A 60,091-nucleotide genomic window follows, 5' to 3' on the forward strand; every position below is an offset into this window, starting at 1 on the left:
GAATACTTTTCAAAGTTCAGCAATCAGGCGCCCACCTGGAAAACAAGGGAATACTGTTCAAGTTTTAGCAATCAGGAGCCCGCCTGGAGAATAGAGGCATATATTTCAAATTTCAGAAGTCAAGCATCACTCGGAAGAATGGCAAAACTTCTCCTATCATAATGCAAGGAAACAACAAGGATTCCACCGGAAGATACAAGTTCAAGACAACACAAGAACAAGTTAGAGGACATAGATAGGACTCTCTTGTAATTTGTAGATCATAGTTTAGGCTAGCTTCTTTTATTTTGCACGGTGTAATAAGGAGGTCAGCGAGCAGTAGCAGCAACAACAGCAATGAAATCACAGCTCCTGGTAGTCCCAGCTACCAAACCTTCCCGAACTACACTGACCTGATTCCTGTTTAGCCCAGGATATGTAGGCAACCTTTGAAGCAAGGTACGGTCAAATCTTTTTAAATTGCTTCACACGAAATATGCAGACGGGCAAAATTCATTCATTTCTGCTCACTTGTCTTTGCACGAAAACTCTTCGTGTTTCCGGGCAAAGAGGGGCAGCTGTGAGCACGTGATTCTTGCCCTAAGCAGTAATTCCCAAAATTTCAAACAAAAACAATTTTTTCTAGTATTTTTTGTGAATTTTGTGGCATTCTTTGGTAATTGTTGCATTTTTTTATTTGTGCATTTCAATCCATATGAAAATACCAAAAATATGCATTGGCATTTAGGGATTTAATTTCACAGTTTTAGTATTAATTAGTTTTAGAATAAAATATAAAGAAAATTGCAAGAAAATAGTGCATTGCATTACTAATTATTGCATTTGTTTTTAAATAGAGTTACAAGTAATTTTAGGAGTTAAATAGTGTAATTAGGTCTTTGCTTTGTTTTAGCATTTTATAAAATCAGAAAAAAATAAATAAATGCAAAAAAAAATACAAAAAAAATAATAAATACAAAAAGAAAATACAAAATGAAAATAAATTGAATAAAGAGAAGGAGAAGGTGGTCTTATGCCCGAATTGGGCTAATTATTCTGGCCCAAAAGGAAAAATTCCCCAACCCACGGCCCAATACCCCATCCGGTCCAGTTTCCCCCTCCCTTTGCAAAACGACGCCGTTTGGCGTCAATCAATCCTATCCGTCCATTTCCCATGATCCGACGGTCCAGGATCACCCAAGCCTTCTCAAATATAAGTGTAATAACACACGTTATAGATCAGAGACCAAACTGGTCTTCCTCGTACATCACCCCTACCACCACCGCCCCACCGTGTCGCCGCCGTCCTCCGCCATCCGCCGCCGGCCGGAAATCATCGCCGCCGGCGATGCTCCGATTAACCCCAAAATTATACCCCAGATTCCCCTTCTCCCCCTTTACCTGAACCCGCTGTCCTTTACTTTCAAATCTTACTGGAATTTGTCGAATATCCGTTCAAAATTTTCCGGCCAAGTCGCCGGTTATGCCAAACGGTCCCAAACTCACACCACAGAACCGCCTTAACTTCCCCTACCCAACCCCCATAGCCACTTGTCTCGAACATGGCCGGAATTGCTCAAATATCCGATCGAAAATCCGGTCAAAACCCTAAATTCTCCAAACCCCACCAAATTAATACCACGTGACCTCTTCACTTCCCTCATGAGGAATTTGTCATCATTAGCATTCAAATCTCACCAGAGATAGTCGAATTTTGAATCTGAAGAGCTATGCGACTTTGGGAGTTGTACAGATGAGTCCTCTTCTTTTTGTGTTTGATTTTTTGCGCGGTTAAGATTAGATTAGTTTACAATTAGTGTGTTAGGTTTTAGATTAGGTCTGCAGTTACTGTTTCTGAAATCGAATAACTGTTAATTGTATAGCTTAGTTCTCTTCACCTGTCAAACGTTTTGTTTCGTCTTGATCCTCCATCTGGTTTAATTCTGTTTATTTTGATTAGGGAATGCATGTTTATGACTTGGTTTAATTTTGTTGGAGTCACTCGACACGTTCAGTCGAATTAGTGTAGTTTGACATAGGGATTAGCATTTCTGCCTCTGTTTAGTGTAGTTAACAGTCATTGCTGATTTGATAATCCAATAATTTTCTTATTAGCCTATTTTCTTTTGATCAGTTTCAATCAATCTTGTGTGTATTGTTTGTTCCAGTTTAATATACTTCTTTTTGGTTAATCAGTGATTGTTGTTAACAATACTTCAGTGTAATGCCCGGTTCAATTAGTTGTTAATTAGATGAATTTGGCCATAGCAAATGGATTCAATTAGGGTAGAAAGAGGACTAAAGTCTCTGGGTTTGGGTAGTAATTTCAGGGGATTTCAAGGGTAGTTTAGGCATGGGAAAAGGGTACTTTTTCGGATTTGGTAATTTTTGAAGGGGGGTAAGGATAGAATAGGGATTGTAATGGGCATAGAACCTTCTAGGATGGGCTATAGTGTAGTTTCTAATAAACTTAAGGTAGTTACTTGTGACACAAGTCAGAAAATAAGAGGAAAAAGTCATAAAATCAGGGACCTAAGGGGTAAATTAAAATCTGAAAGGTTGCCCTATTAGCTTGCCTATATCGGCACTCTTTCTTGCCTTAGAAGTGGAGGGCAAAAATTTGAGACCTAAAGAGAGAAAAGAGAGCTCACTAAAAATCAGAGAAACTCAAACAAAAAAAAAAAGGATTGCTAGGTTACTGTTCCATTGGGAATTTTTGCTTGAGCTTGGAGGTTTTGATCTTTTGAAATTGTGCTGCTTCATTTGGAGTCGAAATGGTTTGAAGTTGGGTTCAAATCAAGTCTGGTTTGGGGTCTGTCGACTCATTGAGTTTCAAACTAAAATCTGGATTGTTGCATCTCATCTGCTGGTTTCAAAAATAATCTGCTGGGTCTGAGTAGTCGAGTTGGTTTTGGATTGCATTGGTGCTTGAAATTGTTGCTGTGTTTTGGTTCATTACTGGAATTTCAAGCCTATTCATGAACTTGCTGTGTTGACTGAGCTGTTACTGGGTTTTAACTTATTCTTGGGTTGCTGTTGAGAACTATCACTGCTGCTGATCTTTTCCTTTTCTTATTTGCAATTACCAGGTACACATTTGAATCTGCCTTGCTGTAACCTTTTAGCTTGAAATGGAATACAAATATTCACTTGTTTGAGCCTGAAAAATGCTGCCCGGTTGTGGTGCATTGTAGTTATATAGGCGTTAGATTTAATCGCGCAGCATAATGTCGAATCGATTTGTATGTATGTAAACCCTGGGCTGTATAACTGGATTGTACATCTGGACTGTGCAATGAATTTTAATTCTGATTATGGCAATTCACATGTTAGAATCTAATGTCTATTTTCAGTGGTTAATGACATTGTTTGGACTGTTAATTTGAAGCTATCAGCTGTAGTTAGACTTGTTTCGCATTTTTTTTGTTTAAAGTTTAAAAGTCAGAAGTAGTTTAAAAGTTCGTAATGCAATGGTTAATATAAGCAGGCTAATTTTCAATGTCAAAACCTGTGTTTCCCTGAGTACACTGTTTTAAGGCAAGCGTTGCCAATTCTAGGTCAGTAGTAAGTTAATTAGTTGAATATGAATATATTGTTGGTTGTTTGATAATTAGATATGGACAAGGTATGAATTTAGGCTCGTAACTTGTAATCAATATTCTGTTAACTTGAATAAGAATACATTGCTTACTTTGTTGTCTCATAAGAGTTCGAAATAATTTCGGTGGGCAAAGGTTTGAGCAAAGCAGTGGTTCGCCAGCTCCAGGGATTCGATCTTCTGATCATCCCAACGCAGCCTGATATGCTTGTCCGATTTGGGCTAATATCAGGCCCAACGCCTGTTTTCTATTGGGAATTTTGTCTGTTTACGTCTATTGACTAATTAGGACCTTTTCTCGTGTTGTTAGAGATAAATAAATGGAAAGTCGTAGTTTACTTCAGGACTAGTCTTTAAATAATAAACGAGACGAGCCTCGCCAAATACAATGCAAAATTGCGGGGCCCTCGATAAATGTTTATACAAAAATACCTAGACTTCGGGATGGGTTGTTTAGTGAATTTCACGGCCTTCCCCAAAGATAATAACGCGATAGTCTCTTTAGGCACGCGATTCTAATAAAATTACTTTCCTAAATGCGGGTGCACATTTATGTGACCCAAATCCGAATCTCAACGAAGTTGAAATGTGTTGACAACCACGGGTGCACTGGTGCGACGTGGTTCGAGACGCATTTTCACGACGTTGCAATTCTTATTAAAAACAACAATAAAAGTGGTTTACTAATAAAAGGCACATAAGTTAGAACATGTTTTGATATCAGATAAAATCAATCACAACAGTTGAGCGACCGTGCTAGAACCACGGAATCCGGGAATGCCTAACACCTTCTCCCGGGTTAACAGAATTCCTTACCTGGATTTCTGGTTCGCGGACTGTTATACAGAGTCAATATTTTCCTCGATTCGGGATTCGACCGGTGACTTGGGACACCATAAATCTCCCAAGTGGCAACTCTGAATCTTAATAATGATCCCGTTTTGATTGTCACTTCAAGTTGGAAATAACTCTCTTTATTATACCCTTCCAGGGTGTAGTAAGTAAAAAAGGAGGTGTGACAGCTCTGGCGACTCTGCTGGGGAACGAACCCAGAATCTCTGGTTTCGCAGACCAGGGTTCAGGGTTCAGAATTCGAGCTTAGATATATTGTTGTATTTGGCTTTATCTGATTTTCTTACATGTTTCATGCTTAACGTGCTAAATGTTTACCTCTTTGATATTATCTGAACTGTATATATAAACTGTGCCGAAACCCTTCTCTCCTCACCCCCGGGGATGTGCTCACTGGTGGAGACTCCCTATTTTGTTAGTGTCAATACCTTGAAATAAGACAGAGGCCGGACAAGTTACTAAGCCGGACGATCCCGCGGGTCCCCGGTACGTAGCCCCCTCCTCGACTCGAGTTGTCCGCTCGGGTACACAGTCTAGAACACATACCCAGGTTTTGAACCTAGAAGAACTTGACTCCATGCCGGATCCCTAGTAGGAACGCTTACCTGCATCACGTGCATTTTGACTTAGGGGACTCAACACAGGGGTTGGGTCCGTCTAGGACAGGTGTACCCGGAATAATGGACCATCCTGATGCATCCTACTTGTGCATTTATCTGTTTGGACTCACATGCTGACCGGCTTTAAATATTTGGAAAAACAAAAAGAGAGGAAAGAGCAAATAGCAGTGTGGAGAGTTAATTACCTATACTAGAAAAAATGGCCAAGTAGTGCCGAAATGCTGCCGGATTTTTGAAAATGAAAGAAAAGAAGAAAAGTAATTTTTGTTTGCCAATGGAAAAGAAAAACAAAAGGGTTTTATTTTCAAATTAGTTCATTTTATTTACCACTAAAAAGAAAATATAAAAAGAGTCTTGCTTTCAGAAAAGTGAATTTGCCAACAAAAACCAAAAAAAAGTTATTTTTCAAATTAGGGATGTTTTCAAAATAATTAGGTTTATTTTCCCGAACTACGCAGGTTTGATTCTCACCGGATGTGAGATACGTAGGCAACCCTCATCGGGTCCAACCACCCTTTTGAAAAAATAGCCAAAAAATGTCAATTTTTATTCTTGTCATAAATAAATCAGGGGGTGCCGTTTTGTCAAAAATAGCCGAATGTCCCCAAACGGGCGTCGGAAGGCTGTTTGTGCAAAAATGGCCATCTTGAGTCATTTCCCAACGGTCAACGGGTACAGCCTTAAAATCTTCTCCCCGAAGTGCTGAAAGGCCGTAACTGCAAAACCGGCCGTTTGTTTTAAATTGGAAATTTGAACAAAAATAGTGTTATTTGCTTTTCTTTGTTAGGTCAAATAAGTTATTAAATCACNAAATACAATGCAAAATTGCGGGGCCCTCGATAAATGTTTATACTAAAATACCTAGATTTCGGGATGGGTTGTTTAGTGAATTTCACGGCCTTCCCCAAAGATAATAATGCGATAGTCTCTTTAGGAACGCGATTCTAATAAAATTACTTTCCTAAATGCGGGTGCACATTTATGTGACCCAAATCCGAATCTCAACGAAGTTGAAATGTGTTGACAACCACGGGTGCACTGGTGCGACGTGGTTCGAGACGCATTTTCCCGACGTTGCAATTTTTTTTAAAAACAACAATAAAGGCGGTTTAATAATAAAAGGCACATAAGTTAGAACATGTTTTGAAATCAGATAAAATCAATCACAACAGTTGAGCGACCGTGCTAGAACCACGGAACCCGGGAATGCCTAACACCTTCTCCCAGGTTAACAGAATTCCTTACCTGGATTTCTGGTTCGCAGACTGATAACAGAGTCATAATCTCCTCAGGTCGGGATTTAACCGGTGACTTGGGACACCATTAATCTCCTAAGTGGCGACCCTGAAACTTTAATAATAAATCCTGTTCCGATTGTCACTTCAAGTTGGAAATAACTCCCTTTATTATACCTTCTTCTGCGGGTGTGGTAGAAAAAAGGAGGTGTGACAGTTTCTCGGTCTTCTTTGTTTGATTGCATCAGAGAGCGCCAGTATGATGATCCTCATTTGCTTGTCCTGAAAGACAAGGTTCAGCACGGTGATGAAAGAGATGTGACTATTGGTGATGACGGGGTATTGAAGATGCAGGGCCGGATATGTGTGCCCAATGTAGATGGGCTTTGGGAGTTAACTCTAGATGAGGCCCGCAGCTTACAGTATTCCATCCATCTGGGTGCCGCAAAGATGTATCGGGATTTGATACTGCACTATTGGTGGAGGAGGATGAAAAAAGATATAGTTGGGTTTGTAGCTCGGTGTCTCAACTGTCAGCAGGTGAAATATGAGCATCAGAGGTCGGGTGGCTTGCTTCAGCAGATAGAGATCCCATAGTAGAAGTGGGAGCGGATAATCATGGATTTCGTAGTTGGGCTCCCACAAACTTCGAGGAAGTTCGATGCTATTTGGTTGATTGTGGATCGGCTGACCAAGTCCGTGCACTTCATTACTATGAGCACCACCTATTCCTCAGAGTGATTTGCTGAGACTTGCATCGGAGAGATTTTTCGATTTCATGGGGTGCCAGTTTCTATCATTTAAAATAGAGGCACGCAGTATACATCACAAGTTTGGAGGGCCGAACAGCGAGAGTTGGGCACTCAGGTTGAGTTGAGCATAGCATTTCACCCTCAGACATACAGTCCAAGCGCACTATTCAGATATTGGAGGACATGCTACGTGCTTGTGTCATTGATTTTGGGGGTTCACGGGACCAATTTCTGCCACTCGTGGAGTTTGCTTACAACAACAGTTATCAGTCAAGTATTCAGATGGCTATGTATGAGGCTTTATATGGGAGGCGGTGTAGATCTCCTGTGGGTTGGTTTGGGCCGGGTGAGGCTAGGATTTTGGGCTCAGACTTAGTTCAGGATGCATTGGATAAGGTGAAATTAATTCAGGAGCGGCTTTGCATGGCACAGTCAAGACAAAAGAGTTATGCTGACAGAAAGGTATGTGATGTGTCTTACATGGTTTGGGAGAGGGTTTTGCTAAAGGTTTCACCCATGAAGGGTGTTGTAAGATTTGGGAAGAAGGGCAAGTTGAGTACTCTTTTTATTATGTCGTTCGAGGTGCTTCGGAGGATTGGGGAGGTGGCCTATGATCTTTCTTTGCCACCTAGATTGTCGGGTGTGCATCCAGTATTTCATGTTTCTATGATCCGAAACTACATCGGCGATCACTCTCATGTTTTGGATTTCAGCACGGTTCAATTAGATGGTGATTTGACTTATGATGTGGAGCCAGAGGCTATTTACGAGCGGCAGATCCGAAAGTTGAGATTGAAACACATAGCTTCAGCAAAAGTGCAGTGGAGAGGTCAACTCGTAGAGGAGGCTACTTGGGAGACCGAGCAGGAGATGCGGAGTAGATAACCACACCTATTTGAGGCTCCAGGTATGTTTCTAGACCCGTTCGAGGTCAGTGAATGGGCTTTTAGGTTTTGTGACTTTTGTCGGATTTCGAGACATGGGCACGGGGGCCGGGTTTGAGTCGATTCGGATTTTGAGTCTAATTTAGTAGTTTTTCTTGTGGAAACGGTTCCTTTAGCATATATTGGTCGTATTGTGTTGCTTATGGCTAGATTGGGGCCGCGAGAGGCCGAAGTCAGAGTAGAGGTCGTGGCAGGGGCAGGGGTGCAGCCCGCACAGCAGCTTGGGCGGCACATGCAGATCCACCTATTGCCCTAGTTCAGGATCGGGTTTCGGTTGTAGGTGCACCAGCCATGCCTATTTTTATCCCAATCCTTTAGAAGGCTCTAGCTCAGAATTTGACCGTGTGCACCAGTCTTGCGCAGGAGGTCTCTGTTCCGGTCACAACAACTACTTCTCAGGGCGGGGGAGGTGCTCAAACTCCCACCGCCCGCACACCTAAGCAGGTGGTACAGGGACATAAAACACCGAGGGCACCACCGGCCCGGCTGGTTGCAGCTACTCAGGACTATGTTTTCATGTCATGCCTGATCATGAACTGCGTAGATTGGAGAGGTTTGGTAGACTTCATCCTCTGACTTCAGCGAGGCAGAGGGCGCAGATTCCTAGGGTATCTTGGATAAGTGTCAGAGGATCCTCCGTACAGCAGGTATTTTGGAGACCAGTGGGGTCTCATTCAGTACTTTTCAGTTCTCTAGAGCTGCCTTTACTTGGTTGGAGGCTTATGAGAGGCGTAGGCCTGTTGGTGCAGCGCCCCTTACATGGTAGGAGTTCTCCGTTCTTTTTCTGAAGAAGTATGTGCCGTCGTCTCGCAGGGAGGAGCTGCATAGAAAGTTTGAGCAGCTGCATCACGATGACATGATTGTGATGGAGTACGAGATGAGATTCTCTCAGCTAGCCCGTCATGTTGTTTGGTTGGTTCCGAGAAATAGGGAGAGGATCAGGAGATTTTGGATTGCCTCGCATATCAGTTACGGATTCTTTTGACAATGGAGAGGGTGTCTGGTGCTTATTTTGAGGAGGCAGTTGACATTGCTTGGGAGATAGAGTCGGTTCACCGCCAGGAGCGAGTTGAGAGGGAGACCAAAAGGCCTCAGGGATCTTGTAGTTTTGGTGGTGTTCCTTTTGGAGGTCAGTTTCACCACGGCAGGGGTCGTCCCTACAGGCATGCTCAGATGGCTCGTCCAGTTCACCGTGGTGCATCATCTAGCCATGGTTCTCACAGTTCTCGGCAAGGTCACTCATCTCTCAGTGCCCTTCCAGGTCAGAGTTCGTCTTATGCACCATCAACTCAGGGTTTATCAATGTTTGGTCCTTCTAGCGGTCATCCAGGTGCTCGGGGCTCCCTTTAGTCCCCACCACCATTTACAGGGCGAGGTTTATTTGAGTGTGGAGATCTAGGTCATATCAAGAGGTATTGTCCCCACCTTTTCGGAGGTTCAACTCAGCGGAGGAGTCAGCCTTCGGCTTTAGCACCAGTCACTTCATCACCCGCCCAACCAGCTCGGGGTGGAGGTCAGTCAACTAGGGGTTGCCCTAAAAGGGGAAGCCAATCAGGTGGTGGTCAGATCCGTTTCTATGCACTCCCTGCTAGACCCGATGCTATTGCTTTAGATTCTACAATCACTTGTATTATCTCAGTTTGCCATAGGAATATCCTCTATATTATTTGATCATGGTTCCACTTTTTCATATGTGTCGTCGTATTTTGCTCATTATTTGGATACGCCTCGCAAGTCTCTTGTTTTATATGTTCATGTATCTACGCCGGTAGGCAATACCATTATTGTGGACCGTGTATATCGATCGTGTGTAGTGACTGGGGAGACTAGATACTACGCTGGATCTGTTGCTGCTAAGTATGGTTGACTTTGATGTGATATCGGGCATGGGTTGGTTGTGTCTGTGTCATGCTATTCTGGACTGTCACGCTAAGACGGTGACGTTGGCTATGCCTGGATTGCCACGGATTGAGTGGTGAGGTTCGTTAGATTATGTCCCCAGTCGAATGATTTCATTCTTGAAGGCTCAACGGATGGTAGGGAAGGGTTTTGTTTCTTATCCGAGATTTGCTCAAGTAGAAGGATCTCACTTTGAGGCAGCGGAGATGGTTGGAGCTGCTGAAGGACTATGATATTACCATTTTGTACTATCTGGGAAAGGCCAATATAGTGGCCGATGCCTTGAGTAGAAAGGCAATGAGTATGGGTAGTCTTGCATTCCTCCCTGTTGGGGAGAGACCTTTTGCAGTTGATGTTTAGGCTTTGGCCAATTGGTTTGTGAGATTGGATATTTTGGAGCCTAGTCAGGTTCTAGCTTGTGTGGTTTCTCGGTCTTCTTTGTTTGATTGCATCGGAGAGCGCCAGTATGATGATCCTCATTTGCTTGTCCTAAAAGACAAGGTTCAGCACGGTGATGACAGAGATGTGACTATTGGTGATGACGGGATATTGAAGATGCAGGGTCGGATATGTGTGCCCAATGTAGATGGGCTTCGGGAGTTGACTCTAGATGAGGCCCGCAGCTTACAGTATTCCATCCATCTGGGTGCCGCAAAGATGTATCGGGATTCGATACTGCACTATTGGTGGAGGAGGATGAAGAAAGATATAGTTGGGTTTGTAGCTCGGTGTCTCAACTGTCAGCAGGTGAAATATGAGCATCAGAGGTCGGGTGGCTTGCTTCAGCAGATAGAGATCCCATAATAGAAGTGGGTGCGGATCATCATGGATTTCGTAGTTGGGCTCCCACAGACTTCGAGGAAGTTCGATGCTATTTGGTTGATTGTGGATTGGCTGACCAAGTCCGCGCACTTCTTTACTGTGAGCACTACCTATTCCTCAAAGTGATTGGCTGAGACTTACATCGGAGAGATTTTTCAACTTCATGGGGGTGTCAGTTTCTATCATTTAAAATAGAGGCACGCAGTATACATCACAAGTTTTGAGGGCCGTATAGCGAGAGTTCGTCACTCAGGTTGAGTTGAGTATAGCATTTCACCCTCAGACAGACAGACAGTCCGAGCGCACTATTCAGATATTGGAGGACATGCTACGTGCTTGTGTCATTGATTTTGGGGGTTCACGGGACCAATTTTTGCCACTCGTGGAGTTTGCTTACAACAACAGTTATCAATCAAGTATCCAGATGCATTCGATAAGGTGAGGCTAGGATTTTGGGCTCAGACTTAGTTCAGGATGCATTCGATAAGGTGAAGTTAATTCAGGTGCGGCTTCGCACGGCAAAGTCAAGACAAAAGAGTTATGCTGATAGAAACGTATGTGATGTGTCTTACATGGTTTGGGAGAAGGTTTTGCTAAAGGTTTACCCATGAAGGGTGTTGTGGGATTTGGGAAGAAGGGCAAGTTGAGTCCTCTGTTTATTGGGTCGTTCGAGGTGCTTTGGGGGATTGGGGAGGTGGCCTATGATCTTGCTTTGCCACCTAGATTGTCGGGAATGCATCCAGTATTTCATGTTTCTACGATCCGAAACTACATCGGCGATCGGTCTCACGTTTTGGATTTCAGCACGGTTCAATTAGATGGTGATTTGACTTATGATATGGAGCCAGAGGCTATTTACGAGTGGCGGGTCCGAAAGTTGAGATCGAAACACATAGCTTCAATAAAAGTGCAGTGGAGAGGTCAACTCGTGGAGGAGGCTACTTGGGAGACAAGCGGTAGATGCGGAGCAGATACCCACACCTATTTGAGGCTCCAGGTATGTTTCTAGACCCGTTCGAGGTCAGTGAACGGGCTTTTAGGTTTTGTGACTTTTGTCGGATTTCGAGACATGGGCACGGGGGCCGGGTTTGAGTCGATTCGGATTTTGAGTCTAATTTAGTAGTTTTTCTTGTGGAAACGGTTCCTTTTGCGAATATTGGTCTTATTGTGTTGCTTATGGCTAGATTAGGGCCGCGAGAGGCCGAGGTCAGGGTAGAGGTCGTGGCAGGGGCAGGGGTGCAGCCAGCACAGCAGCTTGGGCGGCACATGCAGATCCACCTGTTGCCCTAGATCAGGATCGGGTTTCGGTTGTAGGTGCACCAGCGGGACTAGCTCAGGCACCAGCCATGCCTATTTTTATCCTATGCCTTTAGAAGGCTCTAGCTCAGAATTTGACCGTGTGCACCAGTCATGCGTAGGAGGTCTCTGTTCTGGTCACAACAACTACTTCTCAGGCCGGGGGAGGTGCTCAAACTCCCATCGCCCGCACACCTAAGCAGGTGGTACACGGACATAAGACACCGGGGGCACCACCTGCCCAGCTGGTTACAGCTGCTCAGGACTGTGTGTTTCATGTCATGCCTGATGATGAACTGCGTAGATTGGAGAGGTTTGGTAGACGTCAGCCTCTGACTTTCAGCGAGGCAGAGGGCGCAGATTCCTAGGGTATCTTGGATAAGTGTCAGAGGATCCTCCGTACAGCAGGTATTTTGGTGACCAGTGGGGTCTCATTTAGTACTTTTCAGTTCTCTAGAGCTGCCTTCACTTGGTTGGAGGCTTATGAGAGGCGTAGGCCTGTTGGTGCAGCGCCCCTTACATGGTAGGAGTTCTCCGTTCTTTTTCTGGAGAAGTATGCGCCGTCGTCTCGCAGTGAGGAGCTGCATAGACAGTTTGAGCAGCTGCGTTAGGATGACATGATTGTGATGGAGTACGAGATGAGATTCTCTGAGCTAGCCCGTCATGCTGTTTGGTTGTTTCCCATAAATAAGGAGAGGATCAGGAGGTTCGTGGATTGCCTCGCATATCTGTTACGGATTCTTTTGACAAGGGAGAGGGTGTCTGGTGCTTATTTTGGGGAGGCGGCTGACACTGGTTGGGAGATATAGTCGGTTCACCACTAGGAGCGAGTTGAGAGGGAGACCAAAAGGCCTCAGGGATCTTGTAGTTTTGGTGGTGTTCCTTTTGGAGGTCAGTTTCACCACGACAGCGGTCGTCCCTACAGGCATGCTCAGAAGGCTCATCCAGTTCACCGTGGTGCATCATCTGGCCATGGTTCTCACAGTTCTCGGTAGGGTCACTCATCTCTCAGTGCCCTTCCAGGTCAGAGTTTGTCTTATGCACCATCAGCTCAGGGTTCATCTATGTTTGGTCTTTCTAGTGGTCATCCCGGTGCTTAGGGCTCCCTTTAGTCCCCACCGCCATTTACAGGGCGAGGTTGCTTTGAGTGTGGAGATCTAGGTCATATCAAGAGGTATTGTCCCCGCCTTTTGGGAGGTTCAACTCAGCGGAGGAGCCAGCCTTCGGCTTTAGCACCAGTCACTTTGTCACTCGCCCAGCCAGCTCGGGGTAGAGGTCAGTCAACTAGGGGTTGCCCTAAAGGGGGAAGCCAATCAGGTGGCGGTCAGGCCCGTTTCTATGCACTCCCTGCTAGACCCGATGCTATTGCTTTAGATTCTATGATCACTTGTATTATCTCAGTTTGCCATAGGGATATCCTCTGTATTATTTGATCATGGTTCCACTTTTTCATATGTGTCGTCGTATTTTGCTCATTATTTGGATACGCCTCGCGAGTCTCTTGTTTCATATGTTCATGTATCTACGCCGGTAGGCAATACCATTATTGTGGACCGTGTATATCGGTCGTACATAGTGACTGGGGGACTAGATACTAGGCTGGATCTGTTGCTGCTAAGTATGGTTAACTTTGATGTGTTATTGGGCATGGATTGGTTGTGTCTGTGTCATGCTATTCTGGACTGTCACGCTAAGATGATGATGTTGGATATGCCGAGATTGCCACAGATTGAGTGGTGAGGTTCGTTAGATTATGTCCCCAGTCGAATGATTTCATTCTTGAAGGCTCAGCAGATGGTTGGGAAGGGTTGTCTTTCTTATCCGGCATTTGCTCAAGTAGAACACATTGAGGCAGCGGAGATGGTTGGAGCTACTGAAGGACTATGATATTACCATTTTGTACTATCTGGGAAAGGCCAATTTAGTGGCCGATGCCTTGAGTAGAAAGGCAATGAGTATGGGTAGTCTTCCATTCCTCCCTGTTGGGGAGAGACCTTTTGCAGTTGATGTTCAGGCTTTGGCTAATTGGTTTGTGAGATTGGATATTTTGGAACCTAGTCAGGTTCTAGCTTGTGTGGTTTCTCGGTCTTCTTTGTTTGATTGCATCAGAGAGCGCCAGTATGATGATCCTCATTTGCTTGTCCTGAAAGACAAGGTTCAGCACGGTGATGACAGAGATGTGACTATTGGTGATGACGGGGTATTGAAGATGAAGGGCCGGATATGTGTGCCCAATGTAGATGGGCTTCGGGAGTTGACTCTAGATGAGGCCTGCAGCTTACAGTATTCCATCCATCTGGGTGCCGCAAAGATGTATCGGGATTTGATACTGCACTATTGGTGGAGGAGGATGAAGAAAGATATAGTTGGGTTTGTAGCTCGGTGTCTCAACTGTCAGCAGGTGAAATATGAGCATCAGTGGTCGGGTGGCTTGCTTCAGCGATAGAGATCCCATAGTAGAAGTGGGAGCGGATCATCATGGATTTCGTAGTTGGGCTCCCACAGACTTCGAGGAAGTTCGATGCTATTTGGTTGATTGTGGATCGGCTGACCAAGTCCGTGCACTTCATTACTGTGAGCACTACCTATTCCTCAGAGTGATTGGCTGAGACTTACATCGGAGAGATTTTTCGACTTCATGGGGTGCCAATTTCTATCATTTAAAATAGAGGCACGCAGTATCCAACAAGTTTGGAGGGCCGTACATCGAGAGTTGGGCACTCAGGTTGAGTTGAGCATAGCATTTCACCCTCAGACATACAGACAGTCCAGGCGCACTATTCAGATATTAGAGGACATGCTACGTGCTTGTGTCATTGATTTTGGGGGTTCACGGAACCAATTTCTGCCACTCGTGAAGTTTTCTTACAACAACAGTTATCAATCAAGTATTCAGATGGCTATGTATGAGGCTTTATATGGGAGGCGGTGTAGATCTCCTGTGGGTTGGTTTGAGCCGGGTGAGGCTAGGATTTTGGGCTCAGACTTAGTTTTTTTTTTTTTTTTTGAGCAATCCCTTAGGCATAGCCTAGGACTAGTTTTTATTTATATACTGTAAAAAAACAAACAAAGTGTCATGGTGTCCTACTAAGTGCATGGAATAAACTTTGACATCTACATAAGTCCTATTATCAAAGTTGAGTAAGGTACTCAAAATTGATATTACAGAAGATCTAATAAACATTGCAATATTAAAAACTAGCCCATGAAGTCTTTGAATTACTGTATTCCACTCCACATTGTCTTGAAACCGTGTGCATTTGCATCCTAGCTCCATCTGGTTGCATAATTGTCCCTTTGTCCAGCTGCTGTTGCTATTCTTTTTTGTTCCTCGATCATTTGGTATATTATATCTCCTTTGTGTTGTATGTGTTCTCCTAGTCGTATGTATTAAGGAGACTGGTTCATGATTTGTTGTATCTCCAGTCGAAAAATGTTGACTGACTAAATTATAGTTAAGCTCCCTTTGCATGTGATTGCTTCTTGTATAAATTGTGCATGGCAGACTGCCCTTCCTTGCTTCCTCGTTTAGACATACCTGTGATATCACCTCAGTGGAATGAGTGCAAAGCACTAATACCACCAGCTGAAGTTCCATCACAATGCATGCCCTAAACTCAGAAAATTCATCTGTATTCAATCGACCATGTCTGTTCCTTCTGCCCATTTTAGCTATTGCGCAGCGATTGCCTAATGTTCTCTTCTCTTCTTTGCTCTGATTTTTGATATGATTTTCTTGTTTATTTATTGAGCCTTTTACTTTAATTAACTCCTGCTGCATCGTACTAGCTTTCCCTATAAGGGTGTTAGCCCTATTTGCTCTTATGTACTCCACATGTTCCTGCCAAATGAGCCCTGCTGCAATTGAAAGTCCTTCAGCTGTGCTGTGTATGGCTCCCTTTTCTTGTATCTCTTACTTGCTTGATATATCAACCTGTTCATCTTTGGTTAGCTCATGATGTGTATTGCAATGATGCATTACATTTTTGTGTCTATCATGAGCCAATGAGTCTCAATTCATTCTGCAAATCCAGTGCTTGTCCATGCTTTTTCCCAGAATTTTCCAATGCTTCCTTCCTATGCTTGTGCTTACCATCTTTCCTCCTTCAAGGGAATGAGCATAAAATGCTAATACCACCCATAGAAGTAGAATGGAATGGCAATGCACTAGCACATTAGCTTTTCCTGCAAAAAAGAAAACATAGTGGCAAAAGTGATCAACACCATCTCCTCCATATGGATTTGAAGATGTTGATCCTGCTTGATAACCAAAACTCCCATCAATCTCCTCTCCCCTTTTTGAATTATCTTTGCCTCATATTTCCTCATTGTCATTATCTGCCCCATCCTAGCTCTAACACTCCTATCCCAGCTATTTGATTCTGCCACAAAACATTTGCCTTTTCCTATTTGTGAGATATGCAGGTTCATGCTCTTGCTTCGATACTCTCTTTCTCTCCAGCCATAGAGCACTACCCTTTGTGTTGCCTTGATATTCTTACCTCTTTCTCCTAATTCTCCTAGTTCTTCTTGCTCCCCATGCTCATTCTTAGACCTGAGCATCATAGCATTCTTCTTTCTCCTTTTTTCCTGAAAGGTAATCCCCAGTTGTGCCTGCTCCCCTGCATTTTTAATCTCCTCCCCCTCTCTTAATACCCCTAGCTCCTCTTGCCCATTTCTTTTAAAAATTCTGGGCACCATACAACATTTGGCTAACTTTCTTTTCCTATAACTCCTGTTGTTGTTGCAAAGATTCTGCATTGTGATCCTCTTTGCATCTATGTATATCCTAGGTTTCCATTCATTGGGTTGAGTGCAAAGCACTAATACCACCAGCTGAACTTCCAACAAAGGATATAACATAAATTCATCAGTTGTACCTGCAAAACAAAGAACAGTGTTAGATAAAAGTATGGTCACCATGTACTCCTCCAACTGGATTTGTATATGATGATCCAAGTGTGCTCCTTTACTTTCCTCCAGTTCATTTGCCCTTTTCTGCATCCCTTTTGCTATTGCTTCGAAACCTTTACTCTCAAGTATGGACATTGCAATTTATCCCCATTAATTAACCTCCTACCTGGGTGTCCATCTGATGAAAAGAATAGCATTTTATGTCCCCATGCTCGAGAGCAAATTTTGCTAAGTGATCAGCTAACTTATTCCCCTCTCGATATATATGTGTTATTTTGCCATTGCATAGTATCAGTAGCTGCCTTATCTCCTTTACTTCTTCCTCAATAATCCAAGGTGGTTTCCAAACCCCTTCAATCACCATTTTTAGTAACATTGAATCTGTTTGAAACCAGATATTTGATATACCCCCAGCCATGCTATGCTTCAAAGCGTCTAGAATAGCCTTAACTTCTGTTTGTGTATTTGTCACCTCCTGAATCTCCTTACCATATGCATATAGGAGATCACCATACTCATTCCTCAAAACATAACCAATTGAACTCCTTCCTGGATTGCCCCTCGATGCCCCATCAGTATTTATTTTTGTCCACCCTTGCATTGGAAATTCCCATAACACCTTGTTAACTTTCAGCTTAGGAGTATAAGCCTCCATCATTTTCAGAATGTCTGGCCATCTATATGGTACATGAATAATCCCAGGTTTCCTCACCTTGATAAGAGATTGTATTGTTGTACAAACTCGATACACCACCCTATTAGTGGACACTGGTTCCCCATGTTTATTGCTATTCCTCCTTTTCCACAATTCCCACACAATGATACTAGGCAGAGCTAAGAAGATAGGCTTATGTCTAGGAATTACCTTCAAAGTCCAGCACTTCACTATAGCTTGGTGCAAGTTCAATCCCTCCAAAGACAGCCCAGCATGTGAGAAAAAATACAACCACACTCTTGAGGTTGTGTACAATCGATAAAACACATGGCTTAATGTCTCCTCACTAGGTAAGGCACAGCACCAGCACTTTGAGGGCATAAAGTAGCCCATTCTCCTTAATGCATCATCAAGAGGTAGTTTTCCTTTCCATAGCTTCCACATAAAGAAGGAGATTTTAAAAGGCAAGCCTTTAATCCACATATTTGAATATGAGATAACTGGATCCTTTCTCCTTCGAAAGTACTCCCAGGCAGTCTTAACTGTGAAGATCCCTCTAGTGTCAAGGCACCAAACAGGTTTGTCCAGTTCTTCATAGTTAACAGGACATGGTATATTATCCAGAATGTGAGATGCTAACTCATCAGGTAAAATTTGTCTAAGCTGCTCCTCATCCCACTGTCCACCAGTAATAACATCATTCACATTGTGAATATTTTCATCTGCAAAAAATTCTAGAGGTGTCACAAAATAAAGAGCTCCCAAACCTGTCCAATTGTCAAACCAAAATAGGGATGATCCCATTTTCAATTTCCATAAGATCTGATGCTCCACAAGATCCCTGCACTCCAACATTTTCCTCCAAATAGGGGATCCATATCTCCAAGGGACTACAATGGAATTCAATTTTTTACAGTATTTTTGGCTCATAAAAGAGCTCCACAAAGAAGGCTTGGTCCTGAAGTTCCACCATAATTTGCAAAAGAGAGCCTTGGATGTGTCATGTAGTGATCGAAATCCAACTCCTCCTTCCTCTTTAGGTAGGCAAAGAGTATCCCATGATGCCCAGTGTCTAGCTCTACCATCAATCGAATTACTCCAAAAAAATCTAGCAAACAGTTTATACAACTTATTGATCACACAAGCAGGTGGATTTACTGCAGAAAGCAAATGTATGGGCATGCTTTGAAGTACACTATTGATCAAGACTGCCCTTCCTCCAATCGATAATAATTTCCCTTTCCAGCCTTGAAGTTTATCCAGTACCTTTGAGATCAAACCTTCATAATACTCCATTTTCCTCCTTTTGTAGAAAATGGGACAACCAAGGTATATGAATGGGAACTCCTGCTTCCCTATTCCAGTGATTCTTTCTATTTTCCTCACCACTTCTTCACTTGTAGAGTGGTGAACATATACAGCTGATTTAGCTTTGTTAATTAACTGTCCAGAGGCTATTTCATAAGCATTCAAGACGTCCATAATTAACTTCAAAGAAGTGGCATCTGAAGATGAGAAAATAATGGCATCATCAGCATATGCAAGATGGTTGATCTTGGGACTCCACTTCGGCAATCCAAATCCACAGAAATGTAGATTATGGTGTAATGCATTTAGACCCCTTGACATTGCCTCTGCAGCCAGTATAAAGAGGGTAGGTAGGGGTGGATCACCCTGCTTCACTCCTCTAGTAGATTTAAAGAAGCCATGTGGTTGCCCATTCACAAGAACTGAGTACCAGTTGTTAGACACAATACCAAAGATCAAACCTATAAATCTTTCAGAGAACTCCATCTTCCTCAACACCTTAGTAATAAAAAGCCAAGACAGCCTATCATAAGCCTTCATCATATCCAGTTTTATTACTACATTAGGGCCTGCTTTTGTTCTAAGTCTTATGTCTGTAATGATTTCCTGAGTGAGCAGCACATTTTCAACCATACTCCTTCCCTTAACGAACCCAGCCTGCTCATCAGAGATAATATTAGGGAGAATATCAACCAACCTCTCATGTATAACCCTCAAGATGATTTTATTTGAGAAGTTACTCAGGCTAATTGGCCTTAAATCAGAGAAAGTCTGCACATCCTTCTTTTTTGGCAATAGGACTAAATTTGTGTGAGTCACAAATTTAGGGAGTTCTTGTCCACTGAAAAAAGCTTTCACCATCTCTAGTACATCTTCTCCAATTATATCCCAACAAGCATGGAAAAAGTTACCATTGAAGCCATCAGGTCCACCTGCACTGTCCCTATTAAAGCCAAAAACTACTTTCTTGACTTCCTCCATTGTAGGCTGCCTAGTTAGTTCACTGTTCTGTATCTCGTTCATCATCACTGGCACATGATCAAGAATCCTAAAATCAGTAGGAACACTGGATTCATGAAATTGCTGCTGGAAAATGTGTACTACTTCCTCTGCCATGGTAGTTTGATCCTCTAGCCAATTACCATTTCTATCTTGAATTCTCTTCAGCTGTAACTTTCTTTTTTTGCCATTCACATGGGCATGAAACAGCTTAGTATTTCTATCCCCATCTTTAAACCAAGCCATACCTGCTTTTTGCTTCCAAAACTCTTCTTCCAATGCCCATACTCGAATTAACTCTGTCTGCACTCTTTGAAGCCTCTCACGATTTTGAACTGTTGGATTTAGTTCAAATTGAGTCTCATGCACCTTCACTACTTCTTCCAAGCTAGCTAATCTTTGAAGTATATCCCCAAAAGTAGCCCTGCTCCATACAGAAAGAGCCTTTTTTAACTTTTTCATCTTGTGATTAAACAAAATAAATGGACTCGCATGAAAACCAGCATTCCAGTTTTCTTTAACAACATCCAAGAATGATTCATGTTTAATCCATAGATTCAAGAATCTGAACGCTCTCTTTATTGGTCCAGCACTCGTATTGTAGGTGAGCTGCATGGGACTATGATCTGAGCCAATCTTAGATAGGTGAGTGATCTCCAAACCTGGCCAAAGCTGTTGCAATTGCATATTGCCTAGACATCTGTCAAGCCTTTTAAAAATATAGTCTTCCTCAGCTCGACCATTCCACCATGTAAAAATGCTTCCTTTAAAACCAAGATCAAACAGATTGCACGTATTAATACAGTGCCTAAAATCATCTATTTCGTTGATGTGAACTGGAAGGCCACCAAATTTCTCTTCTTCATCCCATATCATATTAAAATCTCCTCCCACAAGCCATGGTAGGTCCATATCTGCAGCCAATGAGTATAAAGTGTCCCACAGTTCAATTCTCACAATTGCATCACATTTTGCATACACCATAGTAATAACAAACACCTTGTGATCATCTGTATCTTTCATCCTCAGAGTGATCTGTTGTTCCATGTTGAAGAGGATATCAAAATCATATTTTTGATCAATGAAAATCCATATTTTGTTCGATACATTGACCATAACTTGCTCGAAACCTAGCCTTCTCCTATACTGTTCCACAGTCCTAGTCTGTTGCATGGGCTCCATTAAAGCAATGAAATCAAAGTTGTATTGTCTATCCATTGTAATAACTCTTTCAAAGGCCTGCATTGTGTTAACAGACCTAATATTCCAAATCAGTGCATTCATCATCAATTAACTGATTTAGAGAGAGTTCTCCTTGTTTGCACTCCTGGAACTTGCACCCAGTTGTGTCCCTTGTTCTAGGGGAGATGTCACCTTGCCTAGCTACATTGATGAAGTTTTGAATGGTGGTTTCAGCATCCATGTCTCTCCCCTTAGTTCCATGTATCTGCTCTTCCTCTTCAGTATTTCATGTATTGATCAATTGGTTCTTGATAGTTTTCTGAATCAAACTTTTATTAGCATTCTTCTTCTGCACCTCTTCAGTTGGAGCCCTTGTTTTTGGAATTATAGCCTCCTGCATTGAAGCTACTTTTCCTTCACCTGGTGCATCAGTGCCCGGTTCCTGCTGTTTCTCTGAATCTACAACTAACACCTTCTGATTTTTTCTAGTTGTTGTTGTTGTAATTCAGAACTGTGATCACCTGGATCCCCTGTATCCCCTGTATCCTTAGTATTAGCTATAGGCTCAATCATCGCTGCAGGACTAGGATTTTCAGGATTAGAAGGATGTGGTGAATTGCTATGCTGCTCAATTTGTAAAAGTTGATTATCTGTTGTGTTCACATTGTTACCCCCATCCACACTTTGTATTTCTACTCTGCTATTCTTGCCATTCACACTTTGTTCCTCAACATCTGGATCCTTTTCTTGTACTTCTTCTACATCCTCATGTCCTTCAAGAAATTCTCCTTCATCTGATTCTTCTTCATATTGATCATTCCATAATTTACCTCCAGCAAAGTTCACACGATCTGCAAGGTTTTCTTGCTCAGGAATCACACTTGTATCTAGAGACTGAGATGGAATATCTTGGCAGGACTGATTTGTAGTTACATTTGGTACTGAAAAAGTTCTGTTTACCCATTGAGCAGTAGATTCCATAGGTGCAATTGCCTAAGATAAATTCCTTTCTCCATTAGTATTAGCTACATTAACTCTCTTTGATGATTCCACCCCAGTAGATTTAGGAGTAAAGCCTGCAGCAGCTGGATTTAACTTCTTCTGAATAGGAGTGTTCTGCACATCAACAGCTTCTACAACAGCTAATTGATTCTCTTCATTACTCACTTCTTCTACTTGTAAAGCAACAAATTTATTTGCTGTTTGAATCTGCTGACCAGCATCTACTGGTACCATTTGCTTTCCATTGTTCTGCTGATTACCAATAGTTGAGGCAATTACCTGCACCGGTGTATTCTTGTTTTGAGAAACATTACCTGAACCTTGCACCTGCTGTCCATGATTATGACCAAGTGGAATTATTTCTTTCCCTGTAGCTGCTAGATTTCCATTCTTCTTCACACGATTATCCCTCGCTTCCTTCCATTGTTCCCCAACTGGATTCACATTGCCTACTACTCTCCCACATGATAAAATCATCAAAGGTTGGTTATGATTCACTTTAGGCTGCTCCTTGTTAGTTTCTTCAGTCTGGTTTCCTTGATCATAAGGTGACAACTCAGGATGTACATTCCTTACAATACCTAGGCAACATATCGTATTTAATGTTAACCCATTCTATTCTTGTAACACCTGAAGCTTCATCCACTATATCCATTCTCACCTTCTTTGGATGGTCAGCTAACAAATCTACTAAAACTTAGTTCAGACTTAGTTCAGGATGCATTGGATAAGGTGAAATTAATTCAGGAGCGGCTTCGCACGGCGCAGTAAAGAGAAAAGAGTTATGCTGACAGAAAGGTATGTGATGTGTCTTACATGGTTTGGGAGAAGGTTTTGCTAAAGGTTTCACCCATGAAGGGTGTTGTGAGATTTGGGAAGAAGGGCAAGTTGAGTCCTCTGTTTATTGGGCCGTTCGAGGTGCTTGAGAGGATTGGGGAGATGGCCTATGAGCTTGCTTTGCCACCTAGATTGTCGGGTGTGCATCCAGTATTTCATGTTCCTATGATCCGAAACTACATCGGCGATCAGTCTCATGTTTTGGATTTCAGCACGGTTCAATTAGATGGTGATTTGACTTATGATGTGGAGCCAGAGGCTATTTACGAGTGGCAGGTTCGAAAGTTGAGATCGAAACACATAGCTTCAGTAAAAGTGCAGTGGAGAGGTCAACTCGTGGAGGAGGCTACTTGGGAGACCGAGCGGGAGATGCAGAGTAGATACCCACACCTATTTGAGGCTCCAGGTATGTTTCTAGACCCGTTCGAGGTCAGTGAATGGGATTTTAGGTTTTGTGACTTTTGTCGGATTTCGAGACATGGGCATGGGGGTCGGGTTTGAGTCGATTCGGATTTTGAGTCTAATTTAGTAGTTTTTCTTGTGGAAACGGTTCCTTTAGCGTATATTGGCCGTATTGTGTTGCTTATGGCTAGATTGGGTCCACGAGAGGCCGAGGTCAGGGTAGAGGTCGTGGCGGGGGCAGGGGTGCAACCCGCACAGCAGCTTGGGCGGCACATGCAGATCCACCTATTGCCCTAGTTCAGGATCGGGTTTCGGTTGTAGGTGCACCAGCAGGACTAGCTCAGGCACCAGCCATGCCTATTTTTATCCCAGGCCTTTAGAAGGCTCTAGCTTAGAATTTGACCGTGTGCACCAGTCTTGCGCAGGAGGTCTCTGTTCCGGTCACAACAACTACTTCTCAGGCCGGGGGAGGTGCTCAAACTCCCACCGCCCGCACACCTAAGCAGGTGGTACAGGGACATAAGACACCGGGGGCACCACCTGCCTTGCTGGTTGCAGCTGCTCAGGACTATGTGTTTCATGTCATGCCTGATGATGAACTGCGTAGATTGGAGAGGTTTGGTAGACTTCAGCCTCTGACTTTCAGCGAGGCAGAAGGCGCGGATTCCTAGAGAATCTTGGATAAGTGTTAGAGGATCCTCCGTACAGCAGGTATTTTGGAAACCAGTGGGGTCTCATTCAGTACTTTTCAGTTCTCTAGAGATGCCTTCACTTGGTTGGAGTTTTATGAGAGGCGTAGGCCTGTTGGTACAGTGCCCCTTACATGGTAGGAGTTCTCTGTTCTTTTTCTGGAGAAGTATGTGTCGTCGTTTCGCAGGGAGGAGCTGCATAGACAGTTTGAGCAGCTGCGTCAGGATGACATGATTGTGATGGAGTACGAGATGAGATTCTCTGAGCTAGCCCATCATGCTGTTTGGTTGGTTCCCAAAAATAGGGAGAGGATCAGGAGATTCGTGGATTGCCTCGCATATCAGTTATAGATTCTTTTGACAAGGGAGGGGGTGTCTGGTGCTTATTTTGAGGAAGCGGTTGACATTGCTTGGGAGATAGAGTCAGTTCACCGCCAGGAGCGAGTTGAGAGGGAGACCAAAAGGCCTCAGGGATCTTGTAGTTTTGGCGGTGTTCCTTTTAGAGGTCAGTTTCACCACGGCAGGGGTCGTCCCTACAGGCATGCTTAGACGGCTCGTCCAGTTCACCGTGGTGCATCATCTGGCCATGGTTCTCACAGTTCTCGGCAGGGTCACTCATCTCTCAGTGCCCTTCCAGGTCAGAGTTCGTCTTATGCACCATCAGCTCAGGGTTCATCTATGTTTGGTCCTTCTAGAGGTCATCTCGGTGCTCGGGGATCCCTTTAGTCCCCACCGCCATTTACAGGGCGAGGTTGCTTTGAGTGTGGAGATCTAGGTCATATCAAGAGGTATTGTCCCCGCCTTTTGGGAGGTTCAACTTAGCGGAGGAGCCAGCCTTCGGCTTTAACACCAGTCACTTCGTCACCCGCCCAACCAGCTCGGGGTGGAGGGTCAGTCAACTAGGGGTTGCCCTAAAGGGGGAAGCCAATGAGGTGGCGGTCAGGCCCGTTTCTATGCACTCCCTGCTAGGCCCGATGCTATTGCTTTAGATTCTATGATCACTTGTATTATCTCAGTTTTCCATAGGGATATCCTCTGTATTATTTGATCATGGTTCCACTTTTTCATATGTTTCGTCGTATTTTGCTCATTATTTGGATACGCCTCGCGAGTCTCTTGTTTCATATGTTCATGTATCTACGCCGGTAGGCAATACCATTATTGTGGATCGTGTATATCGGTCGTGTGTAGTGACTGGGGGACTAGATACTAGGCTGGATCTGTTGCTGCTAAGTATGGTTGACTTTGATGTGATATTGGGCATGGATTGGTTGTGTCTGTGTCATGCTATTCTGGACTGTCACGCTAAGATGGTGACGTTGGCTATGCCGGGGTTGCCACGGATTGAGTGGTGAGGTTCGTTAGATTATGTCCCCAGTCGAATGATTTCATTCTTGAAGGCTCAGCGGATGGTTGGGAAGGGTTGTCTTTCTTATCCGGCATTTGCTCAAGCAGAAGGATCTCACTTTGAGGCAGCGGAGATGGTTGGAGCTGCTGAAGGATTATGATATTACCATTTTGTACTATCTGGGAAAGGCCAATGTAGTGGCCGATGCCTTGAGTAGAAAGGCAATGAGTATGGGTAGTCTTGCACTCCTCCCTGTTGGGGAGAGACCTTTTGCAGTTGATGTTCAGGCTTTGGCCAATTGGTTTGTGAGATTGGATATTTTGGAGCCTGGTCAGGTTCTAGCTTGTGTGGTTTCTCGGTCTTCTTTGTTTGATTGCATCAGAGAGCGCTAGTATGATGATCCTCATTTGCTTGTCCTGATAGACAAGGTTCAGCACGGTGATGACAGAGATGTGACTATTGGTGATGACGGGATATTGAAGATGCAGGGCCGGATATGTGTGCCCAATGTAGATGGGCTTCGGGAGTTGACTCTAGATGAGGCCCACAGCTTACAGTATTCCATCCATCTGGGTGCCGCAAAGATGTATCGGGATTTGAGACTGCACTATTGGTGGAGGAGGATGAAGAAAGATATAGTTAGGTTTGTAGCTCGGTGTCTCAACTGTCAGCAGGTGAATTATGAGCATCAGAGGTCGGGTGGCTTGCTTCAGCAAATAGAGATCCCATATAGAAGTGGGAGCGGATCATCATGGATTTCGTAGTTGGGCTCCCACAGACTTCGAGGAAGTTCGATGCTATTTGGTTGATTGTGGATCGGCTGACCAAGTCCGCGCACTTACATTACTGTGAGCACTACCTGTGAGCACGTGATTTTTGCCCTATATGAAATATTCCTATAAAATCCAAGAAAAATAGATTTTTTCTTCATTAGTTGCCATTTTTAGTAATTTTCATAGATTTTTATTAATTGTTTGCATTTTTCCTGCATGTTTAATTTTTATTCAAATCATAAAGAATACTAAAATATCATGCATTGCATTTAGGATTTATTAGAGTTAATTTGTAACTACTTGTTTTATAAAATTTGAAAATCAACAAAAATAGCTCATTTTTATATTTTTTGTCTTTAATTTTAGTTTATTGATTTTTCACTTTTAATGTAGATTTGAGTAATGTTTACAATTTTTATAACTAGCTTAATTTACATTTTTAGATAATTTAGGATTTGTTTTTAATTTTAGGATTTCTAATTAAAAAAAATGAAGAAAAAAAAGAGAGAAAGATTAAAAGAAAAGGAAATTAAAGGAAGAAGTGGAGAAGGGGCTCATTTATGAAAATTGGGCCAGTTTTTGCATACAAATTCGGCCCAACCACTCCCCCCTATATAAATTAATTCTCTGAGCCCAAATGCCCTCTTAAGTCTTATCCGCCCCAGCCCAAACGGGGTTTGACCCACCCAAATAACATGCCCGACCCGTTTCTCTCTTTAATAAAAAAAAAAAAAAAAAAAAAAACCTCTTATAATTTTGGTCTCTAAAATCCCTAACCCTAACGAAGCCAGAGACTGCGGCGCATCCCCTCTACTGTTCATCTTCTCCCTCGTCCAAACCCAGCCCCAACTCGCTTCAACTCGCCTGAGTGTTGAACGAGTTCACTCATTGGTCCCCCCTTCCACGTCACCCTATCCTCAACGGATTTGTCAGAGGAGTACGAGTTTTCTCTCCGGATTTGCACGATTCTCGTACAAAGGACGATTGCTGGACTAATGGGGGCCGTGGATAGATGTAAATCAATCCATGACCTCCATTTGTCCCAAAATCGTTTAAAAAATCTGAGGATTTCGGATTTTTGAGAGAAGATTCGAGAAGTTATCGAGGGCTATATATATAGGAGGTAAGCTTTCTTTGTGAAGGAGAAAAAAAATCAGAGAGAAAAAAATCAGAGAGATATACCGGAGAAAACTTTCAAAAAACTCAGTCAATTTCTAGGTTTTTAGTCATCACTTTCCTCCAAGTTTTCTGTTCTTTTTTTTTATCTATTTTTTCTTCAGTTTGCTTTGTTGTTTTCTCTTCTGAAAGATACACAAAAAAATATGGCTTAAGTTTCAGCCTTCGTTCGAGTTTTGTTTTGGTTTTGAGAAAAATATCAGAGAGAAATTAGGAGAAAAATCGAAGAAAAATCAGAAAAAGAAATCTAGAGAAAAATTCTTGGAAATCCGAAAAGAGTAAATTTTTTCTAGGGTTCTTGAAATTGTCATCTTCTTCAAGCCATTTTTGTTTCTTAGTCTGCTTTCTCTTCAGAAAAAAAAAACATACGAAAATACAGTGGTTTGAGTTCATTTTTTTTTTCGAGTTTTGCTTCATTTTTCAAGAGAAAAACCAAAAAAAAAAGAATCACTGAACAGACGTTTTCTAGCACTTGTTTTCTTCTTGGGTTCTGTTTTATCAAAGGAATTTGACTTAAACGTTCGAGTTGGAGTTTTTGTTTTGTAGTTCAAAATTCCAGTAGTGGCTCCGTTCAAGTTGGTTGATTCCTGTTTTCTTGTTGCTGTTCGTTACAAGCTCTGAGCCGCGGTTTTGCTCGAGTAGATTCTATGTTGTAATCCCTGAAGTTCTTTGTTAATTGAAAGCTTTAATCCCAGGTTCATCTCTTCACTTCTTCTTAATTTGTTCTGGTAGATCAAAATGTGATGATGGCTGAGATTTCGCTAGATTGGAAGTGTTTATGAGCTGGTTCATGAGAAACCAGCCTGCGATGCAGTTCTTTTTTTTTGGTTTTCTTTCTTGGCTCCGGATACATCTCCCTTATTCCATTGGTTCTGTGTGCTGCGATCTATTCGGGTTATACCCTGTCTTTCCTTGGTGTTTACTGGTGAATGGTGTATAAATCCATTTTGCTTCACCATACAGAATTCATGTCTGCTCTTGAATTGATTAAAATTCCAAACGTTGAATGCTAAGTTTGAGTATGGTCTGGATAAGCCAACAGCTTTATAAAATATGTATGTCACACAATTTTTTTGATGAAATACATTAGCTTCCACAAGCAGCTTGTATTTAGTTGAGGTTCACATTGTCCTTTTAAGAGCTACTGTTGATGTTAGTAAGTAGTTAAGAAAAAAATTTTAAGTCGTGAATCATGATTCTTTTGATTGCATTTGAAGCAAAAACATCATTGGTGAATAATGAAACAAAACTGAAAAGAAGAGAACAACTAGAGCGTTTAGCTTCACTGATTCTCTTTGAGCTCGAAATGTGCCTGTGAGAGAATGCATAGCGATGACTACATCAGAAGAAAATTGTTCTAGAGTTTAACTTTCTTTCCTTTTTTGATGTATTGACTATCTATGTATGATGAACGTGATATCAGGAAATGTGTGTCTTCTATCACTATTACTCCTTGTTAAGTCATATGTAATTGATTTGTTATGATATCAGTAGATTTCCTTAAATATTTTCTTTGTGCTGTTTTGTTGCCTACAAGGCCCTGCCATTCAAGAGAACAGAGTGAATCTTTTAGGCTTGCATATCACTGTTGAGACGCATCTGTCTTAGTGTTTGACAAAAGAATATGTCACACATGGGATTAATAAGATGACTGAAGTTGGTTAGAACTAAGTCAAATTGATTGTTAACTTAAAGTCATTTACCTGCTACATGCTAATATTTTCATATAACAGCAATATCAAGTTAGTAGTGATTTTAATGGTTATTCATTCAGGGTATAGCATTTTACTGGTTATGGCATTGCATGTTTTTTCTGTGATCTCTTACTTTGAGGTCTAAGTTTAGCTTGATAGCTTGTTGAGTTATTAGTTATCATGGACGATATAAAGGTTTCCAAATTACCCCACATTGCCTTAAAAATTGGTCTGGACACTCATGCTTCAAGTCAAGTTCTTTTTTGTTGATTGATCCTTCTGTTAGGTTTTGCTTAATAGAGCAGGGATGGCTACTGTCAACGGAATGTGTAGTCTTAATTTGCAATTAAAAAGAGACGTTGAATCATTATTTTGGCCTGAATGAGCTAATCGGCCAGTTGTGTCCTTAACTAATTTATTTTCGCCAAGTATAATACCAAATAGAAGGAAGTTTCTAAGCGTAGATATAAATTGGGATGTGCCATATACAAATAAAATCTTTTAATTTATGGCCCTCATATAAATAAATTAATTTAGAAATGCCTTGAACAATTGTAGTTTTCTTTAGGCTCGATTTAGGCTAGTACTGTGATTATGTATACGTTCGCGTAACATGATTGCAAATATAATTCTTAAAAGATTCGGGGTATGCGTTCGCGCAACTTCAACTAAATTTTTCTTAATAAATAAGCAAAGCATTATTAATCGTGGACACGTACGCGTGACATGGTTTTTGACACGCCAAAGGAAAAGAGTATACGTACGCGTAACTCGATTCTTTAATTACGAATAACCAAGTTTCCTAAAAGCGGTAAAAAGATAATTGCACATAGGTCCTAAATATGAGTAGTTAAACAACTAAGCCAAGTAATAATCACTAAGCGATCGCGCTAGAACCACGGAATTCGGGAATGCCTAACACCTTCTCCCGAGTTAACAGAATTGCTTATCTAGAGTTTCTGGTTCGCAAATTCTTTAAAAATAAAACTTCCTCGATTTGGGATTTTAAAATAAACCGGTGACTTGGGACATCATAACTTATTCCAAGTGGCGACTCTGATAAATAATCCCATCTCGAATAATGTCACTTTAATTGGAAAAACTCCCTTATATACCCCCTCCCTCGGGGTGGTAAAAAAAGAGGTGTGACACTACCTATTCTTTAGAGTGATTGGCTGAGACTTACATCGGAGAGATTTCTCGACTTCATGGGGTGCCAGTTTCTATCATTTAAAATAGAGGCACGCAGTATACATCACAAGTTTGGAGGGCCGTACAGCGAAAGTTGGGCACTCAGGTTGAGTTGAGCATAGCATTTCACCCTCAGACAGACAGACAGTCCGAGCGCACTATTCAGATATTGGAGGACATGCTACGTGCTTGTGTCATTGGTTTTTGGGGTTCATGGGACCAATTTCTGCCACTCGTGGAGTTTGCTTACATCAACAGTTATCAGTCAAGTATTCAGATGGCTATGTATGAGGCTTTATATGGGAGGCGGTGTAGATCTCCTGTGGGTTGGTTTGAGCCGGGTGAGGCTAGGATTTTGGGCTCAGACTTAGTTCAGGATGTATTGAATAAGGTAACATTGATTCAGGAGCGGCTTCGCACGGCGCAGTCAAGACAAGAGAGTTATGCTGACAGAAAGGTATGTGATGTGTCTTACATGGTTTGGGAGAAGGTTTTGCTAAAGGTTTCACCCATGAAGGGTGTTGTGAGATTTGGGAAGAAGGGCAAGTTGAGTCCTATGTTTATTGGGTCGTTCGAGGTGCTTCGAAGGATTGGGAGGTGGCCTATGAACTTGCTTTGCCACCTAGATTGTTGGGTGTGCATCCAGTATTTCATGTTTTTATGATCCGAAACTACATCGGCGATCAGTCTCATGTTTTGGATTTCAGCACGGTTCAATTAGATGGTGATTTGACTTATGATGTGGAGCCAGAGGCTATTTACGAACGGCATGTCCGAAAGTTGAGATCGAAACACATAGCTTCAGTAAAAGTGTAATGGAGAGGTCAACTCGTGGAGGAGGCTACTTGGGAGACCGAGCGGGAGATGCGGAGTAGATACCCACACCTATTTGAGGCTCCAGGTATGTTTCTAGACTTGTTCGAGTACGAACGTTTGTTTAAGAGGGGGAGGATGTAACGACCCAGCAGATCGTTTCGAGAGTTATAGCCTTGTTCCTCCATTTCCTACTTCTTTTGTGTTCTTCAGCTGTATTTTGACTTACCGTGTTAGTTGGTTCGGGTCCAGAGTGATTTTGGAATGATTTGAGACACTTAGTCTCTTTTTAGAAGGTTTAAGTTGGGAAAGTTAACAGGATGTTGACTTATGCGTAAACGACCTCGGATTTGAATTTTGATGGTTCCGTTAACTCTGTTAGGTGATTTTGGACTTTGGAGCGCATCCGGAATGTTATTTGGAGGTCCGTAGTGGAATTAGGCTTGAATTGGCAAAAGTTGGAATTTTTGCGATTTTTGTCGGTAGTGGGAATTTTGATATCGAGGTCGGATTGGAATTCCAGAAGTTGGAGTAGGTTCGTGGTGTCATTTTTGACTTGTGTGCAAAATTTGAGGTCATTAGGATGTAATTTGATAGGTTTTGGCGTTGTTTGTAGAAATGAGATGTTTCGAAGTTCGTTAGGCTTGAATTCGTGTGTAATTCGTGTTTCTGATGTTGTTTGAGGTGATTTGATGATTTGACTAAGTTCGTATGATGTTGTGGTATATGTTGGTATGTTTGGTTGAGGTCCCGAGGGCCTTGGGTTGATTTTGGGTGATTAACGGAACATGTTTGGAAATTCGAGGATTGCTGAAGTTGAACTCAGCTGTAATAATCGCACCTGCGGATGTCTCATCTTAGGTGTGAGCCACAGAAGCGAGTGGCAGATCGTAGATGCGAGATTGGTGGAGCTGGGCAGAAGGCGCAGGTGCGATGAAGGTCTCACACCTGCGATGTTTGCAGAAGCGGCTATTGGGCGCAGGTACATGTTTGGACCACATGTGCGATGGTATTTCTGAACCTGCGATGATCGTAGATGCGCTCAGCGGATCGCAGAAGCGGAGATTGGATTTTAATGATTTTCCGCAGAATCGGAACTTTGTCCGTAGATGTGGTTTTGTTGGGCAGAAAGTATAGATAGAGGACTTCGGGAATTCTTCTCATTTTCACAATTTGAACACGGGTTTTGGAGATTTTGAAGAGATCTTTGAAGGGGAATTCGAGGTTTATCATTGAGGTAAGATTCTTGAGCCTAACTATCCTTAGCAATGGTGTTTTCCCGTTGATTTTCCACTAAATTAGTGAGGTTTTGAAGTGAAAACTGGGGGTTAGGGCATGGGAATTTGGGGAGTGAATTGTAGGGTTTTTGAAGGGCAAATGATGTCGGATTTCGATGAATTTGGTATGGTTAGACTCGTGAGTGAATGAGCTTTCAAGTTTTGTGACTTTTGTCGGATTTCGAGACATAGGTCTGGTGCTGGTTTGAGCCAATTTCGGATTTCGAGTCTAAATTAGTAGCTTTTCTTGTGGAAATGGTTCCTTTAGCCTATATTGATCGTATTGTGTTGCTTGTGGCTAGATTCGGGACGTTTGGAGGCCGAGTTGAGAGGCAAAAGCATGACGGAGTAGGATTTTGCTCGGTTTGAGGTAAGTAACGCTTCAAACTTGGTTCTGAGGGTTCGAAACCCCGAACGTCGTGTTATGTGGATAGTATTGAGGTGACGCATATGCCAAGTGATGAGCATGCGGGCGTGCACCGTGAGTATCGGGACCTGGTTCATTCCATGGCATGATTTAATACTATTTCTTGTCGATATCCCTGTTTCCATTATCTGATAAAGTAAATGAGCTGTAAAACATACTAGATATCATGCTAGGGATTTACGCTGATACTGTTGGGACCCTAGTGGTCGTTTCTTTCTGTCATCTCACTGATTCATTGATATTCTGTACTTAGTCATATTCATGCATTTCATATCATATCTCAGTCTCAGTTGTTATTAATTGGCACATCATATCATTGTTCCAGGCTAGATTTTTATGGCATTATGAGCACGTGGGTGAAACTGGAGAGTGATGCCTGAGTGAGGCTGAGAGCTTGATTATGAGTGACAGTTATGGGATCGGGTTTCACGCCGCAGCGGTTATATTGATTTATTATAGCGCTTGGGCTGAAGGAGCCCCTTCGGAGCCAGTACACACCCCAGTGAGCGCAGTTGATACTATTATTTAGAGATGGATCTTCTCCAAGAGGCTGGATTGGCCTATTTCCTCGGTACTGGAGAGTGATGGTCAGTGATGTATAATTCCGGGATGGATCTTCCCTAGGCTTTGTGAGCCATATACAGTACCGAGTGGTTGTGAGGTTATTATTATTACCTGGATATGGATCTTCTCCACAGGGCTACAATGGCCTTCCTCAATACTGAGTGACTGTTGTAAGAGATGTATATAATCCGGGATGGATCTTCCCTAGTCTGTATGGGTCATATACAGTACTCAGTGGATGAGCATTGAGAGTGTGAGCACATGAGATATTCAGCATGGTGCATCACATACACCATGTGCATTGGCATGTGGATGTAGCAGAGTTCTATACTTTATCGTGTTCGTATCTGCTCTATCTTACTGTTCTAGTCGTCTATCAAATTGAAAGCATGCCTATGTTTCTGCACATATATTTTTATTATTCTGTTGCGGTTGAGTTCGTCACTACCTTTCAGTCCATAGTTTGGACTCGTTACTTACTGAGTTTGTGTATTCATGTTACCCCCTGCACCTTGTGTGCAGATCTAGGCACTTTTGGTCCCAGTGGCAGACGCTGATCGAGGCTTCCGGTTTTCAGGAGACTATTGGGGTATCTGCACGGCGTTCGCAGGTATTAACTCTGCTTCTTTATCTCCAGTTGTCTTTCAGTTTGTTTCTTGAAACATTGTAATAGACTATGTTCTCCTCTAGACGCTCATGAACTCAGTGACACCCTGATTTTGGGCAAATGTATCGAAATTTGGATTTTATTTTGTTTTCAAAAATGTTCCTTATTGAATTGTCGCTTTCTTCTTTATTATTTAAAAATACTTTTGCAGTGTTGGATTTTGAGTAGAGGCTAGCCTAGTTCCACGATAAGCGCCATCACGATGGGTAGAGTTTTGGGTCGTGACAGCGCAAGCCTTCACGTGTTCGCATAATTAATTTGGGCTGAGCTGGGCTGAGGCTGTTTCTCTTCATGTTCGCGATATTGTTCCCGCAATTGCGTAGCTTTGAGAGCCTTGTGTATTGCGCTCGCGAAGCTGTTGTTGTGATCGCGTAGTGTATCTTTGTGAGGCTGCTGAGTTTCTTCTTTGCGATTGCGATGTAGGTCTCACGGTTGCGTAGAGTATTTGGCGAAAGATTTCTTTTGTTCGTCGTGAAAACGATGTCTTTTCCGTGTTCCATAAGAGGAATGCCTAGGCAGAATTATAAGTCTATTTCTGAGGTTTCAGCCATTTTAGCATATTTGGAGCTATGGAGCTTGGATTGGAGCGATTTTTTAGGTGATTTTCACCATGTGGATTGGGGTATGTGTTCTCTGCTCATTTTGATTTTATATCATGAATTTATCTTCGTTTTCGACATTTGATTGAGGGTTCCAAAAGAGAAATAGGGGGTTTTTGAGTAAAAATTCATAGAGCGAATTTTTAGGTTTTGAACATCGATTTGGAGTCAGATTTGAGTGAAACTAGTATGGTCGGACTCATAATTGAATGGGTTGGCGGATTTTTGTAATTTTTGTCGGGTTCCGAGTTGCGGTCCTCGGGTTGGACTTTTTGTTTGATTTTGGGCTTTTTGATTAAATATTCGACCTTTATATATTGGGTTTGTTTCCTTTGGCATTATTTGATGTATTTGAGTTGCTTTTGGCTAGTTTCGAGCTGTTTGGAGGTCAGTACACGCATGATGGCATTTTGGAGCATCGTCTGGCTTGATCGGTATTGGATTTGGCTTGTTCGAGGTAAGTAACACTTCTAAACTTGGTGCTGAGGATGTGAAAGCCCCCATTACGTGTTATGTGTTTGGTGTTGAGGTGACACGCATGCTAGGTGACGAGAGTGTAGGTGTCCACCATGTGAACTGTGACTCGGTTATTCCTGTGGTACAGTGTAGTTACCTAATCTTATCTGTAACCATGAAATCTCAACGTACTAGAGCTATGAACTGTGATCCATGTTAGAAACCATATCCAGGGTACATGCTTATTTTGCTGGGATCCATCAAGGTCATACTGCTATTGAATTATTTGTTTAAACTGAAATTTCATACTTAGTCATGTTCATTCATTTCATATCATATCTTAGTCTTTGTTGCTAATTATTGACGCATCATATCATCATTTTGGGTTAGTTTCATGGCATTGTGGGCCTGAGAGACTGGAAAGATTGATGACTGATTGAGGCTGAGGGCCTGAGCTCTGAGTGATATATATATATATATATATGTGTGTGTGTGTGTGTGTGTGTGTGTGTGTGTGTGTGTGGATCGGGTTGCATGCCGCAACGAGCCTTATGGTTGTATATATGTGGATCAGGTTGCACACCACAACGAGCTTATATATATATATATATATATATATATATATATATATATATATATATATATATATATATATATATATATATATATATATATATATATATANACTCTCCATACTGAATAAAAATAGAACGATAGACACGGGCTACGACTATAGAATCTTATATATATATATATATATATATATATATATATATATATGGGATCGGGCTGTATGCCGCAGCAGGTATCATTGATTTATACCATGATTGACTTGATATAGCGCTTGGGCTGAAAGAGCCCCTCCGGAGTCTGCACACCCCCGGTGAGCGCGATTGATTTATATTGAGGGATGGATCTTCCCTGGGATGGATTGGCAATATATAGTACTGAATGACTGAGCATGTCGAGTGATTGAGCATGATAAGTGTAAAGTGTAAGACACTGAGACTAAGTACTCCGAGAGTGTGAGTACATGAGTCATTTCTGAGATGCACTGCATTGACATGCACACAAGACATACAGGCATAAAGATGCATTTTCCTCATGTTGTACAGTATCACGTCATTTCTAACTTCTCACACACGTTGACATATAGTCATAGAGATGTATTTTCCTCATGCCATTTAAAAATGAAACATTTACCGACTAAAAGTTTTTTCTTGGGAAAATTATAATTTTCAAACTTACTCATATTTTTGGCGATGTCCGTAAAAGATTTGGATTTGCACTTATTTACTTGAAAAGCAGACCTATTTTCTGGAACTAGGAATGAGCTGAGCATTTTATCTTTGAGTTTCTTCTTTTATTATTGTCATTATGTTTTTATGAACTATTGTTGGTTATTATTATCGGACAACGACCTATGTCCCGGCTCGTCACTACTTTCAACCTAAGGTTAGGTTTGTTGCTTATTAAGTACATGGGGTCAGTTGTACTCATACTACTCTCTACACCTTGCGTGCAGATGTTGGATGCTGATATTGTTGTGTTCGACGGGAACTGGAACTGAAGACGTACCCGCGTTCCGGTTGAAGCTGCCTCTTGTTCATGGTAGCCTTAGATTTATAAAAATCTATTTATCTAAATTTTGAATAGATGATGTATTTATTTCATACCAGCTTTGTAAATTATAATCTTAGAAGCTCATAATTTGTACTATCAGTCCTTGGGAAATTTCTTGTATAAAAGTAGTTGTAATATTATTATTTTTTTTCTTAATAAATCTCCTTCAATTGGATAGTTTTTAATTAACTTACCTAGCGGCTTGGTTAGGTGCCATCACGACTAGTTGGATTTTGGGTCGTGACAAGTTGGTATCAGAGCGTTAGGTTCATAGGTTCTACAAGTCATGAGCAAGTGTCTAGTAGAGTTTTGCGAATCGGTATGATGACATCCATACCTATCTTTGAGAGGTTACAGGTCATTTAGGATAAACATCCCATATTTCTTTCTTTATCGTGCAGCATTGATTCAGCTTGAAGCATAAATCTTTGAATTTTTTCACGCATTCTTATGCGCATGTGAGCGCTTGGTATCAGTAGTACGCCGGCGGCTTTTGATTCCATGGATGAGGTGCGAGATGTGATTTTTGTGTGCTGATGAAGGGCCAATCTGGAGGACTTGAGACCGGGTTTTGACTATAACTTGCGCACAAAGATTTCTGTTATGTGAGCACGTGCTTTTGGACTTATACGTGCGGTAGTGTCCTTATGAGTGGAATTCGTGGCTCGATGAGTGCTGGATGGCTACGTGAAGAGTATGATGTGACTGCGAAATGTGTTCATATGGTTTGAATGCGACAAGAAGAGTTTGCTTGAGATGTAGAAAGGACTATCGGGTGCTTGATATTCACCTGGATGTGACACATAGTCTCGAGTTATGAGTCTATTAAAGGATCTTTCATGTTGCTTAGTTGTGGAACGAATTAGATTCTCATGGGCTTATTTATGGGTTCAGACTCAGGAAGGTTAAGTGGTTGCATAGTAGTTGTGGCTGCGAAAGGGTATGAAGAGATGTCAGTTTGAGGCTAAGTATGTGGGTTATAACCTGCGCGTAATCTACGGACGTGTGATCTTTATGATGTTCCGTGAGGGCTTTCTTATCTACTAGTGGGTTATACTTGTGCTATTTGAGTTTGGATCGGTTGTAGTAGTTGATCTAACCGTCACGAGAATGAATGCGAGGTTTGCAAATGATTTGAGGCATTAGATAGTTTGTGTTACATGAGCTTATGAAGGATTTAAGTTGAATCTCACCGTGGTATTATGGTAGTAATGGGGTATGGTAATCATAAGTTATCACATGTTTTATTCCATGGTTTTGAGCCAAGTGGGGGAGCCTGCTATCGACGAGTTGATTACAAGGTTATGTGTTGTAGTGGTTTCGGTTAGAGGTATACTTGTGAATCAGTGATGACTTGTAGAGGTTGAGATCGAGGATGACTCTAGTAAAGGAATTTCTAGATATGGGTTATGATACACTTTATGGGTATATGGGAATCATGGAGTGATTGAATTGTTATTCGTGAAGGAAGTAGTGCGCGTGGAGTAAGAAATTTCTCGGTTTCTTATAAGTATGATTACTTCTTTGGGTGTTGTTGTGCTTATGGGGCACAGGTCGTTCGGTCGTTTGGTCGGTGAAATTGAGATTTCAGCAGAATGGACGGATCTTGGGAAGGTTCTAATGGATTTATGATTTATATGTAGCAATTGAGAATTTTGCGGAATTGTATATAGCTAGAATCTGAGATTTAAGTTGGATGGTGTCGAGACTTATGGCATTTCTATATCATTGTGGATTATACACTTCAGTATCAAGGAGGTGAAGGAAACAGCTTTAGGTTCACATAAGGTCTCTACAGAGTGGGGTGTATCGATTGTGGTGCTTTGGCATGCTTAAGAAGTGATTCAGCGGCTTATGGGCCTTAGGGCAGTGTGGTTCCATGCTAGAGTTCTTGAGGTGATTTTGGGTAAGGATCGTAGTGTTTAGCAAGGAGAAGTATCAACTTGAAGGCACGGTAATGGTTACGATCGATTCCTTGAGTACTTACGATGTGGCGAGTCTCTACAGGTGTTTTATGGCAATAATCTTGGGTTTGGCAACTTGCATGGCATGGTTGAGTTAGAGAGATTCGATTTTGATGGTCTGGTTATGGGAAAATGGCTTTCTACGAGATCTCGATGATTTCTATCACAGTTCGAGGTTGATATTTCCTACTAGCGAGAGGAGTGTGTTAAGTATTGTGATTTCCTACTGGATGGGATCAAATGGAAGGTATCTGACTGATCGCGTATGTATTCTTATGGAGACTCAAAGTTGACTATGAGATTCTTGTATTTTTCATATGATGGCATGATAAATGTGGTGTGTTGTGCGGGATTAAGGTTTACGTGTGCAAGGTCACGGTTTAGCTTTGAAGGGGAGGTCATGATTCTTAGGCAACATGGATAGTTTCAGATGACTAGGTGAAGGATATCGCTACTTGGTATTGCTTGACAAGGGTGCACATTTTATAAGGCACATTGTGTTTTGACTTGCGAATGCTCATTGGTATTGCAGTACTCGTATGGATGATCGACTGCTGATATTCGGATTTTGCTATGTGGCACAGAAGAATTATGGAAGTATTCCTCATGGGATGATCGTGTATGAGAGAAGTGTTAGGCATTTGAGTGGTGGAGTTGGGATGAGATATTGTGATTCGTGTGTTCTATGAATTTGGAGACAGGGAGTTCTCAGAAGCAGATTGTTTCATCATTGTGGACTGTGAAAATATGGCCAAAGCTAGCCAGATGAAAGCACGCTTTATGGTTCAGTCATTGTGGACTTTCAAAGGGTGATTTATCTATTATGGGTGGCCAGAGTTGATTTGGGGTCCATTGGTAGGCCCAATAAGGATGTGAGTTCTACATCGGGTCGGATGGGGTGACTCTGTTCTGCCATTGTGAGGGATGTTCCATTCGGTTAGTGTCGAGCTCATTCGTGTTATGATATATTCTATGAGTTACCCTTATATGCTATCAGGGGTTGTGATTCATTGGTTATATGCACATGGGGCGGTTCTATTGGGGACTTATAGCGGAATTTGAGCGAGATGATGCATGATTGATTGCGTATTTGTTGTTCTTTCAGGTTTGTGTGGCATTGTGTCATTTTCTTCTTCGTGGTTATGGTCATGCACCTTGGGTAACTGATGTTGAATTGTGCATGGTTATTGATTTTGAGCAGGGTGGCTTGAAGTGTTTCATATGGAGCAGTGTTTGGATGGGGTCACGCATTACAGCGAGTTATGTTGCCATATGATCCTTGTGTTAGATTTGTGTGTATGGTTATATGGGGTTTGATGGGTTTTTAGCATTGCGTGGTGGCGGTACTCGTTGAGCTTTCGGGACGATTCTCTTATTCGAGTCATTTTTCTCCACGTTTGAGTACATTTGAATTGTTGTATATTGGTGCACGAATTGCACGATTTGTGGCTCTAGGTAGTATTGGTGTGACATGTAAGTAGAGTAACTGGTATTTGATAAGCTAAGGTCGTCGCATCTAGGATGGATGCTATCGGATTTGATTGCAATATATTTGGAAGGATAATATCAGAAGTCGGCTTTGAAATTGCTATGGTTCTTGTCGAAGGAGAGGGAGCTCCATGACTTTTAGATCCGATTAATAGTTATGAGTTTTTGTGTGTTTCTTTCGTCATATACAATATGCAAACGATTCAGTATGAGGTTTTGTTTGATATGAGGTATATTACTGGTATTAGGTTTCTTTGAGCAGCTACTGTGTAAAAATCATTCCTATGAGTATATGAGTTATGTGGTATGTCATGCACTTGTGTCTTGGGTTGCGGTTGAGGCTCAATGCAGTTTATTCAGACTTATGCAGCGTGTAGATGCGAGATTCGGGTCTTGTGTGCAAAATTTGGGTTTATTCTTAGTTGATTTACTATGTTTTGGCACGAGTTATGGAAGTTGGAAAAGTTCAAAGTTCATCAAGTTTGATTTGAGGTGCGATTCGTCGTTTCGTTATTGTTATGTGTGATTTGAGGCCTCGAGTAGGTCGGTGTCGTGTTTCGGGGCTTGTTGGTATGTTCAGACGGTGTCCCGAGGGGCCCGGGACCCCGTCCGAACATACTATGAAATCTCAACGTACTAGAGTTGTTGAGTTGTGATCCATGTTAGTAACAATGTCTAGGCTACATGTTTATTCTATTAGGACCAACCAAGGTCATATTGCTATTGAATTATTTTTTTAAATTGCAATTTCATATTGATTCATGTTCATTCATTTCATATCATATCTTAATCTCTGTTGCTATTTATTGACACATCATATCATCATTTTTGGCTAGTTTCATGGCATTGTGAGCCTGAGAGACTGGAGAGATTGATGACTGAGTGAGGCCGAGGGCCTGAGCTGTGAGTGATATATGTATATATGTGGATCGGGTTGCACACCGCAACGAGCCTTATGGCTGTATATATGTGAATCAGGTTGCACGCCGCAATGAGCCTTGTGGTTGTACATATGTGGATCGGGTTGCACGCCGCAACGAGCCTTATGGCTCTCTCTCTCTCTCTCTCTCTCTATATATATATATATATGGGACCGGATTGCACGCTGCAGCATGTATCATTGATTTATGCCGTGATTGGCTTGATTTAGCGCTTGGGCTGAAGAAGCTCCTCCGGAGTCTTTACACACCCCCAGTGAGCGCGGTTGATTTATATTGAGTGATGGATGTTCCCTAGGCTGGATTGCCCATATACATTACTGAGTGACTGAGCATGTCGAGTGATTGAGCATGATAAATGGAAAGTGTAAGACAGTGAGATTAAGTACTCTGAGAGTGTGATTACATGAGTTCATCTCTAAGATACATTGCATTAACATGTACACGTGACATACATTCATAGAGGTGCATTTTCCTCATGCTGTACGATATCACGTAGTTTCTGACTTCTCGCACATATTGACATATAGGCATAGAGATGTATTTTCCTCGTGCCATTTGAAAATGAAAAATTTACCTGTTGAAAGTTTTTTTGGGCAAAAATTATAGTTTTTAAACTTATTCAAAATTTTGGCAATTTTAGTAAAAGATTTGGATTTGAACTGATTTACTTGAAAAGCATACCTATTTTCGGGAAATATGAATGAGCTGAGCATTTTATCTCAGAGTCACTTCTTTTATTACTGTCGTTATGTTGTTATGAACTGTTATTGGTTATTGGTGTCAGACTCCGACCTATGTCCCAGCTCGTAACTACTTTCAACGAAATGTTAGGTTTGTTACTTATTGAGTACATGGGGTCGGTTATATTCATACTACACTTCTGCACCATGCGTGCAGATGTTGGATGCTGATATTGTTGTGTTCGATAGGAGCTAGAATTGAAGATGTACCTGCATTCCGGTTGTAGCTACCTCTTGTTCATGGTAGCCTTAGATTCATAAAAAGTTATTTATGTACTTTTCAAACAGATGATGTATTTATTTCATACCGGCTTTGTAAATTCTAATTTTAGAAGCTCATGATTTGCACTACCAGTCCTTGGGGAATTTCTTGCATAAAAGCAGTTGTATTATTATTTCATTTCTTAATAAATCTCCTTAAATTGGACAGTTATTTATTGGCTTACCTAGCGGGTTGGGTTAGGTTCCATCAGGGCTAGTAGGATTTTGGGTCGTGACATTAACCTTTTTTCTTCAGTTCTCCATATGGGTTTCCTCTAGAAAAAAAAAATTCCCACTCGTGTTTCCTCTGAATTTATTTATTATCTTTCTTGTTTTAGTCTTCTTTCATGTCTTACACATATTGTTGAAGGAATACCAATTTAAATCTTCTAATTAAAGTCAACGCCTTGTAAAGAATAAAGTTGAATCTCTTGAACCTTCTTTATGTAATCTGGAATTAGAGAATGTAATTGCTGGAAAATTAATTTTTTATTTGTGAAATTTTATTTTGTGTAATCTTTTGTATGTAATACAAGATGACTTTTAAGAAATACAACATTATATACTTTTATTTATATTTTAATTGTGTTACAATGTGAATATAAATAAGGACTTACCAATTGGAGTCTAGCATAACGCACATTCACAATTAAACCTAAATTAACACAGTACATTAGATATTATTTTGGCCAAAACTCTTAGAATTAATCAATCGTTCGAGAATAATACATCATGAGTAAACTATATAAAAAACTTTATACAAACCGTAAGTTAATATAGTTAGATAGACCTACCTTTAAAAGTCCAACATGGGGTTTTTAATATGTAGGAGAATGTAGTTAAGGGGGGTTTTGGGGACACCAGATAGTTTAAGTAGGTAACTGACAAGAAAGTGATAGTTTAGGCGGGTTTTAGGCTGAGTTAAATAGCCACGTGTAGTGCTACATGGCACGTTTTTTAGACAATTAGGAGCGTGTACTAGACGCCCCTCTAAGAATGCAATGAAGGGGTTTAAATATGAAGGGTAATGTGGTTCAGGGGGGTTTTTGGGGCACCAAATAGTTTAAGTAGGAAACTGACAAAAACTTAAAGTTTAGGGGTATTTTAGGGTATTAACTTGTTTGAAAAAACTGCTTCTACGAGCCTGTTTGGCCAAGATGCCAAAAGTTGCTTATTTTAAGACGTGCTTTTTGAAAAAGTACATATGCAAAATAACCGTCTGTGTTTGGCCAATTCATTTGAATAGTGGTTCTTGCAAGCTCATTTTGTTTGGCCAATCAGGCTATGAGTCGAATAATGAGTTTTTTTCAATATTTAAATGAGCCCACAAGGATATTAGGTAAAATGAGTAGCTAACATAAAACTTGATAATTCCACACATGTAATACTCTTACTTGGATTTTTCGGACTAGATTTATAATTTTTGGCAATTTTTATTTTTTGTAATATATAGGTATAATTTAGTTAATTTTTTCGTTCAAAAATTAACTTTATAATCTTTGTGCAATAAACGGTAGTTAAATGACTATGGGTTAGATAACTCCACTTTTATCGGATGATCACTATAAAATAAGGGTACTTTGTTTACCCTTAAAATCGGATAACAATTATACTTATAAGTGGTTTTAGGGATAAGTAATTTCACCTAGCACCAATTGATAAATATGATGATTAATAGTAGAAATAAACGATAAAGTAAAGCAAACCAGTATATAAATACAATTCAGCCCTCGTGCTAGGTTGCCCTCGAACTGAGTGAATGAGAATAGAGTTATTGAATCAACAGATGAACAAGAGAGTAATAAGAGAAAAGATTATCGTATTCCTATGATATGCGTGAATGTAAGATGATTACAAAATGATTAGAACCCTCTTTATATAGTAGAGGAATCCTATATATGGTACAATTATAATTACATAAGTAAATCCCATGATTAGCTGAACAACCGCCCTTGATTTGATCTTTTCTGAGATTTCCACCATGATATTCGACCAATCACGGATATGTCGCCTTTCCGTTGTTATGGTCTTGCTCGATGTCTGTCCCGTTCAACCTCGATCATTACTGGTTTCAATCTTGCTAGGTACATCGAATCCCGATCCTGATACCTTATCCTCGTATCTCGATTTGCCAAGCCATGGGACTGATCCTCGATCCATCCTCCTAGTCTTGGTTAATTACTAAAATCGAGCGGGCACGATTTTGACCGTATACAGATAGTCCCCTCATTTCTTGAAATGTAATGACAAGAAACGAATTGAATTTATACACCAGACCTTGTTTTATCATTACGTAAGCATTGTGACGTACGCGGTAAGGTGATCGAAACTTCCTATCAGTTCATTTTCTCAGGCATTTAACGCGCGTCAGTTGCTAGTCGGCCACTAGCAACTTTGAACCGTCACCGTGAAACCCATAAATAGGTCTCTTTTCATTCTTTCAAACTTTACTTGAATCTCTTCAACTATAATCTTCTAAGATCTTTGCATTCTTCAAGTTCTTCTTATGCAGTCTTTCAAGTTTCATTTCTAGCCTCTTCTTAAAATGCCATATATTCTAACCCTTGTTCTTCCTTGTTCTCAAAAATGGCTAAAACCTCTAAAACTGTCCACCACCAAGAAACTACCTCTTCGTCACAGTCCGCCGCCGCCGCGGAACATCCCTTTGCGGACTTCGTTCCGTCGAAGTATGCCATTGTTGCTGACTTCAAGGTTGAGAATACGCTCCCGACACTGGGTCGATGTGAACGAATGTCGAGGTACATGTGCACGATCATGGAACGTCTTCTCGAGAAGGTGAAAGAGGATTGCGACTAGGTAGGCAAGGATGTAGTAGTGCCTAGCCCCGAAGAATCCATCACAACTTACAAGGAGGGGTATCTGAGTGTATATACCTACCCCTTCACCATATGTCCTTTAGACCCTATCATCATTGCCTTTTACAAGAGGTATGATATCACTCTAGGCCAAATTCACCTGTCGTTTTGGAGGATTGTGATCCTCCTTCGATTCTTTGTAAGCAAGATCGAGGGGCACTCTTTTACCCTCGATCACCTCATGCGCCTCTACGCTCCCCGGCTTTATCGTGGAGGCATGATCAAGCTCCACCACCGAGTCACCAAACCCGCATTCTCGAGTATAAACGAAACTCGAGACCGAGGTTGGATGGGCAGATTTGCCTAAATTAAGACTTCGGATCTAATTCCTATTGAAGACATGCCATTCCCCGAAAAGTGGAATATGAAACGTAAGTACCATTCTGCCTTTGAATATTCATTTTTGCCGTTTTACTTCTTATCTAAACTTTTGTGTTGCAGCCGTGGCCGTTGTGCCAGAAGTGATCTACGACCTGGGGCAATGGGTCGAGGGACTAGTGTCACAAAAAACTTATTCCGAGTGAGCTTGGATGGAGTTGTCAAGGGGCCGATGGGAGGCTCGTAACCATAGTAATCTTTTTTCCTTGGCAAGGTTTCAATTCAGAATTTGTTATTTGTACATACTAATCTTTTCCATTTTGTAGGCCTCAGGAAGGACGTGCCAATGAGGCCCCCCTCTGCTGAAGAAGAGGCACTCCTTTACCCTTCTGCCCCGAAGTAGGGCAAAGAGAAGAAAAGAAAGGAGGCTCCGAGTTCCTCAAGCCCGAAAAAGAAAAGTCCAGCCGGGAGGCCACGTGAGCCTAAAGGGGATGTTATCCATGTAACTCTGGAGGGTGAAGACGGAGATGAATAAGAAGATTCAGGGTTGGTGCCTCGTGTGCGAGCTGGCACCAAGGTTCAAAGAACCATTGAACAGGCGGGAGCCATAGTTGCTTCGCCCCGACCAGATGAGCCTCAGCCGGAAAGAGTTGAAGATGCCTCATCTCGAGGTGGGGAGACCACCGATGAGGTGGTCGAGGCTAGTACAAAGACTGAGCTCGAGGTCCCCGGAATGAAGATGATTCCTCTATAGACCCACTTGGGGCAATAGTGATCGGGGGCTCCTTCTCATTCCCTCTAGTTCTGGATTCGATGATACGTGACGCTCAGGCTGTAGAGACTTGTCACAGAGAGGGGGCCCATGGAGGGGAAGATTTTTTCCGTGGCTATTTCGCTGATGTGCAAGATAATACCCGTTTGGACGATTTGGACATACCAAGGAAGAGCTCGACTGAGGCTTCCTCGAGCTATACACTAACTAACCAATTATCGGCTTCCAGCGTTGACCCCGATGGAAAGCGGCCTCTTATCATCTCGATCTCGGAAAATACACAAGTTTTATCTGCCACCATAGGAGTGGAAAGTTACCTTTGATGCTTGGTCAATGAGGAGGACCAAGCCCAAATGAATGCAGTGGATGTTGCCTACTTGTTCAACGAGGCCCAGCATGCTCTGAATCAGGTAAGTTCAAGGACCAATGTCGTTTTATGACCTTTAACTCGTGGATATCTCTGATATTTCTTCCTTTCTTGCAGGCTTCGGTGTTGCACCACGAGGCCTTTCTTCGAGTCCGAGAGGAACGCAAGGTCGAGGTCCAGGGTCTCACAGAGAAGTGTAACACTTACAAGATTCTCAGTGAGAAGCTTCAGGTGGACTAACATTCCCATTCTCTATGCTCGATAGAGGCTCGGCCAGATCAAGGGCTTTCAAGGGCAAATAGACGAAGTGCGAGCTGAAGCCGATCGGTTCAAGGGATGTAAGGACATCCTGGCTGCACAAAAGGAGACCGTTCAAGGAGACCTCGATTCTACCAAGTCACAGCTTCAATATGCAAGGGAAAATGCCTCGGCCCAGGCAAAGAAGGCCGAGGAGCTCAAATCCAATTTAGCTAGTCTAGCCAAGGAGTTGCCAGATACGAAGTGGTCGCTTCCAATATTAAGGCTCAGACTACTGCGGATCAATACAAAGTTGATCTCGAAGCCACTCTCGAGCAGACCAGGGGCATGGTTGATTATTCGAAGTGCCAGGCTCGAAGGGAGGTTCTCGAGGGGATCCTTTCTCAAAGTGATGACATATCTGTTGAACTCGAGATTGCCAAGGCTAAGGAAGAAAAGATTCAGAAGTTAGCATTTCCCAATGAGGATTCCGACTCTGAGGACGAAGAAGCTGCTCCCGAAGATGACTAGGCCTTTAGGGTTAGCAGTGTTTCCTTTAAGGCTGTTTTGGCCTTTGTAAAGAGTTTTTGATCGGTCCATGTGGCCTTTGTAAAAAAAATGTACATATAAAAATTTTCCTTTCCTTTTCGAATCTGTCATTTTTTTCTCTTATTTTGTCTTTACATTTTGTTTTATTGATGCCTTATCAGATTGCATTCATAGGCTCAAGGTCTAGATAATTTTGGACCGAAGCCGAACTAGTGTCGAGTGAGTACTTGCTCGAACTCGAAGTAGGGTAACCCGTAGGTTTTTGTTGCGTGAGGATGATTCCTCGAACTCAAAGCGAAAGATTGCCTTTAGGCTTCTGTGTTAGGCCGATGTGGCCTTTGTAGAACAATCATTTTAATACAAATAAGGCTTTCTACCCCTTTTGACTTTCAAGAATTTTCCCCTTTGATTTGTCATTTATCTTCGCAAAGGTTGTGATGCCTTAGCATGACATAAGAGATTTGTTCGAGAGTTCGAACAATTTTGCACTCATTAGTGTTTTTAAGGCTTGATATTATCAAAGCCTTTTTAATTTTGCCGAACGTAGCCTTGTTAACCTCTATAAAAATATTTGAAGGCTTCTTTTATTACGGCATTCGGACGTCTCCGAACCGTGTCAATTTGGCTGTAGCCTTTAATTTGGGATTTGCCTCTTAGGCATGTTTTCCCATTGAGCTTCGAACTTGTTCGAAGTTTCAGTCCCCGAGTAGGATGGTCGTGTCCTATAAAACTCGAGGGTTTCCTTTTTAAGGTCTTATAATCTCGAGATTTTAATAATTCGATCTCGTCTACTTTTCGGACGGCAGTCGCCGAGTGGGGGTTAATTGTTCAAACTTCGGTTGCGATCGTCCCTTAAGTCGATTTACGTAACAGATCCAGTATGAAATTGCAAAGTAGAAAATTATTCTAAGGCATGAGATATTGGAAAGGAAAAATACTTCTTTCAATAGATGATTATACATGCGTACATGTTTGATGTCAGGGCTCGTGTAACCTATATGGTCACAGTTCATTCGACCGTTTTGCCCTTACAAAATTTACCTATCGAGACCCCGCTATTACGAAGTAATTTCCTTGCAACAACATTGACCTTCAAGGGTAATGCCCCCCACCCCACCCCACCCCACCCCCCATCATCGAGGTTGACTGTAAGGAAGCCTCGGATACTGTTGAATTGTTCTAAGTTAGCACGATCAGTGGTGCCTCGTTAAAAACATCGCTGGAAAACCCAATTGGGACAAAACCGATCTAAGGGAAAAAGAGTGCAACGCGTGCTTTAATACCTAATGTTGTCAGACCTAAAGACTTTGTGCCGAAGGATCCATCGTCGTTCCTGATCAAACACCTGCAATTGGTTAGCTTAAAATATGAATAAAAATAGGGAAGGTCGTACCCTAGTTGTAGTATCGCTTTAGGAGTGATACGTTCCAATTGTTTGGTAATTGCTCGCCATTCATTGTGTCGAGCTTGTAGGATCCCTTTCCGATAATATCGAGGACCTGATATGGTCCCTTCCAGTTTGGACCATGTGTTCCTTCATTCGAGTTATGAGTGTTGAGGGTTACTTTTCTTAGCACCAAGTCCCCTATTTTAAAGTGTCGAAGATTGGTTCTTCGGTTATAGTACCTCTCGATCCGTTGTTTTTTGCGGCAAATCGAATGAGGGCGGCCTCGCTTCTTTCATCCAACCATTCTAGGCTCATGTTCATAGCCTCGTTATTTGATTCTTTTATCGCATATTGAAACCTGAGGCTACGTTCCCCGACCTAGACTAGAATAAGAGCTTCACCACCATAGACCAAAGAGAATGGTGTTTCCCTAGTACTAGATTTTGATCATGCGGTACGCCCAAAGAACCTCGGGCAATATCTCCCTCCATTTTCCCTTAGCGTTGGTCAATCTTTTCTTAATATTTTGAATAATGGTTTTGTTGGTTGATTCGGCTTGTCCGTTCCTACTGGGATGGTATGGCGTTGATAGAATCCCTTTGACCTTGTGATCCTCGAGAAATTTAGTTACTTTGCTGCCGATGAATTGCTTTCCGTTGTCACATATGATCTCGGCGAGAATCTCGAATCAGCATATAATGTGGTCCCAAATAAAGTCTATGACTTCCTTCTCCCTGAATTTCTCGAAAGCATGTGCTTCAACCCACTTAGAAAAATAATCGATCATAAATAAAATAAATTGAGCATTACCTGGGGCCGATGGAAGAGGGCCAACGATGTCTATTTCCCATTTCATGAATGGCCATGGGGATAAGACCGAGTGGAGCTGCTCCACGGGCTGGTGAATCATCGGCGCACACCTTTGACATGTATCGTATTTTCGAACGAACTCCTTTGTATCCTTTTCCATATCATCCTAGTACTATCTTGCTCTAATAACTTTGTGAACCAGTGATTCGGCACCGGAGTGGTTCCCACAAATGCCTTTGTGAATCTCCCATAGGACATAGTCGGTGTCCCCAGTCCTAAACATATCGCCAATGGTCCATCGAACAACCTCCTGGATAATGTTCCATCCTCGGCCAAAGTGTACCGTGATGCCTTTGTGCGTAGAGTCCTTGACTCCTCCAGATCTGATGGGAGCTTCCCATTCCTTAAGTATTCAATGTACTTGTTCCTCCATTTCCAAGTCAAACTTGTAGAGTTTATTTTGGTGTGGCCTTCTTCGATTACTGATCTCGAGAGTTGTACGATGGTCCCCGAGTTAACCTCGTCATTTTTGACCGATGACCCTAAGTTTGCAAGGGCATCGGCCTCGCTGTTTTGTTCTCGAGGTACGTGTTTTAAGGTCCACTCCTTAAATTGATGTAACATTACATGTATCTTGTCCAAGTATCTCTGCATTCGATCTTCCCGGACTTCAAAAGTTTTGTTGACTTGGTTTACCACAAGTAGGGAATCATATTTGACCTCAACGACCTCTGCTCCCAAGCTTTTAGCCAGCTCGAGACCTGTAATCATGGCTTCATACTCGGCCTCATTGTTAGTTAACTTTGAAGTTTTGATAGATTGTCTAATTATGTTACCCGTGGACAGTTTCAAAACGATGCCCAGTCCGGACCCCTTCACGTTCGAAGCATCGTCTATGATGAGGGTCTATAGCCCCGATGATGTACCCAATTTTAATAACAGTTCCTTTTCGACCTCGGGTACGAGGGGTAGCGTGAAGTCAGTCACGAAGTCTGCCATGATTTGAGACTTGATGGTTGTTTGGAGTTGATACTCAATATCATACCCGCTGAGTCTACGGCCCATTTGGCCAATCTACCCGAAAGTTTAGGTTTATGCAAAACATTTCGAAGGGGATAAGTAGTCACAAAACATATTGGGTGACATTTGAAATATGGTTTTAATTTCCTAGAGGTGCTTATTAAAGCAAGCGTTAATTTCTCTAAGTGTGAGTATCGGGTCTCGGCCTCATCTAAGGTCTGACTAACATAGTAAATAGGGAATTACGTACCTTGCTCTTTTCGGACTAGGACCCCACTTACCGCTATTTCTGAGATCGCCAAGTATAAGTAGAGTTGCTCGTCCCCTTTCGGGATGTGAAGTAGTGGAGGGATCGACATGTATCGTTTCAGTTCTTCTAAGGCTTGTTGGCATTACGGGGTCCATGCAAAATTTCTCTTATTCTTAAGTAGTGAGAAGAACTGGTGACTTCTATCTGAGGACCTCAAGATAAATCGCCCTAGGGCGGCTATGCGTCTGGTCACCCTCTGCATGGCCTTCACATTATGTACGACTTTGATATCCTCGATAGATTTGATTTTATCGAGGATGATCTTGATCCCCCGATGGGACACCATAAAGTCGAGAAACTTGCCCGAGCCGACACCGAATGCACACTTTTCTGGGTTGAGCTTCATGCTGTACCTCCTTAGTATATTGACAGTCTCCTGCAAATGTTTCAAATGGTCCTCTGCTCGCAAGGACTTAACTAGCATGTCATCAATATAAACTTCCACAGATTTCCCTATTTGTTCTTGGGACATTCAATTTACTAGGTGTTGATAAGTTGCACCAGCATTTTTTTAGTTCGAACGGATTACGCTATAACAATAGGTGCCGTATTTAGTGATAAATGAAGTCTTTTCTTGGTCCTCCGGGTTCATCTGTATTTGATTGTACCCGGAGTAGGCATCGAGAAAACTGAGAATCTCGTGGCTGGCTGTGGCATCGATCATGCGATCGATGTTCGGCAAAGGAAAAGAATCCTTAGGGCAAGCCTTGTTAAAGTCCTTATGCACATTCTAAGTTTATTTCCGTTCTTAGGGACCACTGTACATTTGCTAACAATTCGGGATATTTTACATTCCGAAGAAACCCTATTTTGAGAAGTTTGGTTACCTCGTCCTTGATGAATGCAAGGTTAGCCTCATACTGGGGCCTTCTCTTTTGCTTTGCTGGACGAAACTTCGGGTCCAAGCTTAATCGATGGGAAGTGATCTCTGGTGGGATCCCTATCATATCGAGATGGGACCAAGCAAAACAATCAATGTTATCTAAAAGGAATTGAATAAGTTTTTTCCTGAGCTCGGGAGTTAACCCCGTGCCCAGGTATGCCTTTCGATCGGACAAATGCTCGATCAGTATGATATTTTCTAGCTCTTCCACCGTCAACTTTGTTGCGTCAGAATCATCGGGGATTATCATGGTTCGAGGTATCATATAATCATCATCCTCGAATGTTTCCTGCTCCTCCGATCGGGCCGAAGCTGGTTACTGTTGTTGCTGTTTGACTTCCTGCTTTCCCTTTGCGTTCGATCCCTTTGTTGATAAAAGTGTTGACACCGGTATCACCTCATCGATCGCGAACATCTCCTTGGTGGTGGGCTGTTCCCCGTATACCATTTTGATTCCCTCAGATGTCGGGGAACTTTAGAACTTGATGAAGGGTTGAGGGTACCGCCCTCATGTGATGGATCCAAGGCCTCCCGAGCAGGGCGGTATACCTCATGTCACCCTCGATTACATAGAACTTCATTTCCTATATGGTTCCGGCCACATTTACTAGCAAGATAATTTCCCCGGTTTCACTTGCCATGTTGAAGCCTTTAAGCACTCGAGCTGCGAGCACAATTTGATCCTGTAGGTCGAGTTGCTCTACGACTCTTGACGGAATAATGTTGGCCGAGCTACCTGGATCAATCAACACAGGTTTAACTTGAATTTTATTCATAAGGATAGATATTGCTAGTGCGTCATTGTGAGGTTGTTCGATCCCTTCTGCATCTTCGTCGTTGAAAGATAAGGTCTTTTCTGATAAGTAGTCCCGAGTCCATTTTTCTCTTGTGATTGTCACCTTGGTGCATTTGAATACCGGTCCTTGAGGAATATCAGCCCCTCCAACGATCATGTGAATCACGTGATATGGCTCTTCTTGCTCGTTTTGCCGGTTTGAATCTCTGTTCTTTAAGTGGTTCTTGGATCGATCACTTAAGAATTCTTGACGGTGCCCCTCGTTGAACAACCGGGCTACTTCCTCCCTTAGTTGTCTGCAATCTTTTGTTTTGTGCCCATGGGTACCATGATACTTGCATATTTGATTTGGGTTTCTTTGGGTCGGATCGGTTTGCATAGGCCGAGGCCACCTGGTATCTTTGATGCGCCCAACGGCTGATACTTTAGCGGAAGCATCTACGCTGAAGTTATATTCTGAAAGTCGAGGTGCTTCTATGGACCCGACATCCCTATCGAAACCACCTTTTCTCATGAGCCCTAGGGAGCTTTCTCCCCGATCATTCCTATCGAGCTTGTGTCCAGACCTGCTATTTCTCCGATCTTTTCCGTATGGATGATATCCGTCTCTATTCGATCGTGGTTCCCGATCGACGTCCCTTTTAACTTTGTCCACGGGCCTGTTAGGATAAATTGAACCAATCGGAGCCCCCAACTGATCGTCCTCGACCCAAATCTTCGACTGATACCAATTATGTACATCGAACCAAGTGACGGCTGGATATTCGATCAAATTCTGTATTAATAAATGCGATGATATGGAACTCCGTTCGTTGAGGCCTTGAGTGAAGGCTTGAACAGCCCAATCGTCAGTTACTGGAGGTAAATCCATTCATTCCATTTGAAATCGAGATACGAATTCCCTGAGCATCTCGTTGTATTTTTGCCTTACCTTGAATAAGTCCGACTTTCTAGTCGCAACCTGGCTCCAGCGTGCACCTTAACAAAGGAATCTGCAAGCATAACAAATGAATCAATAGAGTTAGGTGTTAAATTATTATTATACCATATCATATCACCCTTTGATAGAGTTTCTCCAAATTTCTTCAGCAACACGGATTCAATTTCATCATCTTCCAAGTCATTTCCTTTAATGCCGCACGTATAAGAGGTGACGTGTTTGTTTGGATATGTCATCCCGTTATACTTTGGAATCTCGGGCATACAGAACTTCTTTGGGATTGGCTTCGAAGCCGCACTTGGGGGGATGGTTTTTCGATAAACTTTTTGGAATCAAGTCCTTTCAATACTGGTGGTGCTCCCGGGATTTGGTCGACCCTGGAGTTGAAGGTTTCCACCTTCTTATCATTTTCCTCGATCTTCTTCTCTCCTATCTCGATCCGCTTCGCCAGTTCCTCGAGCATTTTTATGATAGCCGGATTAGTCTCCGATTCTCCTTCATTCGATCTCTTTTGCAGTTGTTCGGCTCTATGAACAAAATATAGTGATGGCTCGAGCTCGATCTTGCTTGGTGCACTACTCTAATTTTGGAGTTGTGCTATTGCGGCTTGTTGAGTCTACAACATCTCGAATATCATTCGAAAGCTAATTCCGCCTTCTTCACCGCTCTGTGCTTTCTAATCGGCTGTTCGAGTGTCTCTACGGATGCTATTTTGAGGGTCGACACCCAAATTCCCATTAATGGCAATATGGGAGCTGACATCGACTGGTCTACGGCCGGCGGTCCATCGGGGTTGACTGGAGGTACTCCATTTCCCGGGGCGGCTATGTTTTCGTTTTTGCCATGAAGACCATGGTCGTTGTCTGTGTGAGTGGGTACTACTTGAGAGTTTGACATGCTGATTCCTGAAATCAAAGTTACATATGATAACAAGCGTAAAGCAGTGTGTGTTATGAGAATTAATACCAGACAATCACTATTATCCTTAGCCCCACGGTGGGCGCCAAACTGTTTACCCTTAAAATCGGATAACAATTAATCTTATAAGTGATTTTAAGGATATGTAATTTTACCTAACACCAATTGATAAATATGATGATTAATAGTAGAAATAAACGATAAAGTAAAGCAAACCAGTATCGAAATACAATTCAGCCCTCGAGCTAGGTTGCCCTCGAACTCAGTGAATGAGAGTAGAGTTATTGGATCAACTGATGATGAACAAGAGAGTAATAAGAGAAAAGATTATTGTATTGCTTTGATATGCGTGTAAGATGATTACAAAATGATTAGAACGCACTTTATATAGTAGAGGAATCCTATCTATGGTACAATTCTAATTATAGAAGTAAATCCCATGATTAGCTGAACAACCGCCCTTGATTTGATCTGTTTCGATATTTCCGCCATGATCTTCGTCCAGTGACGGATATCTCGCCTTTCTGTTATTATAGTATGCTCGATGTCTGTCCCATTCGACCTCGATCATTACTGATTTCAATCTTGCTAGATACCTCGAATCCTGAACCCGATACCTTATTCTCGTATCTCGATCTGCCAAGCCATGGGACTGATCCTCGATCTATCCTCCTAGTCTTGGTGAATTAGTGAAATCGGTTGGTCCCGGTTTTGACCGTATACATACTTCCCAGTGAAAATGACAATTGCCTTTATAGTTTGAAAAGGAAAAAACAAAAAGTTCTATTCAAATTTGTCAATAAACATGGAAATTCTCAATTGCTGCTACTGTTGTAAGGTTTACTGCCTTACTAGCTTGAAGAAATCTAGACGAGAAATAGAAAACGATCGGATGAAATACTCCATTGAAACGGTTTTTTTCTTTCTTCTTGTGCCTGTTTTTAGTTGGGATTGGATTCGATAATTGTAAAGGCTTTGGAACTTTCACTATGGTTTGCAGAAGTTTTAATGTGAATAAATCTACATTTATGATATTTAAAGTTGATAGATATTGCAATTTTAAGCCTATACTGGAGAAGATCTTCACTGGAGAGAATCCAAATAATAACAACGTAAAAATAATATTGTTAACAAGAATAATAGAGTATTATTACGTAGTAAAAAAATTTATCTAGTCAACAACAGCCTTTTTTCAAACTATCCAAATTTGCTAAGGCAAAGGCAATTTTGTCCTCATTATGTGATGCTCCAGCATTGAAATGCAAATCGTAATAACAATATAGTTTTAATTTTTTGGATTTACTAGAACTTATTATAAGAACCTTTGTAACGATCGAATCGATCATTTTGAGTTTTAGCATACAGTTCTATGAATTGAAACTTCTTGTAGGCTTACTTGATGATCTATGACTTGTGGGTATGGATGGTTTGGGTCTCGAAGGGTTCGGGAGTAGTTTAGAACACTTGATTGCTAACTAGAAGCCTTAAAGTTCATAGAGTTGACCAAAGTCAACAATTTGAGTTAACATGCTTAGAATCACGATTTGAAACTTCTAACAAGTTCTTATGATGATCTTAGACTTGTACATATGTTTAAATTAGCCCCGAGAGGCTCCGAAGGAGTTCGGCATCATTGCGTATAATGGGAACTTAAGAATTTCATATGTTGGCTTTATCTTTCGATCGTGGTACTTGTACTTTGATTCGTGTTTTGAGACTTTGGACAGGTCTGTATGGTACTTGACGAGATGATTGGGTTAGGACCGAGGGGCTGGGGGTGTTTCGGCGCATATGGAACAAGTTTTTATAGTTATTGCAGGTCCAGTATGGACCACAGTGCAGCAACACAAGAGAGTTACGGGTTTTTATCTGACTTCGGGAGCATATTTCTCGTAACGTATAATTCATTTAGGGATGATCCAAAAATAAAAAGTATTAGCTCTTTGAGTCTAATTTCCATAAGTTCTAACGATTTGTCGCTTGGATATTTATATAAAGCGTTATAACTATTTTACAGAAGGGTGATAGTATGACCATGAGTGCAGCTCGCACTAGGAATATGCTGGCCTGAACTATGCAAGTTCATAATTTTTGTAAAAATATCGAATTTGTAGTTTTATTTCATGCTTCATTATTTTGGAAGGCTTAGAAGCTCAATTTTGGAATGTGAATTTGAGTTTATTTTATGAATCTAATATAAGATCTATCATTTGAATGCGGATTCAATATAAAATTGGGGATCTTGAGACCTCGATCTTGAATCACCTAAAATGAATTTTGAGTATTCAAATGGACTCCAAATAAAATTTGAAGCATAAATGTGGACTCGTAAGGTTATGAGTCACGAGATTTGACTATGGTTTTGGGTTTTGACCATATGAGTGCAGGGTTGACTTTTGTTGACTTTATCCTAGGCTTATATTTTGCTGATGTAAATAAGTCAGATGACTTAACTTGATATCGTGAAGCATTCTTTGAGCTTGATGAGACTTGATTCATAGACTTGGAGTAAGAAAAAGTAGATTTTAAAGAATAGAGCTAGTCCGGAATAAAAGTATGTATCCTAGCTAACCTTGACTTGAGAAATATTTTTTTAAAACGGGACTTATGTGCTACATACTATGTGATTGGGGTAATATATATGTGAAGTAACAAGTGTATATATGGGTACTAAGGTTTATCCATATATACTCGGGGTAGTTGTTAGGCTTTTTATGTGTTATTTGGTATATATTTTATATGTTATATTTGATTTACTTGTGTCATGACTATATGTGCATCTTCACATGCTAATATCATGTCATAGGCATTTCTCATTTGCTAGTTTAACATGATAGGATATTTTATGTCATGAATGATTGTTGCATGACTATTTGCTCATCTTATTCATGCTAGGGTAATGCTATAGACATTCTTCACATATCAATTTAACATTATTGATTTCATGTATTTATACATGATAAAACAGTTGAGTCATATACTGCTTTTCATATGCACCTTGTTAGCATATATACTAATTGTCATTACTTATTTGACACAGTTGTGAGCAGTTGAGTTACTTGGGCATGTGCATTCATGTTCCTATTTTGAGATACCAGTTTGTGCATGTATTTATATGTTTATGTTGGCATCGATTTAGGCATATCTTTAAACGTTCCTGTTGAGGTATCAGTTCGGATATGATTATTTCATATTCAGGTCTGGCGTGCTGGTAAAGTTCCACGTTTTGCATGTGGATAGAGATCCATTCATTTAGAGCCGTCCTCCTATGTTTCTCTCTTGGTGACGTACGTGTAAATTTTGGGACCAATAGATTTTCTTATTTGATTATGATACGGTTGATGAGTTTGAGCATAAAAATGAGAACTTTATTTTGTTTAAGAAATCGTTCATGAATATTCATGTATTTTTACATGTTAAATTTGTGAATATCGTTTACATATGTTAATTGATGTATTTCATACATGCATGGGACTTGTTAATAGGTTTGTTGGACACTTGGAGGATGTCGAATTGGTGTAATGTTTAATTCTTTATCAGGCATAGACATTCTAGAATCTTGTAGAAGCATTCGAATAAATGTTGCTTGATGCATATCTCCTTTATATATGGATTTGGTGCATTGGTATATGCTTTTGATCATATTATCCGAGAAAGTATACTTATTATCTTCTACTGTGACGGTACATCTTATTATTTATATCGACTACTTCTTGGTTGTTTCTATGTTATTGTATATGTTTATGAGCTATACAAGTTTTGAGAGGTGAGTATCTTTTGTTAAAATATTGAGAAGTGAGTATCCTTTATCAAATCTCACCACTGCTCCTGGGCTTAAACTTAATGCTTTTTGAGTACACGTTACTACACTTTTTTATATTTGTGCAGACTCTATTCCTGGTACTAGCATGAACTAAGAGATATTGTTGGGCCGACATTATTAGACTTCGTGATGAGCTACCTTATTTGGATTTGTAGCTTTGGAGTCACCTTCTCTCTTGTCTAATCATTATTGTTGCTTTCATTCAAATAGTAATTGTATGATGCCTTAGAAGGTTGCTTTGTTATTCGGTTGTAGTTGCTCATATGACGTTGTGCGATTTGTTTCGGGATTGTTTATTGTATTTTTGCACTTCTATTGATTTTTTGTTATATTTCATGCCATTTGTTATACTTTATAATGTGTTAGTTGATTCATCTATCGAATTAAGTTAGGCGTCATCATGACCTTGGTGGAATTTTGATCGTGATAACCTACCACGACATATTAGATATTTGTTTTAGTATGACATATCAATTCCTTGCAATTTGATCCGTAGGATGAATAGCAAGCCAAAAAGGAATATCCAAGCATACTTCGGTAGAAAGGAAAATCACAAAGGTGATTTGAAACACACAAGTCAAGGAAGTCCATCCTAGAAAAGAAAAACAAATCAATCAGGAGAAGATCAAATCACGACTGTGCTTTGCATGAAAAGGAAATCAAGAAATCAGCGATGATGAGATTGAAAATTCATATGAAGATTGTCTATTTACAAGAAAGATATATCCATCAGTGCAAAGATAGAAGAGTCATATAGAAAGATCTTTAACTGTCGATTTACAAGGAAGGAAGATATAAGGACTCGATGCTCTAACATTATTCTTGGAAAAGATATATGTCACGACCCAAAACGCAGGGTTGCGACGGGCATCCGGTGCCTTACTCAATCAAGTACCAACGTAAAATATCTTTCTTATCATACCATCATGGGTAAGTGGTTTAGAAGGGCCGTCATTAGATAACCAGAATAAAACATAAGGGAACACTCGACATAGGACGACGCAACATGATATACAAACTTATACATGTAATATACGGGCCTATAAGGCCGACATGATAATTTGTACACTCAAGCAATAGACTGACAAGGCCATACAAGTATCCATATACATGACCTTTGTCTACAAGTCTCTAAGAGTACATAAACATCATCAAGGTCGGGACAGGGCCCCACCATACCAATAATTACATGTCCAAAGCATACTGACCAAATAGGCAACTCTGGAGCAAGTGGAGTGCGCCAACACCTTCTCCTGAGCTGATAGCCTACAAGGAATACTGTCATCCTGTCTATCGGGACCTACGGGCATGAAATGCAGCATCCCCAGGAAAAAGTGATGTCAGTACGGATAACATACCGAGTATGTAAGGCATGAAAAACATTATATAAAAGACATGAAAGAAACATGGAGTAAAGAACTCAATCTGTAAGTTTGAATAGCTCTGTGAATCAATAAACATTTATAATGCCATGCATATGCATATAAATGCTATATCATGCATAGGTATATGTGTACATAACATCATCAAGCCTCTGAGGGCATCTCATCTTATCTTCTTGGCCTCTATGTGCGAAATCATCAACGTATACCAGCTGATGATGGTGCGTATATAACGCCACAACCTTTCCCCATACCCCATATATATATATATATATATATATATATATATATATATATATATATATATGAAATTGCACAGGTTTATGTGGTAGTCTGGTCTAGCCTCGTCACTACTTCACCGGAGTTAGGCCAGACACTTACCAGCACATGGGGTCGGTTGTGCTGATGCTACACTCTGTGCATTTTGTTGCACAGGCCCAAGTTTCGAGCAGCAGCAGCAGCGTTAGCACGGGAGCAGGCTTTCAGCATCGTGAGACCCGAGGTAGCCTTGCAGGCGTTCGCAGGCCCGGCGTCTCTCTCTTATTCTCTCTTATAGACTGTTGCCTCTTTGTATTCGAGACAAATAGCTTATGTGTTCTTTCAGACCCTTGTATTTAGAAATTCTTAGCAATTCGTGAGTATTGTGACACCAGTCTTGGGTAGAGGCTTATATTGACTACTCCGTGTTTTATTCAGTTTCTATAATTAAGACTTCC

The 60,091-nt window shown here is 41.5% G+C and overlaps 1 long non-coding RNA gene across 2 annotated transcripts; it reads left to right on the plus strand.

Annotated features, from left to right (window-relative positions):
• The first annotated feature begins 27,235 nt into the window (after window positions 1-27,235).
• LOC109212289 lies at window positions 27,236-36,723 on the plus strand. 2 transcript variants are annotated; one of them, XR_002065830.1, is made up of 5 exons: window positions 27,236-27,977; window positions 33,771-33,858; window positions 34,067-34,537; window positions 34,885-34,971; window positions 36,496-36,723. It is a non-coding gene; the product is annotated as an uncharacterized LOC109212289 (long non-coding RNA). The 2 variants fall into 2 exon arrangements; XR_002065831.1 differs by lacking the exon at window positions 34,067-34,537.
• The last annotated feature ends 23,368 nt before the right edge of the window (window positions 36,724-60,091 follow it).

Source organism: Nicotiana attenuata, unplaced genomic scaffold (assembly GCF_001879085.1).
Source record: "Nicotiana attenuata strain UT unplaced genomic scaffold, NIATTr2, whole genome shotgun sequence".
Lineage (NCBI taxonomy): Eukaryota > Viridiplantae > Streptophyta > Magnoliopsida > Solanales > Solanaceae > Nicotiana > Nicotiana attenuata.